The 60,948-nt window shown below is 49.1% G+C and overlaps 3 protein-coding genes across 14 annotated transcripts; 2 read left to right on the top strand and 1 right to left on the bottom strand.

Moving 5' to 3' along the window:
- The first annotated feature begins 1,182 nt into the window (after nucleotides 1-1,182).
- RFX5 (regulatory factor X5) lies at nucleotides 1,183-7,636 on the top strand. 3 transcript variants are annotated; one of them, XM_036833731.1, is made up of 11 exons: nucleotides 1,287-1,371; nucleotides 1,909-1,973; nucleotides 2,178-2,306; nucleotides 2,555-2,588; nucleotides 3,008-3,090; nucleotides 3,352-3,471; nucleotides 3,660-3,779; nucleotides 3,921-4,002; nucleotides 4,307-4,508; nucleotides 4,744-4,844; nucleotides 4,998-7,636. In XM_036833731.1, exons 2-11 carry the CDS (start codon nucleotides 1,951-1,953, stop codon nucleotides 5,964-5,966), a joined length of 1,863 nt encoding a protein of 620 aa, XP_036689626.1. In that variant the 5' UTR covers nucleotides 1,287-1,371; nucleotides 1,909-1,950; the 3' UTR covers nucleotides 5,967-7,636. The 3 variants fall into 3 exon arrangements, with proteins under 3 accessions (XP_036689620.1, XP_036689632.1, XP_036689626.1); XM_036833725.1 differs by lacking the exon at nucleotides 1,909-1,973 and having other exon boundaries at nucleotides 1,183-1,311; nucleotides 4,998-7,635; XM_036833737.1 differs by lacking the exon at nucleotides 1,909-1,973 and having other exon boundaries at nucleotides 1,285-1,371; nucleotides 4,998-7,635.
- A 6,947-nt stretch (nucleotides 7,637-14,583) lies between these two features.
- Nucleotides 14,584-44,133, top strand: PI4KB (phosphatidylinositol 4-kinase beta). Of its 6 annotated transcripts, XM_036849706.1 has the most exons (14): nucleotides 14,585-14,708; nucleotides 15,040-15,442; nucleotides 17,473-17,651; nucleotides 22,878-23,814; nucleotides 28,388-28,432; nucleotides 30,866-31,093; nucleotides 32,469-32,696; nucleotides 34,366-34,475; nucleotides 35,064-35,168; nucleotides 35,354-35,477; nucleotides 36,194-36,459; nucleotides 41,676-41,808; nucleotides 42,053-42,173; nucleotides 43,239-44,131. In XM_036849706.1, exons 4-14 carry the CDS (start codon nucleotides 22,906-22,908, stop codon nucleotides 43,418-43,420), a joined length of 2,451 nt encoding a protein of 816 aa, XP_036705601.1. In that variant the 5' UTR covers nucleotides 14,585-14,708; nucleotides 15,040-15,442; nucleotides 17,473-17,651; nucleotides 22,878-22,905; the 3' UTR covers nucleotides 43,421-44,131. The 6 variants fall into 6 exon arrangements, with proteins under 6 accessions (XP_036705612.1, XP_036705601.1, XP_036705598.1 ...); XM_036849717.1 differs by lacking the exon at nucleotides 17,473-17,651 and having other exon boundaries at nucleotides 14,584-14,708; nucleotides 42,034-42,173; nucleotides 43,239-43,375; XM_036849703.1 differs by lacking the exon at nucleotides 17,473-17,651.
- Nucleotides 44,134-44,367: 234 nt separating this feature from the next.
- Nucleotides 44,368-53,559, bottom strand: ZNF687 (zinc finger protein 687). 5 transcript variants are annotated; one of them, XM_036849679.1, is made up of 9 exons: nucleotides 53,377-53,558; nucleotides 47,874-49,999; nucleotides 47,546-47,724; nucleotides 46,948-47,124; nucleotides 46,692-46,854; nucleotides 46,214-46,546; nucleotides 45,974-46,086; nucleotides 45,638-45,779; nucleotides 44,368-45,493 (listed from the first exon to the last, which is right to left on the bottom strand). In XM_036849679.1, exons 2-9 carry the CDS (start codon nucleotides 49,980-49,982, stop codon nucleotides 44,996-44,998), a joined length of 3,714 nt encoding a protein of 1,237 aa, XP_036705574.1. In that variant the 5' UTR covers nucleotides 49,983-49,999; nucleotides 53,377-53,558; the 3' UTR covers nucleotides 44,368-44,995. The 5 variants fall into 5 exon arrangements, with proteins under 5 accessions (XP_036705574.1, XP_036705567.1, XP_036705581.1 ...); XM_036849672.1 differs by having other exon boundaries at nucleotides 53,392-53,557; XM_036849686.1 differs by lacking the exon at nucleotides 53,377-53,558 and adding an exon at nucleotides 53,186-53,290.
- Between the last annotated feature and the right edge of the window lie 7,389 nt (nucleotides 53,560-60,948).

Below are 60,948 nucleotides of genomic sequence, written 5' to 3'. Positions count from 1 at the left end.
ATTTGGTCTGCTATCTGGCACATAGTTAACAAATAAATTTTAGCTGTTATTAGAAAACCTTCCTGCCAGTATATCCTTATTTCCCCAACTCCGTGATCCTCTGGGTTCCCCCGCTACCCACAGAAGCTGGTAGTAGGGAAATGGAAGCTGCAAAGGGCGATGGTCATGAATCAGTCAACACTCTTGTCCTCTTTACAAAAGCACAATGACGATGCGACTGGAGAACTATAATTCAGGACTATAAATATACTGATAGTTTTGGGTGTAACATATCTGCTGTGCAAAACAAAATACTGTACTCCATTCAAAGGGTGGTTACCCTTGAGTCTGTGACCTCTGAAATTAGATGCACCGCTTGGTCTGTTCCTGCATTTTTCATGGCAGAGGGTTCATTGCTTTCATCTGATTCATGACCTTAAAAAGCCTTAACTAAGAGAGTGAAGAACCCTTGACCTTTCAGTACAATGTTCTCTGAGGAGAAAAAATTCATGTGGGCGTCCAGCACCCCCTGGGGAAGTCAGTCGAAATTCCAGTGTTCACTGACTACAGAACTTTGGGGATGCAAAGGCATTAGCAACTCTTTGGAAGGAGATAAGGTACACTCGGGAAACCTAGGAACACTACGGGAACTTTAGCTTAATGTGGTACAGCTACTGAGGTTTGGCGGCCTCCATCAATGAGGAATGTGAGCCCGTGTTTGCAGGTTTCTTGTTAGTGTCTTCATGCGTGTTGGCTGGTGAGGGCTGGGGGGAATGGTTCAACTTGTTTTTCATCAAAAGGGGATAATGTGAGCTTACAGCGAACTGCCATCACTACTACCTATAATTTTCTAGTTATTTTATCATCCATTGACTCTTTTCTTCCAGTAGCTCTGACGACCGAAGGCAAAACTGAAACACGGAAGGAGAAAGCAAAAGCAAAGAAAGCTCCAAAAGGAGGCGAGCACCCGATCTTTCGTCCTGCGGTCCCTTTAAGAGAAGAACCTCTTGGGACCGGCAGTCCTAACCGACCCCAGTTTTAACCGAAACCTAACCCGGACTTCCCCCTCTTGACTCAAATAAGACCAACTTTGGATTTTCCCTCCCCTATTGACCAATCAGATTCTGTTACCAGGCAGACTTTAGCTGCCGCCGGTGCGAGCCCGGCGCCTTCTGTCTCCGGGTGGCAGCAACAACCAATGGTAGAACAGGCCGTCCGAGTATCTAGGCAGATCGGGGCTGTTCCAGCCATTCAGAAAAAAGAAAATAAAGCAACGCACGAGCCCGCTGGGCCAGGACCGTGGGGCTGGGCTGGAGTGAAGGTGGCTGCGAGGTAGTTTCTCTTTCTCCCTTACCTTTATTGTTGCTTGTGTTGGAAGGCGACTGTTCAAAGGTAGGGAGGGCGCAATATGAGTTGGGAGGAGAGCAGAAAAAGATTTTGGCTGTATTTTCAACTGCTTCTTCACCCATGTGCACGTGCCCCGAATCTGGGACCCCATTCCCCCAGCCGGGTTTCCTACGCCCAGCCCAGGAGTTCCGCTACCCTGAACCCCTCACTTTGCAGCAACGCGGGATTGAATGGAGGGGGAAGGGAGGGAGGTGGGGGCGCGCATCAGGATGGGATGTTGAGGGAGATGACGTAGGGGCCGGCGACGTGGGGAGGGGAGCTGCGGGGGAAGCCGTGGCGAGATTAAGTAATGAGAACTTGGGCCCAGTTTTTTCCAAGCCTGGAAGGGCAGAAAATGTTCGTATCCTTTCTGACCTCCCAGGCAAATTCAGTGGTGAGGAGCATATTAGAGAATTAAACAACTTTGTCTTGTGGTTGTTATTGTTGTTTTTGAGGGGAAGGAGGGCAGTGTGGGGTCAGAGGCAGAAATGAAATTTTCTTTCTAACGTGGATTCCCAATCCCCCCTATCTCTTCCTTTACAGTTTTCCACATTTAGGAGACTGCAGAAAGGTGGGGCAGATAGAATGGAGATGGCAAAGATCTCTGGGTATATATGGCCCTGGAGAAGTAATGGAATAATTTCTAATTTTTGGAGAAGGCGAGTTTTAGAAAAAGACCACTGGGGAAATTTGGAGGCTTTCTTTCTGTTTTTCTATCTTTCTGGGTAGAGAGATGAGGAGTGCCCTGGGGCCTTGGGGGGGGTGCGGGGAGGGAAGTTAAATCTTCTTGTCCTGTCTTCTCCCAACTCCAGCCCTCATGCCGGGATGGCAGAAGATGAACCTGATGCTAAGAGCCCAAAAACCGGGGGAAGGGCCCCCTCAGGTAGTGCTGAGGCAGGGGAACCCACCACCCTCCTTCAGAGGCTCCGAGGTACCATTTCGTAAGTACTCATCACCACCTCTAAACCTCGTTCCGGACCTGGGGATAGATCCCTGTAGCACTTCACTTCCTCTGGAGATGATCTCCCCCTCCCAAGCAAGTGCATCTGAACAGGGGAGATTCTTAATCATGGTAGCAGTTCTTGAGCACCCGCTAGGCTTTTCAGACCTCTTCCTCTCCCTGGCAATCAGACATAGGGATGGGGAAAAATCTTGTGCATGACCTCCAGCTTTCTCCTCTTCTCCACAGCAAGGCCGTGCAGAACAAAGTAGAGGGAATCCTGGTGAGTATTCTGGGGAAGAGGGCAACAGGGAGATAGAATTGGTGGGAGATGAGGATGGTGAGGATATGGGTAAGAAAGGTTTATGCGAGTCAGTGTTGTCTACCCTGTCAGAAGATAATTGGCCTTGCAACTTGCTATCACTTTGACCTTGAGCATCTCACTTCATCTCTGTGACTTCTTGTGTAGAAGCCCAATAGAAATAAAATCAGAGGTGATCCCCTCCACTCCCCTTCTCACCTTGGTAGCTCCTAAGGGCTCCTCAGGGTACAGTGAATGCACAGCCTCAAATCATTTCTAAGGTCCTTTGTCAGCCTGCCAGTCACTAAGTCAGCTGGACTTTTTAGTAAGCATCAGTGGGTCCTACCTTGGGTCCTTCTTGGCCTTATTATTTCTCCTGCCTCTGTTCCTCCCTACCTCAGCAAGATGTACAGAAATTCTCAGACAACGACAAGCTGTATCTCTACCTTCAGCTCCCCTCAGGGCCCAGTACTGGAGACAAAAGGTAGGTTTGGTGCTAGAATTTTAGATATCAGAGGTTCTGATTCTTAAAGAAAGGCTCCCTAAAAAGGGGCAGGGTGAATAGGAATCCTCATAACAGTATCCTTAGTGGGGAAGAAAAGTCCCTGACCTGCCTTGGTTTACCAGGGAAAGGTGGATTCTGGATGAACTGATTCAGTCCAGCACTACTGAGGTGATAATCTGGATAGAACCAGGGCAACTGTTGGGATGTTAGTAATACTTGTTTCTTTTACTTCTCTTGCAGCTCAGAGCCAAGTACACTCAGCAATGAGGAGTACATGTATGCTTATAGGTGGATCCGCAACCACCTAGAAGAGCATACTGACACCTGCCTGCCAAAACAAAGTGTTTACGATGCCTATCGGTGGGTGGATGGGGGGGGTGGGTGGGATGGTGGGCATAGGACTACCCCCTCATCCCTGGAGAGCTCCCTGCCTTGACAGAGCCTGACTTCTTAAAGGGTTTCCCAACCTTCATCCCCAGGGACCCTCTGAACCCACTCCCAAACCTCCTTCTCTGAGTATCTTCCCACTCTGTCCCCCACGCACTCAGGAAGTACTGTGAGAGTCTCGCCTGTTGCCGCCCACTCAGCACAGCCAACTTTGGCAAAATCATCAGAGAGATCTTCCCTGACATCAAAGCCCGAAGGCTTGGTGGCCGGGGCCAGTCCAAGTATCCTTGACTGGAGAGGTTGTGCTAGAGGACCTGGGGAGGAAAACTTAGTATGTGAAGAGACAGGACTGGAAACAGCCTAACCTTCCTAAGGGGCTTGGAGACCCCCATGTGTTGGTTGCCCCTTAACTTAAACGTCAGATATTGCTACAGTGGCATACGAAGGAAGACCTTGGTATCTATGCCGCCCTTGCCCGGACTTGACCTAAAGGGCTCTGAGAGTGTAAGTAACAACCCTCCGACTGCACTCTTCTCTCCAAGGTAGAAGTCAGAGGACTTTGGGAGACGTTTTGAGGCCTGACACAGCCTAGGTCATTCTGCACACAGTTTCTGGGTATATAGGACATGCCCTTCTGCCTACCCTACTGCTGAGGCAGAGGAGGGAGAGAATTTGTGGGTTTCTGGGATGGGTTGATAGAGGCTACTCCCATCCCTAGTCTGGTCTTACTTATGGTCAACACTGTGTCTGAGAGGGGTGGAGGGTCCTTTGTTCAGAGTGTGATTGGGCATGTCCTTCCCCCCTGCAGCCAGAAATGGGCCCAGAAGTAACCCCAGCACCTCGGGATGAACTGGTTGAAGCAGCCTGTGCCCTGACCTGTGACTGGGCAGAGCGAATCCTGAAACGGTCCTTCAGTTCCATCGTTGAGGTCGCCCGCTTCCTGCTGCAGCAGCATCTCATCTCTGCCCGATCTGCACACGCCAATGTGCTCAAGGCTATGGGGCTTGCTGGTGAGTGGACCCCTTCTTATGTTCTGAGAAACCCTCAGCCACTTTCAACATCAAAGGCCCTCCCACATCCTAGGATAGAGACACCTTGGATTTGCCTTCTATTCCTAGAGAGCCTTCTGGGACATACCTTAGACCACCTTCTTTCCCCTGCCTCTACCAGTCAGTCAATCAGAATCGCCTCCCTCCTCCATTCTGTTTCCTCCTCACCTTGTTACCTTTTCTGGCACCTCTGCAGAAGAGGATGAACATGCCCCTCGGGAACGGTCATCTAAATCCAAGAATGGTGTAGAGAATCTGGAGGGCGGAGCCCATAAGAGACCAGAGAGACAGGCCCAGGTAAGGAAGTTGATGCCTTTGACCTTGCTCCCCTGGGTTGGGGGTTTAGTATATCCTTCCACCAGTGGATCCAGTACTTTTTCACCTCCTGTGTCTATTTTTCCTCCACTGTCCAGTCTTCCCACTTTTTGTGTTCTTCTCTTTACTTTTTAGCCTCCTAAGGAGCTGGACCCCCGGGCTGGGGCTGGACCCCCAGCACGCGGAGAGCGAAAGAAGAGTGTAGTGGAGAGCCCAGCGCCAGCAGCCAGTAACCCACAGGTTAATGCCCTAGTGGCCCGGCTGCCTCTGCTTCTCCCTCGGGCCCCTCGCTCACTTATTGCACCAATCCGAGTCTCTCCACCCGTCCTGGCCCCCAAGCTTTCTTCAAGCACTCTGAAAATGGCTACACTGCCTCTGCCCCCTAGAGCTGGGGGACCCCAAGCAGCTGTGCCCATCATTAACATGATCTTACCAACTGTTCCTGCTTTGCCTGGACCTGGACCCGGGCCTGGGCCTGGGCAGGCTCCACCTGGGGGTCTCACTCAGCCGAGGGGCACAGAGAACAGGGAAGTGGGCATAGGTGGTGACCCGGGACCCCATGACAAGGGTGTGAAGAGGACAGCTGAAGTACCTGTGAGTGAGGCCAGTGGGCAGGACCCACCAGCTAAAGCAACAAAGCAGGATATAGAGGATACAGGAAGTGATGCCAAAAGAAAACGGGGGCGCCCTCGAAAAAAATCAGGTGGAAGTAGGGAAAGGAATTCTACCCCTGACAAGTCAGCAGCTGCCGTGGACTCTGCCCAGTCCTCAAGGTTACCACTGGAGACGTGGGCCTCTGGAGGGGAAGGCAACTCAGCTGGAGGGTCAGAGAGGCCAGGGCCAATGGGAGAGGCTGAGAAGGAGATGCTTGCCCAAGGTCAGGAGGATGGTGCTGTTTCCAGAGGAGGAAGGGGCCCCAGTTCCCGGCATGCCAAAGAAGCAGAAGATAAAATTCCTCCTGTCACCCCGAAAGTGAGTGTCATCAAGGGCAGTAGAAGCCAAAAGGAGGCTCTTCATTTGGTCAAGGAAGAGGTAGACACTGCAGCACAGGGTAATAAAGACTTAAAGGGGCATGTGCTTCAAAGCTCCTTACCCCATGAGTGAAAAGACCCCAAAGCAACACCCCCATGTTAGGTATGTGGGGAAGAGTGCTATGTTAACTCTACCTGTCTGCCTAGTAGAGGCCCTTCTTTGCACTTGCTTCTCACTTGGCTCTTCATTCTCTTCTGTATAGACAGCTGAGGCACCCTGTCTTGCATAGTGCCTGGTTCTTGCCTCTTACCTTTCCAGCTCAATACCCTTGGCTTTAGAGTCACTAATAAATCTGTAGTGACCATCTTACCTGGATCCCTGTGCTATCCTGTGGAAATACAGGGATGGAGTATGATGAATGTATAGGTTAGGCATCTTTCAATTTTAAATCATAGAAAACCTAACTCAAACTGGCTTAAAACTAAAAATGTATTGGCTCATGTGACTGGAAAGTCCAGAGGTAGTGCTGGCTCCAGGTAAAGCTGATCCAATGGCTCAGTATGTCTCTAAATACCTGATTGATTTTCTTCCCCTACTGTTCTACCTTCTGTAGGATCAAGCCTGGTCCACCTCATGGCTGCCAGCACTCCTAGGATTACATATTTTCCTCATTTATGTCCAGCCAGAAAGAGAGGGCATCTTTGTGCCAGGAATCCTAGCAAAAGCCCTAAGATTCACTCTGGTTAGGCCAGCCTGGGTCACATGCCTGCCCCTAACCAGTCACTGTAGCCAGGAGTTTGGTAAATGCTAATTTGCTTATTTATTCTACATCATGGACTGTACCTTTCGAAAAAAGGGCAGGATCAGCCTCCTTAGAATCACATAGATCTCTAAATGGAAACTGGGAGTGGGGAGTTCCTGGGGAGACAGCTGACACCTAGCCACTGCTATGAAGTACCTGTGGTTTTAGCTTGCTAGGCTGAGATCAGCTATACCTGCTTCCTCTTTTCCAAATAGTTTTGCATTTTCCTTACTGCAGCTATAATCTCTTTCATCTTGTTCCAGTCTCAGAAGGAATGAGAGGGAAATCATTCTTCTTTAGGGACTATCTCTTTAGTCTCATTTAGATGACAATCCCCTTTCTTTACATCTCAGAGATGGATATCCTTCCTTTTCCTGTTTCCGAATTTTAGTTTCTACTCATTCCTGCTTCCCTGTCCCCCACCCTACTGCCTCTTTCACCATGTAGAGTGAAAGATTTACTCCCTAGTCGTTTTATTAAATTCATTCTGTATCCACCAGGTGTCAGTCTCTTGTCATGTATGTGTCAGGACTTAGCCAGGATTGTGGGGCTTAGGCTATGTGTATGGAAGCGGGTAGCTGCGCATATCAGGGAGCACCAGTAGGAAGGGAATCCAGGTATGTATTTGGAAAAAGCAGTAAACCAGCTGATATTACTTGAGGACCTACTGTGTCTTTTGCATAGGGTAGCTTCTGTCAGGGATTCTCAGTTTTCTTTCAGGGAGCCTTCATTCATTTGTTCATTTATTTCCACCATTGCAGATTTTTAAAAATTATAATATGTAATGTTTGATATCTATAAAGAATATATTTAAAATGGATAAATTATGAAGCATAATAATTAAATGATCCATCACCCAATTTGTACATTAAAACATTAGAAATACCACTGAATTTCTTGTGTTCTTCCCCTATCCTATCCTTCTGCCTCTCCCTAGAGGTAACCACTATCCTTAATTTCGTGTTTATTAATTACCTGCCATATATATATATATATATATATATATATATATAGATATAGATATATATAGATAACCTTTCTATATATGTATATATTCTTTAAAAATGTATTGTTCAGTTTTGCTTTTTAGCTTTACAAAATTTTATTCCCTAATATTCCCCTGTGGTTTGCTTTTTTATTTCACTTAACATTATTTCTAAGACTCATCCATGTTGTAGATAGCTATTATTCGTTCGTTTTTATCCATATAATATTTCAAGTGCATAAACCACAATTTACCCATCCACCTATCAGTGGACATTTGGGTTCCCAGTTTTTTGCTGTTACAAATAATGCTGCTACTAACATTCTTGTACAGGTTAGTGCCTTTGTTTTTATCATTTATTTACTTAGTTATTTATTGGCCGTGTTGGGTCTTCATTGCTGTGCACAGGCTTCCTCTAGTTGTGGTGAGCAGGGGCTACTCTTCATTGCAGTGCACGGGCTTCTCATTGCAGTGGCGTTGAGGAGCACAGGCTCTAGGCATGCGGGCTTCAGTAGTTGTGGTGCACGGGCTCTAGAGCACAGGCTCAGTAGTTGTGGCGCATGGGCTTAGTTGCTCCACGGCAAGTGGGATCTTCCTGGACCAGAGGTCAAACCTGTGTCCCCTGCATTGGCAGGCAGATTCTTAACCACCGTGCCACCAGCGAAGTCCCAGTGCCTTTGTTTTTAGTAAGATTTCTAAGGTTTCTAAGATGGTTCCTTTGGTCTGTACACCCTCTGAGTTGGAGACTGTTCCCTCTTGTCTCATTCTCTAAAAGGGTTTACATCAGATTGAAATGAACCGTCCCTTGAAATTTTGATAAAACTTACTTGGTAAGCCCTCTGAACCTGGCATTTCTTTGTGGGAAATATTTTAACTATTGATTTAATTTCTTTAATAATTATAGGCTATTTGGACTTTCTATTTCTTCTTGAGTCTATTTAGGTAAAATGTTTTTCTAGAATTTTGTGCATTTTATGTCATTTTTTTTAAATGAAATTTCTTCCATGTTCCTTTTTGCCTCTGCTCCCTGGGTAGTTGTGTCCTCCTTTACATTTCTTCTGTTTACTTGCGCCTTCTTTTTTCCCCCCTTGACCAGCTACACCAGAAATTTATTTTACTTGTCTGATTTTAGCTGCCACTTTGGGCTTTGTTGATCCTCTGCCTTATATATTTGTTTTCTACTTCATTAATTGTGGATCTTATCTATAGTATTTCCTTCTGCTTTCTTTAGATTTAATTTTAGGTTCTTTTACAACATCTTAATTTTAATCTTAATTTTTATCTAATTAATTTTCAAGCTGTCTTTTTTCTATTATAAGTTTTTAAAGACCCACTTCCCTATATTCTCCAAATTTTTCTGTTTAAAGTATTTAAATTATTACTTAGTTCTAAGAATATTTAAATTACCTTTATGACTTTTTTGATTCATGATTTAGAAAAGTTTTATAAATTTCTAAAATCTGGATATTTACAATTTTATCTTTTTGATATTGATTTTCAGTTTAATCATTTGTGCTCAGAAAATGTGGTCTCTATGATACCAATTCTTTGAAATTTGTTGGGAGTGTTATTTTATATTCTGTAACTTATCTTGGATGTCTAAATCTGTTTTGTTGTTTTCTGCTGACTCCTGCCCATGGCAGCTTATTTCCTTGTATATTTTGTATTTTTGTATTTTGAGCTCCTATTTTGAGCTCTTAATCTTAGATTAAGATTCCTTAATCTAAGGGAATCCAGTAGGCCTAAATTGGGTGTACTTTCCTCCAGAGAGGCTATGCATTTGTTTCTGCCAGGAGTTTGGTAAATGCTAATTTGCTTATTTATTCTACATCATGGACTGTACCTTTCGAAAAAAGGGCAGGATCAGCCTCCTTAGAATCACATAGATCTCTAAATGGAAACTGGGAGTGGGGAGTTCCTGGGGAGACAGCTGACACCTAGCCACTGCTAGGTGCTCCTTACCTGGGACTGTGTTAGCCCCTTCAAGAGTCCCTATTTGGGCTTCCCTGATGGTGCAGTGGTTAAGAATTTGCCTGCCAATGCAGGGGACACGGGTTCGAGCTCTGGTCCAGGAAGATCCCACATGCTGCAGAATAACTAAGCCCGCGAGCCACAACTACTGAGCCCGCGTGCCTAGAGCCCGAGCTCCGCAACAAAAGAAGCCACCGCAATAAGAAGCCTGCACACCACAATGAAGAGTAGCCCCCGCTCGCCGCAACTAGAGAAAGCCCACGCGCAGCAACGGAGACCCAACGCAGCCAAAAATGAATAAAATAAAATAAAATCTATCTTTTAAAAAAAAAAAGGGTCCCGATTTAATTCAGGAGTCCCAGGTTTTCTCCCCTGCTTTGGCCAGGCCCAGGGCTTAGCCTCTGTTCACAATAATGATACTGGCATTTGTCCCCAGGGCAAGCCAGCTTCTCCTACTGCACGTTACTCATCCTTCATAAGGTTTCAGCTCAATGTTATTTTTCCTTCCTCTAGTGATCTCTTCTACTTTCTGATGAGGCCAGCGATGTGCTAAACATTATGTTTGCTGTGATTTATCCAGGATCCAGTTGTATTCTAATGGGGCAGCCCTTTTTCTTCTCTGTGCTGCCAGAAGTAGGAGCCCATTACTGTGGTTTTGACATTTCCCTTCTTGTTTTTTAAGACCTAGGTATTTGTTGGAAGCTAGTTGACTTAGGCACTGTCTTCAAGTCAATAGTGATCATAGCACAGTGTGAGTTATGTTAGCAGTAAGCACAGAGAGCTATGGGAGCCCAGAGGAATAGCATATAGATCAGAAATGACTTCCTAGTAGAGGTGGGTAGGACAAGTCTAATTGATAAAGCAAGGACAGAACAACAGAAGACATATGGTAAAAAGAGCTAAATCATGATACTCATTCTGCTGCATAAGAGGTGTAAATTCAAAGAGATTGAGTAATTTGGGAAGGCTTCATGGAAAAGGTAGGCTTGAGTTAAGCCTTTAAGGTAAGTAGAGCTTAAATAGGTAAAAAAGAGGAGGGCATTCCAGGAAAAGCAGGGGTTTGGGGATAAGGGACGTGAGCAAAGACATGGCAGTACAACCCAGTAAAGAGACCTGGCAGAAGGGATGTGTGTGAACAAGAGTGAGAAACTGGAAGGAGAAACTGGAAGAAGAACACACAAACATTGAACGAATGGTTGAAAGTTATCCGTTGATTGAATGAATGAATGAATGAATGAAAGGTATGAAGTCTGCATTAGAGGATGGAGGAACTGAAGTCAAATAGAACCAGCCAGGCAGCTGTTGCCATTATCCCTGTGGGAGGAGATGAGGGACTGGACCAGGCTGCTGACATGTTAGAGATCATAGGCACATGGAAAGATAAACCACTGGTGCTAGAATAGATAGACGCAGCCAAAGAAATATTGCCCTCACCATGATTGGGTTTGGGGATGTATCCATTCACTTAGGGAGTCCAGACCACTGGATGATTTTGAGATTTACATGAATATTAAGGGGCTTTTAAGTAGCCTATTTTAAATCTTTACCCTATTTTAAAAATCTAACATGAAACAAGTTACTCTTCTGTAGTTCAGGCAATCTTCAGTTTATTAGATGAAGGGCTAAACTAAGGGTTTGGGGACTGCCTACTGCTTCCTCTGTACCATTCCCTATTCTCTCCCCAATACCCTGTTCCCCACTCCCGTTGTTGTCTTTTTTCATTTTAGCCCTATTATAAATTGTTAGAGGTAATTTATAATTTACTAAAATTTGAAATAATCTTTTGCTATTAAACCAAGTCAAACTCAATATGTTTAGTCTATGGCCTCAAATAAATGAATTTATTGTTTATTTTTGTGGGCAACAATCAATTTTCTTAATAAAATCAAAGCAAATACCACATGCTAAACAGAGGAATTAATGTCATTATATATTTGTCTAAGTGTTTTGTCTCATGTTGTGGTTCATCAGTAGGCCTAAGTCCTTTGTCTAGGATCATCCTGCTGGCTGTATCCTATGAGGTAAAGCTAATCTTAACATATATATATATATATATATATATATATATATAAAACGCAGTATTTCTTAAGAAATGTTCATGAAGAGGCATTTGCTTACTGGAAAGAGCATGAATTCAGTTCAAATCTTAGCTTTACCAGTTTCCATATGATTTTGAACACTTAGTCCAGTTTTTTCAAACTGGAATCAAAAATAGATCGCGACTCATTAGTGGGTTGTGAAACTGATTTAGCAGGATGCAAAACAGTGTTTTTAAGAAGTGAAATAGAATAGAAACTATCAGCATGCATTGCCTATAGTAAGGGTAAGTATTGTTTCATGAAACTTTTACTTCAGTGAAGACATGTCTATGTGCTCTTCAGTGGTCCTGATTATAAAATCTATTTCTTATTGTGGGTTGAAGTAAAACAGTTTCAAAAAACAATGACTTAACCATTCTGAAGCTCAGTCTCCATAAAATAAAATCTCTTTCACAGGGTTTTAGTGAGGAATAAATGAGGTAACGTTTGTATTCATACACAGTAGGAGCCCCCAAGCAATAACTGCTAGTAGCTTCTTTTTCTTTTCTCTGAAAAAAAGCCCATAATATCTATGGTTCAGGAGAAAAATTACTCTTTATAATTTCTTTAACCATAGGGGTGTTTAAAATATAACTGGAGCCGGGTCCTCTAGTTTTACCAACTTTTGATGAAGAAGCCGACTTCTTTCCCCAGTTTGACGACATTTAAGTAAATAAATGACATTCCTTGACCCTGTTAGTACTTTCCTGCCCTCACACCCCAAGGTGCCACATGCGTACATGCTTTCCCACCAAAGTAAGAGGCTTCACGTGCATACATGACAGTATGGGGTTCCTATAGGGTCACCATGTACATGGGTCATCCATGAACAGCCATCTATACCTGTAGCAGCTTCCTGGGACCTAAGATAGAGGTAAGTGGTGCTTTTTTTCTATCGAAAGAGAATCTAAAAAATAGTTTCAGTGTGGTGAGGAATTTTAGAGAATATTATAAATGTTATGCTTTTAAATTAAATATGGGAAACAGAATAGCATTCAGTTTTATAATCTGACAATTAAGGAGACAGGAGAAAAGAAGAAAAGCAAACAGGAAGGGAGGGGAATAATTTAGTCAAAACATTTGTTTGTAAATATTCTTATTTTATTAATTCATTTAAGAAAGATAACTATTTTCCCAGAACAACTACGACAACAAACAATCAGACAATTGGCCCTGTTCTGCATTTTTGGAAATCTCTCTAATGCTTGACTGGATTCTCGTATCTGCTTCTGCATTCAATCTGTTGCTGTATCAACAAATATAAACATTTTTTCCTGTGGTAGAAACTAAGGATACAGCTAGGATACAAAGATAAATCCTTTCCTGCCTTGAGGAACTCAGACTAGAGGAGGTTGGAGACCCAGAAATAGAGGGAAACAAAGAAAATTCCAAAAGAAGGCAGAAAGACAAAGTCATAAAGAGATGCACAGAAATTTACACATAAGAGCCCTTAGAGCTATAAACACAGAAAACTTGAAACAAAATCTTCTACCTAATAATACGGTGTGTGTGTGTGTATGGGGTGGGGGTGGGTCTCAGTTAATAAAGGACTTATAACTGCTGTAGCTACAAAAAGTTCCTACTTGAAGTTTGAACAGAGATGTTACTGGAAAATAAAAAACTTCCTACTATAAAAAGTAAGGTGGTCACACCTCTTTTTACAATGTTTCAAAAAGCCGGCTTACAGCCCTTGGGATCCCTATCCCTTGAGGGGATGGATGTGTGACATTTTAAACTCTAGGGTAAAGCAGGGTCATCACCTCTCCGTACTTGCCAGACAGCTGACTGGGAGCTGGCCAAGAGCTGCTAGGCCTGACAGATGGACTGGTGATTCCCCACTCCAGATGAGCGGTGACAAATTTAAACTATCTTTGGCACTCTTGGCCTCTTTCTCTGCTCATCTTTCATTACTGTACTCCTGATTTAACCTAGCTTATCAACTTGTCCTCCCATGATATGAGCAAATTCCCTTCAGGATGCTCTCTCCTCTTTTTTCTTTGGCTGGATCATTTCTAGCAACTTTTCTTTGTGCTGGCTCACAGTATTTTTGAGAAACCTTTCATTCATTCATTCATTCATCATATACAGAGTGGCCTTCTGTATTAACAATGTGTTCCTTCAGCAATCAGGTACCCCATTTGTTCTACTTTTGTACATACTGCATGTTTTACAGAGGTATTTTCAAGCTATTAATCTTTATTCGGCCTCCCAAACACTGAAGCAGTGACCCTCTTTCCTTTCGTCATCTATCCTATATTATTGTCCCAATAATAGTAATATAGTACTATGTATAGTAGTAACCTGTACTCTCTTTTAATCCTCACAAAATCCTGTAAAGTGTCAATATACTTGGATCCACTTTGCAGACATAGAAACGGAGGTTCACAGAGGTTAAATCAGTCATTCCAAATCAAACAGCCTTTAAGTGGCAGGGAAGGTGGCATCCAGGAACTGGGCTCAAACAACTAGCCCCAGTGTAGAATATTAAGTAAGGCCCTATGAGGGTTGGGACAGAGGTTCTGACGTAAAGGCTTCCTAGTCAATAAGCTATCTGATAAATACACAAAACCAACACCAGAAGTCCATTTGCGGGGCATATTTTTTATTTGTTTAGTTTTATATGGTTTTGTTTTGTTTGGAAGGCGTGATTATGCCCTCCACGCTTTTGTCATTTCACTCACCTCTCCCGACCTGGCCCTGTCCAGCCCCTCCCTGGCTGGATCGAGGTCCGGAGGCTGGAGGCCAAAGGCTGCCCAGGCAGGTGGTGACCTCGGAGGCAGAACCGCCGCCTCGAGTCGCGCCGCTAACGGCGAAAGACTGACGCGGTTGGACCGCGCCATTCCCCAAGCGATAAGGGGCGTAATCTTGGCATCATCCTTAAAGATGAGTAGGAAAAGGATAGTGAAGGTGACTATCTTCCCCGCCTGCCCTTTGTCTTTCTGCTGTCCAGCTGGATCCCCAGCGTCCATCCCCTGACCTGATTTACTAAGGAAATCGAGTGGAATAACGTAGGGGGAAAGCCATTGATTGCAATTACGGTAACTCGGTTGCTAAGCCGAACGGGCTCATTTACATATAATTTGCATGTTCCTGTGCTTACTTAAGTACGCGATAAGTCTGCACTCCTCTAACAGGGCACCCACGCCCACCTGCCACACTGCCGCTCACTGCTCTAGGCCGGGAGCCCCTTCCCCTTATCCAGCAAATTTTACTTCCCTTTCGGCTTCCTTAGCCTCGCAAACGCTGTCTCTTAGGTCCGCCTCCCAAAGATTGGCCCCTCCTCCCACCCGTAAGCTCCTCCCTCCGTCTTCTCCTCCCTCCCCAGCTGCCAAATCTCTCTTCCCCGCCCCCTTCTCTATTTCTGAACAGGCATGTTCCAGGCAGCTCACCCGACTCCCTAGATTACTATGGGATCGGTAGGGTCCTGAGCGTCGGAGAAGCAAGAAAGCATAGCCCACGAAGGGCCTGAACTCAGAAGAAAAATCGAGATCTGCTGGGGATTTTTTTTTTTTTTTTTTTTTTTTTTTGGTCTTGGTTGTGCGAGGGAGGAAGAGAAAGTTGTGAGGCCCGGTCGAAAGTGAGGCAGCGCGAAGGCCCCCTCAGGCGGCGCCGAGGGCAGCCCCGGCAGCCGGGGCCTGGTGCAGCCGCCGCGGCCGCTGTCAGGGAAGCGCAGGCGGCCAATGGAACCCGGGAGCTGCCGCTGCTGCTGAGGCGGCGGTGTCGGCAGCCCGACCCCGACCGCCCGCACCCCCTCCGCCGGGGTCCCCCGGAGGTGAGCTGCTCCTACCCCGTGAGTGCCCCCTGCTCTGTGTGTGAAGGGGCCCCTCTCCCACCCTGTCCCGCACAGCGTCCCCCGCCCCCACACCTGGGTTTGACTACAAAACTGCCCTCCCTGTGGCAGCTGCACCCCGGGTTCCTTCTCCACCCTTTCTTCCCAAGCCTGGGGTCCTCCTCTGCTTTTTGGCTTCCTCTTCTGTTTAGCTCCTCCCTCTGCCCGGGGATTCCCCCCTCCCTCACTCTTATCCCTGTTGCCTCCGTCCCGAATTATTTTAAGTCGTCAACCCTTTCCACACCACGACGCCTTTTATAATGTCCATCCTTGTTTGTCTTTCCTCGTTGTCTGTGCTCCAGCCCCGAATCTTTCCCATGGCCTCCGCCTTTACCCCTTTTCCTATTTTGTCCCTTTCCTCCGATGTCTCTATGCCACCCCAGCACTGGGTTCCCTTTTCCCTGATCTAAAGATTGTGGCCCTCTCTTCCTCTGCTGCTTCGGATTCCGTTACCTCACTGCCAGCCACCCACCCAGCTCCTGGCTTCCAAGAATTGTCTATTCCCTTCTCCTTAAGGCATCTAGGCTCTCACCATCATTCCCAAAGTACTACTTACAGTCTCCTTTGACCTTAAGCCTTACCCTTCTTCTCTGGAGTGCTTTATGATTCCTGTAACTTTCTTTAGCTTCCCTCTACCCTTCCTCAATTCCCCCAACCTCTGGAGGTTTGTTCCTGTAGAAGAGAGATCTGACAGTGCCCCTTCCCATTCAGGATTTCCAACTTCGACACCTCCCTCGAGTTTAAAGGGTTTTGCTGATCCTTGTGACACTTGGTTCTGTTTTCCTTATGGTCTTTACGTGTTCTCTGTCATACTCTTTACCTTTACATACCACTGATTTCTGGATCAGCTAAACCTTGAGCTAAGAAGAAAATGTGTTGGGAGGAGAGGGAGCCTCAGCTGTCTCAGGCTTTTCTCTGGACAGAAGGGTGTTTCTGAAGGATGGAGCAAGTTTAAAAGAAGTTCCTATCAGACTACACTTTGTTGGAGGAACGAACAGTCCTGCATGGAAACTGAATGAGGTTGTGAGAAATTTTGTTTTGGATTATTTAATTTTAGGCTTGTCTTAAAGGGATCACAGAATAGAGTCTCCTCCCACTCCTAAGAGGAATCAGTTTACTGTCTGTGGCTTCACTAGAATGGTTTTGGTTGATTCCTTAAGAGTTTAGGCCTGGAGTGGGGTTGGTCAGGGGGTAACTGGGAAAAGGAACATGAGACAATGGAAAGAGCTTGTATATTCAGAATCAGGACTCCTGAGTTCAGCATGTGACTTCCTCACTTGACCTTTAGAGTGACTTTTTTTGGGAAAATGGTCCACTCTGTAGGCATCAGTGTAGTAATAGGCTTATAGCAGGATGTGGGTTGGGGGAAAAAATTAGACTTAATTATTTGTTTACAAAACATTCTGGGTTCCTCAAGACACAAGGTATTTATGAGTAGTGATTTAGTTGTTCTGAGAATTTTCTTTCATTCTGGTCTCTCTGTTGGGCCTTTCTAGTCTTACAACCATGGGAGTAAATCAGTTTGAAAGACAAGCTCCAGGCCAGCTTCTTTCATCTGCCTTGCTTTTTTCCGCCACAGCTGTAAGTTGCTGACCACCTTTGCTGTTCCTCTTGTACTTGAACCATAACTCCAGATTCTGTAGATGGAAAGTATGTTTGTGGGAAAGTCCTTTGAAGAAACTGGCTGGAAAAGAAAACTTGGAGTGAGTTAGGACTTAGGAAACTAGTTGCTTCCTTGTATGCCATGTCTCTTGGCCTGCGATAGCGAAGAGGGCATATGAAGTTCCATTCATCTTCCTACTCTAGGCCTGTTTGAAAGTAATCATGCTACCTCATCCCACTTCTCCCTTTGTCTCCCTCCTCGTTAGCCAGTGTCCAATCTCATAATTCCCCTTTTTAGGAGCAGCTTCACTCCTTGGAAGCACCCCCAAAGAGAAGTCATATTTCCCCTAGTTTCCCTGCTTCCTTCTCAGAGCTGGGTCCACACTGCATGAGAACATGTTTGTTGAATGCCATCTAAAGCAGCAAATTGAGATTCTTTGATTTGGGGAAGTAGTTTGAGAGGGACCTCTCAGTAACTGGCATGAGACAAGAGAGGGCCTAGTTCAAGTGCATTTGGAGCTTGCAGCAGGAAGGAACAATTCAGAGAGAGGTGAGTGTACAGGTTGCTTTCTTTGCCATCTGTCTGTTACAGCAGGGGCTCCCAGAGCTGGCTTGGGCTGTCTGGCTGGAATCTGCTTATACCAGCTCTATAGCCCTGAACAGAATTCTCAGCCTGATTCAATATTGACTTAACTACCCAGAGACCACTGCTCTCCCTACCCTCCTGTTGGTAGCTTGAGAATGCCCTCTCCCCTGATGCCACCCTGCCTTGGGGCCTTGGGTAAGTGTTTACCTGGTTCCTGGTAGGGCTTGAGCCTGTTTGGCTGCTCGGCTCTTTGTTTCTACAAGGAGAAGGTTGTACTCAATCTCCATTTTTACCGTTAAGGTTAAGGGGGAAAGGTGAGCTCAGACCTCCTTAAAGAAAGGTTTGAGTTAAACCTTGAGACGTGAGAAGGAAATTCTCAACCACAGAACAGGCAGCTTAGGATGATTAGGAGTCTCTTTAGAAGAGCAACTTCTTTTTAAAAATTACTACTAAAGGCATACATGCATTTGAACAAATCCAATGGTACTTAAAGAGTTTATGATGAAAATCAATACTTCCTTTCCCTTCATCCCTACTCCTAGAGTTAACGTGTTAATTATTTCAGTGTTTCTCTCTGACAGTTATTGCCATAACCTTAGATAAAATGCTTGTGCCTTTGTTTCTTGGTTTATTAATTGTTACAAAAGAAGATTGCGCTTTAGAAGATTCATACCTCTTGCTTATATATTGTCATTTTTATTTCTACTGGAAGCCTGTGTAACTTTTTTTTTTTTTTTTGCTGCGTTGGGTCTTCGTTGCGGTATGCAGGCTTCTCACTGCGGTGGCTTCTCTTGTTGCGGAGCACGGGCTCTAGGCGTGCAGGCTTCAGTAGTTGTGGCACTTAGGCTCAGTAAGTAGTTGTGGTTCACGGGCTCTAGAGCACAGGCTCAGTAGTTGTGGCACACGGGCATAGTTGCTCTGCAGCATGTGGGATCTTCCCAGACCAGGGCTCGAACCCGTGCCCCTGCATTGACAGGCGGATTCTTAACCACTGCACCACCAGGGAAGTCCCCTGTGTAACTTTAAATAACATATTTGAATCTTCTGTTCTTTCCATTAACTTTTAATAACCTCTCTTAACTATCTACCTTGTAGGATGAAGATACTGGCTCCACTACTCTTTTTTCCAATTCACATGATCCATCTCAAAGGGGTCTTTTTTTTTTTCAAAGTGATCTTTTAAAAGGAAGTGGAAAATTGAGCTCACCTCTCTGCTTGGAGGCAGAGCACTAAATTAGATGATCTCTTAAGGGTCATTCTATGAAAATACAGAAACGTATAAAAACGTGAGGATTGATCTGAAGCAATTGTATTTATCTAGTTCATGGAAAAAGATTTTAAGAAGGGAATGGTGATTAACTGAGTGAGGAAATTGATTTGGGGCTCTTTATATCCTGTCCTACCAGAGACCAATCCACCAAGTCCTTTAACGGAGGCCGTGGAGGGTTGTTTGCCTAGAATCTTTTGAGGTGATGAGAGGCGGGAAGCCACGTTAAGTGATAGCATTCCCTTCCCCCAGAGTCTTCTGCAGACATTTACTTAAATGCTCAGTCACAGAACACATGCATATGTACCCTCTCTGTCCTCTCTCACTGCTGCTGTTCTCTGCTTTGCCCTGAACAACCCTCTGATGCTCAGCTGAAGATTCCCTGCATTGCCCAGACATAACGTGTGGAGCCAGTCGGTTGTCAACATGCCCCCCACCCCCCCCACACACCCCTTTCCTAGAAGCCAGCTGCTAGTCCGGGGCGGGGTCGGCCTCTTCAGTTCCCTTCCAGTCTCCCTGGAAGGCCAGTTTAGGCTCCCAGTGTGAAATGTGGAGCCTCAGTTTTCTGAATGTCCTTGAGAGCCATAGGAGTCATTTGATACTAAAGGTTTGGATTTCCTTCTCTCGTGTTTTTCTTGTTCTCTGACTTATAAGGGGAAGGGTGGTGAATACAGAAACTGTTTCTTCCTTTTTCGCTTTCTAGTCCTTTCTCTCTCTTTAGAATAGTTACTGGGGCTTCCCTGGTGGCGCAGTGGTTGAGAATCTGCCTGCCAATGCAGGGGACACGGGTTCGAGCCCTGGTCTGGGAAGATCCCACATGCCGCGGAGCAACTAGGCCCGTGAGCCACAACTACTGAGCCTGCGTGTCTGGAGCCTGTGCTCCACAACAAGAGAGGCCGTGATAGTGAGAGGCCCGCGCACCGCGATGAAGAGTGGCCCTGGCTCGCTGCAACTAGAGAAAGCCCTCGCACAGAAACGAAGACCCAACACGGCCAAAAATAAAAATAAATAAATAAAAATTTTTAAAAAAAATAGTAAATATATATTAAAAAAAAAGTTGGGTACTCTGCCCGTTTAAAAAAAAAAGAATAGTTACTTATCAAAGCTATATTTTCTTTGCATTTGAAAATGAATGAATTGATGTTGAGGACCATTTCTGGATTTAGGTTTGGGAGAATCCATTTTTTATTTCTTATTGCCTAAATTGCCAAAACAACCTAAATTTCCTTCAACTCCTCCTTTTCCCCATGACTTGCTTCAGATGCCGGCAGTTCCTGAGGCTCAGAAAGGCCAGGAGGGAGGCCTAGCTCCAGTTTGGTAGTTTCTAGTGGCAGAGCTGCCTATACCGGAGAGGAGTTTGGTTTTCCTCCTTCTCTTGACATTGTCTGTTCCCTGGAGAGTAGAGGCTGCCAAACTGGGGACCTGTTCTCTTCAGCGGGAAGTCCCCTGAATACTGTGATGTGGGATTTCTAACTGAGCCCTGGAATAAAAAAAATGATGGTCTCCTTTCCTTCCTTCCTGGTGCCAGTAATAATCCCAATTGTGACCATTTCCAAATCTTCTGTGTTTCCTAGTGAAGTCTGAGATGCTGTTTGTGGAGAATGTCTGAACTTCATTTCCCTTGCAAGTTTTGAAAAGTGGATTTTTAGGAGCTTTTGGTGACTTGGAAGTCTCTGGAGTAGAGGAAAAAAGAAAAATGTGCCAAGCCTAGAGAGATTGAGAAAAAAGAGTTGGTTGTATAAAGTGATTGAGGTTGTTGTGTGAGTTTCTAAGCAGACCTAAAAGGTAGTGGTCCCAGTTGAATTTGAGTGACCCTCTGGTGCAGAGTGTCCTACAAAGGTGCAGCAGGGAATGACTAAAGCTTCATTCTTATTATTCCTGTGCAACCCATAGTTGCGAGTAGAGACAGATCTGCACAGGCAGCCATGCTGGTTCTGCTGCTCAGAGGGCACTGCCTAATTTGGGAGAGGGCATAGTGAAAGAGTTGCCACCTTTTTGCTGATCCCAAGCTCAAAACTGCATCAAAGAAATTAAATTTGGGGTTGAACTTCTTGCTTGACAGAGTTGGGAGAAAGATAAACCAAAATAGCCATTTTTGATGCTTTCTGAGAACTTGAGTTCCCCATCTGTCTTCCTGCAAAACTTTAGTGGTTGACTGCTAGGAGTCAGGGAGCTGTACTATATAATGTTGGGCAAATGAAGGTAACCTTGAGTCTTAACATTTCAGAGGTGCAAGAAGAGGCACTGGAAGAGTGGCAGTGGAAACCATGGCTTTGCAGAGTGACTGGAGAATCTGTATCTTGAGCCTCCTTCCACTTACCCAAAGTATATGCACCCAGGTTGACTAGTGTCAAAGCTGATGTCACTATCAGTTGGAAATTACCTGCATTCCAGCTCCACAGCTGCTTCTGCCTTCCGCTTGCTCATGCTCTTGAGTGTGTCTTAGATTCACTCTATTTGTATTTTTGTGAAGAGGCCTCTGAGTCCATTGCTGACTGCAGCCAGACTCCGGAGCTGGGTTGATCTGACATCAACAGTGTGCCTCTCCCAGTCCTTGCTTTGAAATTTCCTCCTGTTCTGCACTGATTCTCCTGATTTGGATTTGGTGAGGCTCTGAAGAATCATTCTAGAAAAGCAATGGCTTTTATCAACAGTGTTCTCTCACTGACTTTCCTTCTGAGAGTCCCTCCAGAGAGGGATTCTTGGTTATGTGCTTCCTGCCCCTCCCTGTTCTTTGGACATTCTAGACACATGAGTTCCAGCCTGATATCTTTTTTCCTTCTCACAGCCCCTCCAGTTCTTGGAGTGTGTGTATGAGAACGGGGAAAGTAGTGTTGGGATAATTGTTTTGGAAGAGTCTCAAGTAACGAGTATTAACTGCAATTCACTTCCCTTATAAACAACATGTGTGTGTGCACACGCATTGTTTACTAACCTTTTAGGTGATTAGGATTCAACTAGCATTTGTTAAGTACTACTGTGTGCCAGGGACTGTGTTAGATCCTTTTACACACATAAAGTTATTTATTCTACACAGCAATAATAAGAAGTAGATATGTTTTTCCCATTTTGCAGTTGAGGAAACTGAAACTCAGAAGATATGTGGTTTGTATAAGTTTACACATCTCATAATGGCAGAGCCAGGATTTTGAACCTCAGCCTATTTGACTCCAAGTTCAGGAGTTTTTCCACTATCCTTCAGCTGCCACAGCACTTGAGAAAGGGAGAATGATGTCATGAAGTCAGACGAACAGAGAAATGGCACACTTCAGCAGGGATGATTGTTGTTTTAGAGCTTTTTCTTCTCAGTGAAGCCTGGTGTGGTATTTGCTGCGCCTTATTTCTTGGGAACTTTGAGTCTAAAAGGGAAGGTAAGAAAGTATCTGTAACTAGAAAAATACATCCAGATTTTAACACTAAATAAAGGTGAGATGTTCAGGACCAGTGTATGGAGTGTTATATGAGTAAGAAAATACAGTTCAAAGAGGAAAAGGAAAAGGTTATTGGCAGGCATTTAAAGGGAGATATGGAGATAGAAAAGCATTTGAAGAGTTGGGGACAAGGGAATTAAAACCAGAATTGCTTCCCAGTCTACCTGAAGAATTTGTAAACCTATATGAACAAAACACATATAAAGCAGCATTCTGCAAATACAAGTTAAGAATAGAGGCTAAGCTGAGTAACTAAGTGCAGAAGGAATGAAGAGTAACGTAGCAATCAGAAGTGGAGGGAGGTAGTCAGGGAAAGCTTCCTGGGAGGAGAGGACTTTTCATCTGATTTTGAATGAGTCCAGGAAGGCATAGAGAGAGGAGGTGCCAGGGAAGATTTCATGGTGAAGGGAAGACCTGAGGATGGCACCACTAACCAGTGTGTGTACGTGTCTCCCTTTCTGTTCCTTTCTCCCTCCCTCCTTCCTTCCGTAGCCTGGAAGCTCGAAGTCTGGCTGTGGCCATGGGAGACACGGTAGTGGAGCCTGCCCCGCTGAAGCCAACTTCTGAGCCCACTCCTGGCCCATCAGGGAACAATGGGGGCTCCTTGCTAAGTGTCATCACGGAGGGGGTCGGGGAACTATCAGTGATTGACCCTGAGGTGGCCCAGAAGGCCTGCCAGGAGGTGCTGGAGAAAGTCAAGCTTTTGCATGGAGGCGTGGCCATCTCTAGCAGAGGCACTCCACTGGAGTTGGTCAATGGGGATGGTGTGGACAGTGAGATCCGTTGCCTGGACGACCCACCCTCCCAGATAAGGGAGGAGGAAGATGAGATGGGGGCCACGGTGGCCTCGGGCACAGCCAAGGGAGCAAGAAGGCGGCGGCAGAACAACTCAGCCAAACAGTCTTGGCTGCTGAGGCTGTTTGAGTCAAAACTATTTGACATCTCCATGGCCATTTCATACCTGTATAACTCCAAGGAGCCTGGGGTGCAAGCGTACATCGGCAACCGGCTCTTCTGCTTTCGTAATGAGGACGTGGACTTCTATCTGCCCCAGTTGCTTAACATGTACATTCACATGGATGAGGACGTGGGTGATGCCATCAAGCCCTACATCGTCCACCGTTGCCGCCAGAGCATTAACTTTTCTCTCCAGTGTGCCCTGTTGCTGGGGGCCTACTCTTCAGACATGCACATTTCCACTCAACGACACTCCCGCGGGACCAAGCTACGGAAGCTGATCCTCTCAGATGAGCTGAAGCCAGCTCACCGAAAGAGGGAGCTGCCCTCCTTGAGCCCAGCCCCTGACACAGGGCTGTCTCCCTCTAAAAGGACTCACCAGCGCTCTAAGTCAGATGCCACCGCCAGCATAAGTCTCAGCAGCAACCTGAAACGAACAGCCAGCAATCCTAAAGTGGAGAATGAGGATGAGGTAAAATTCCCGGGAGGGCCGGGGTAAGCAAGGCGGCATGGAGACAGGATGTCTGACATAGGGTTACTCTGTCCTTTTCTCTCCGTCCCTCTGTTTCATTTCATCGATAAAAGCATGGAATGTTAGAATGGAAAAAGACCTTAGAACTCATGTATTCCAGCTGCCTCATTTTACAAAGGAAGAACTCGGAGACCCAGAGAGATAAAGTGACTTTCCTCAGGTCATATAGCTAACAGCAAGGCTGATACTCCTGACTCTGTCCAATGTGTTTTTACTAAACTGCACTGCCATTCTCTTACTGAGAACTGTGGCAGAGACCCTCCCCAGCCTGACTTGAAACCTGGGCCATCTACCAGGACCTCGCAGAGCAGCAACCATGGGGGAGGAGAAGGGACCCTGTGTGTGAATTTTGTGTGTGCTGGGGGAGGGGAGATGTTAAGTAGAACCTCAGCTTCATTCTCCTAGCCACTCCTCCTCATAATCCCTCTCGCCCACTCCCTGAAGATCCTGCTGTTTGTTGACATAAGGGTAAGGTTCATTCCCTATCATTGAGGCATCTGCAGAATGCCCTCCCACCTGCCTTTCCTTGGGGGAAAGGATGTCTTGCTTGTCTTTTTCCCATATCATTTGGGAGAAGCACAAAAGGAAGAGGGAAGCAGTCCTGGTAATAGAGTAAATCTTGGGCATACCCAGTGTCTAGTCAAGGACCTGAAACCTAAAGAAGAGAAAGCAGCAGTCAGGGTATCCCATTTAGGATATAGAGCAGGGATGAGATAAGCACATCAGTAGGTTATACCCACCTTTCATTCCATATCTGGACAGATAGCAGGGGAAGTTGCCCGGTGGACAACCACTAGTATCAGTGACCTGATGTCCCAGCCAGACAATGGTGCCCCAGTCCCCACCCCACCCCCGACTCACCACCAGCCACGCTCCCATCCTGGCTGCCAGCCTAGCCTAGGAAAGAAGGGAGAAAAGAACGAGGAATTTGCATTGTTGGAAAATGCATATAGTTGTGCTGGCATCTGCCTCTGTGGGGGCACATAACCCACCCACGTTTTTGATACAGTGGGACTTCTTTCAACTAGAGAGAGGTCAGAGTGACTAGGGAAGGGAAAAGGCAAGAGCAGGGGAGACTACAGAGCCTGGTCTCTCTGGAAATTCGGTATTTTATTATGAGAATAATAGTGAAGCTAAAGGTACTAACATTTATTGAGCACTTACTACGTGCCAAGCATCATGTCAAATACTTTACATTTAATCCTCACAACACCCCTAAGAGACAGGTATTATTTTACCATTGAGGAAACAGCTTAGAGCAGTTAGATGATTTGCCCCAGGTCTCTCAACCAGTGCATATCAGACCAGGCCTCAGCTGTCAGAGTCCGTATGGGGAAGAACAGCCTAGGCCTTAGCCATGAAGGTTTCCACATCCATGCACAGGCAGAGCCCAAGTGTTCTCAGAACCAGAATAGACCATTTTCATTTCTGGTTGAGCTTGGCAGGGCAGCCCAGGGTCATGAAGGGAGGCTGTTGCACAGCAAGAAGAATCATCCAGAGCCGGTGGGACTAAGGTCGTGAAGTGTTCGGGAGCTCCTCCTCTTGGGGTATCAGAGGGAGCCTGTATCAGTATGAGTGGGAGCAGCTGCAAGTGAATCCCTTGGTGCCTCTTGGCTTTTCTCTGTAGGCATTTTGTAGTTCTCATCTTAGGACCAGAAAAACTGAGGCCTCTGGCTTTTCTTACTCTGTGTTCGTCCTCAGTCCCTCTTCCTTGCATCTAACTCCTGCCTAGGGTGGGATTTGGGGTGATGCTGAGACACAGTTATTCTGTGAGTGCTTAAATCCTCTAGGTTGGCTTCTCCAGCTGCCATTCTTCCCAACCTGGCTCCTTTATCTTGGGTCAGTAGATCCAGGAAAGGAAGGAGATACCACGTCCCCAGGCACTCCCATGTTATCTGATGCTGGCAGAAAGAGACACCTGAATCCACTGTGGCTCCTCAGGAAATGTGAGAGTGAGAGTCACCAGGAGTCTAAGCGTTGGAGTCTTCAGCACAGAGGTCTCTCCAAACCCCTTTGGCATTTTGAGGATACATCTTTCAAGACCTTTGTCTCCCAAATACCAAGGGAATTGTTTTTCTTTCTTTCTAATACTCCTTCTCCCTGTCATGCAACATTTATTCACTCAACATATAGCTCTTGAGCTTGTATACTGTGTGGAGCCCTGCACTAGAGGCAGTGGAGGATGTAGGATAAAATGCTGTCCTTCACTCCAGGAACTTACAAGGTAGTATGGAGATCGCATTAACTAGGAAATTGTTTACTTTGTGACTCTTGATTTTGTATCCTGAAACTTTACTGAATTTATTAGTTCTAACAGTTTCTTGGTGGAGCTTGTGACTCTCTGGAAATGTTGATTCCTGCATGTGAGGAGGAAGTATACAGCTTCCTAAAACAAAACATAATTATCTCAGGTCTGAGCAGAGACTCCAGAAGGAGAGACACACCGCTCCCCATCTCTCACTTTCCCGTGGGTTTGGAGTTTAATCCTACCCTCCTGCCACCAGTAGGGATGCTCTGGAGGGTGAAGAGAGGCCTCAGAGAAAAGGCCCAGGTGCTCATACAAGTCTCTTCCTGCCTGGGGTATCCCTACAGAGTTCTTCTCTGCCCAGATCTCGCAGAAGGTTGTTTTCCTTTAATGAGAAATCCTTTACACTCTTCCCTACATTCAGAGGGCTCTAGCACTGATTCCTTCCATCTTCCACCATTCCCCACCCCTCCAAGCCCACTCCTTCAAAGCAGTTTCTCTCAGCCTAGTCAGGGAACTCTGTTCAGGCAGTTTTGCAGTTGTAACCAAATGGTAAATATTCTGGCGTAGGGTTGGGGGTACAGGGGGCAGTAATTTAGCTGCTAGCCCCACACCCCACATAATGATACTTGTAGATCAGCTTTGTCTTCTCAGGGCTATAACCTTTGTACAGAGAAATATGCTGCATATCACACTGTAAGCCCCAGCAGGCCTTTTAGCCTAATAGAGTGTGATGTCAGCTTCTTGGCCTCAAGCTTTTCTCCTTGGAGCTGACTCAGTTTGAGTGACTCAAGCCTACAGAGTAGGAGAGAGGAGCAGGTCATGATATACCTCCCTTCCCCCAAGGCTGTTAATGAGTCAGGACCTTCCTGTCTGTAGGAGAGTCAGCTGGAGCGTGGCTCATGGAACCAATATCCTGCCTGCTGTTCCTTCCCCACCCAGCTCATGAGTAAAAATTGAACCAGTAAGTCACCATAGCCTCTAGCATCCTCACTGCCTCAATTCTCCCTCCCACCCCTGCCCAAAGCAGTTGTTGCCTTGGGAGAGTGTTCGGCTTGGCTTCTCCCTCAAAGTGCCCCTCTCCCTAGGTTCTTCAAAGAAAGACCTGACTATAGAGGACCTCCAGCTAGAATAGAACTTAAACTGTGGAATTAAGTAGATGCTTGAAACGCGGATTGCAGAGTAGCTCAGTGACCACTGCCCTCCTGCCCTGGGAGTTCCCAGGACTTTGTCTCTCAAGTCCAGGCCCCTCCCTTGCTGCACATTTGTGCACACATACTGCCCCTTCTTCCTGCTCTGGGAGACCTTGGTGGACAGAACCCAGGATGGGCCTGTGCACGAGCTGCAGCAGAGCCGCTGAATGAGCTTCAGGACCGGCCCTTTCCCCTGTTTTGCTTACAGACACCAGTAAGACATAGGAATGGGGTGAGGTTTAGCTAAATCCCCTGGGCTGGGACTAGGACAGCTGCTGCTGGTCAGCTACTCAGCTTTCTCAGATGGATTCAGCTGGTACCTGGCTCCCCAACTTATGTCAACAAAATTGTAATTTATTGAGTATCATGTGAAATACCCTGATAGGAAGCCTACAGAAGTTTGGTAGGTAAGAAAGTTATTCATCCTTAACTCCCAGCAGCATCTAGCCCAGAAGTTTCATGCTCATGGGTCCATGGTATCCCTTGTCACATGATTGAAGGTTGGGATTAGGTTTCCCAGGGTGATAATGAGGCTGATTAGAGAGGAGATGTACCTGGCACTGAAAGTTTAGCTCTTCTGCTTCCTCCTTGACGTTTCCAAGAAGCTGGAGGAACATGGGATTTCCAGCGTGGGGGCCATGAAGCTTGTTAAAGTCAGTCTCTCGATGGTGGTCTCCATGGAGAAGGGGTTGGTTGAGAGCATGTGAGTGGATGAAGAGAAAGCAGGGAAGCTTGGCAGCGTGGTTACCTCCCTGAGGGATCCAGCTTTAGGATTTGTCCCAGAAGGAAGACTTGTGCAGGCAAGAATAGAAGGGAAGAAAGTGAAAAGCAGAGGACAGTGTCTCTTCAACCCTTCTGACCTCAGGGTTTGCACTAGCCTTCCAGCATCTTCCACAAGTGTCAAGATTCTGGACAAGTGGCATTTGTGGGTTGACTTTCTTTCATTAAAGCAGAAAGGTAGAGCTACACAAGAGAAGCAGTTATGATCCAAGTTGGAGCTAAATTCTTTGCCTTTGTCTCTCTCCCTTCCCTCCCCGCCCCCTCCTCCTCCCCTTGCCCTCCGGCCCTTTCCCAGGAGCTCTCCTCCAGCACCGAGAGTATTGATATTTCATTCAGTTCCGTAAGTGGGGCCAGGCTGGGACTGGGTGGCAGGCTCCCCCCATGGCCGCATTTCCTCTCCGTCCCCAGGTCTTCTGAGTCCCCAGGCCAAGGCTGGAGTTAAAAGGTGCCCTTTCTTCCTGGGACATCAGCTCCTCCCTCCCAGGCCTCCCAGACCTGGAGGAGCCCCTGCTGTTTATTGCCAGTGCTCTGAGCCCAGGCTGAGTGGGGCTCAGCTGATCCTTCTTCCAGAGACAGCCGGGATGCAGTGCAACTCAGCCCCCAGCTCCTGGGTCTCTAGAGCAAACAGCTGGGAGGGAGGTAGAGTTTATCCCTGGATTGGAGCCAAAAACTGCTTGGCAGGAAACCCTGAGGATCCTGTTTCTCCCACCCAGAACCCTTTCCCCATGGCTTCTGCCATCAGACCATCAAATACTTATTCAGTGTCTTCCAAATGCTAGGCCCTGTGCCGGGTGAGCTGACTCGAAAAGCAAACAGGATTTGGCCTGAAGGAAAGTTTTGCCTCCCCACAGCCAGTTTTCTTTTTAACTTCAACCACATTTCTTCCAGGTCTGAGTTCTTCCCTTTCCCAGCTCACTGCCCACGATGTTCCTTAATCCTCATTCTCCTTTCTTGTTCCCTCCGAACTAACCCCTGACCCTCTGGTCCCACAGGGTCTCGGACCTTGTTGCTGGGCAGAGACGTGAGAGGAAATGCTGGACCCTCTGGGAGTTTGGATGATTTTTTTACACTTTATTTTTGATTTGTCTACCCAATCAGTTTGTGCTGATCCCCTTTCAGTCATGATTCCTCTCTCCTCCCATGTGGCAGTGCCTCTCTCTCGAGGCCTGGGGTCATGTTTCCAACATGCTGACGTAACTTAGGGGCCCCCGACCCAAATGCTGAAGTGAGGATGGGAAGGAATTCTTTTGTTTCTAATCTGAGATAACTATGAATTGTTTGGGGTGGAGGGTCCTTGGGACCGTGACCATTTGCCACCTGAGTGGATGGATTAGGAGATAAGGCTGAACGAAGGAGTGAGTCTCCAAATTTCCTTTTCCTTTCTTTCTCTTTCTCTATTAAGCCCCTGGGATATTTCCAGGGACCACAGAGGTCTAGTTCTATTGTCTTCCTGTCTTTATCTCTGTTCAACCCTGCCTCCCAAAGCATTCCTGACTGATTCAGACACCCTGTTTTTCATTATTGTATGGGGACCTGAGCCAGCCTGCTGTGGGGTAGAGGCTGAGAGATGAGCCGCTCCTTTGAACCCTGGCTCTGTGCACATGCAGAGGTGGGCATGGCACTGCCCAGCTCTCAAAAGAAGTTCTTTTTTGCAGTGTGAGGGAGTGAGGGTAGAAATTCTCACTCAGGAAACTAAGCAAGACACAGAGAGGGAGAGAAGCCTGGTGAGTGAAATACTACTGTTTCTATAAGAGGAAGAGATACTGTTCGTATCTAGGTGAGGAGAGATGGAACGGGGTGGCTATCCTGATAAAATGCCCCTTACAGTAGAAGGACTTAGGCTGGGAAAAGAACCCTTCTTCCTGTCTAGCTGAGTCCATCTTTTTCCCCACCCCCGCCTTACTCCCTAGACTGACTTTGCCCTTTCTGAGAATGAAGCGCCCAACGTGGGCAGCCAGCCTCACAGGAGGGAGCTAATATGGGGAGCCTAGTCCCTGAGAGGTAGGGGAAGAGGATCTGAGGAGGATTCACTGAAAAAGACAGGTCTTGAGGGCCCTCATCAGGGGCTGAAAGGAGCTGTTGTTTTCTCCACCCACCTGCCCACCCCTACCTCCCTCCATCTGCTTTTTCTTTCCCCACTGACTGTTCCCTCATTAGGGCAAAGTCAGCTCATCCTTCCCTCATCCCCTGCATGTGCATTGACCCACTGTGAGAGATTGTGGGGTGGACGGGGATGCCGTGGAAAGCAACAAAAGTCACTTATGGATTGAGTCCTCCTTTGAAAGGGGAGGTCCTGACTCGCCATTCCCCTCCTTAGCCTTGTGGGCCCTGGTGGAGACCCAGCCCAAGCATCCAGGTGGGGAGAGGGACAGCCTCATTCTTGAGATGGGTGAAGCACTTCAGGTGTAAGCAGCATTTCTCTCTGCGTCCCTGGCTGACCTCTCTGGATGTCATCCCCCCACCCATCTTGAAGCCTTGGGACAGTTTCTCAGAACCTCAAGTCCAAGAGAAGAGGGGTGCACCTGGTGACCTGGATTCACACATCCCCCCCTTACCCTCAAGAAGTAGCCTGTGGAGGACTGTGCTGGCTTTTCCACCTGTTCCCAATTCAAGTTGACAGGGGTGGGTGGGATCTCCTACGAGGGCCTAAAGGTAGCTCCTTCCCTGGTGTTCTAGAGACACTGAGACTCCTGCCCTGCATGGCCAGGAGTGACTGGGCCACTTTTTTCTATGGTTTCTTCACTATCTTTTACTTCACCCCAACCCCCTGTAGCCCGTCAGACTGGCTCCCGAGCGAGAATTCATCAAGTCCCTGATGGCGATTGGCAAGCGGCTGGCCACGCTCCCCACCAAGGAACAGAAAACACAGCGGCTGATCTCAGAGCTCTCCCTGCTCAACCATAAGCTCCCTGCCCGAGTCTGGCTGCCCACTGCTGGCTTTGACCACCACGTGGTCCGCGTGCCCCACACCCAGGCTGTTGTCCTCAACTCTAAGGACAAGGTAGGTGGGCTCTGGCCCAAACCATTCCCCTCATCTGACTCTACTCCTGTCGTTGTCCGGGGTGTGTGTATGTGCCCAGGGGTGCCCCACCAGCATCCTAGACTCCCTCCATAGCTCACGTGCACGTGTCAGCCTTGACTTCACCTGAGTACTGTTGTGATTCCCAGGGCCCTCCTGTCCCCATTCTTGGGCTTTGTTTTTCTGGATCAAAGAGGCCTGATCTTTTCAGCTTGCCTCTTGCCATGTCTCAGGAGAGAGCCGCTCTCCTCCCCTCCTTACAGTCCTTTTGGTAGCTCTTCTCCAGCCCTTCTGTAACTCTTGTTACTCTTGTACAGCAACAATGAGGGTAGAGAAATCTTTGTTTCTAAGACCTTTTCTGATCACAGTGGGCAAGGAGAAGGAGAGAATTAGCTAAATTAGTCTGCTGGTTGAAATGAGCACTAATGGTTCAGATTTTTTTCCCAGAAGACGTATTGAAGATTAGAATCCTGCTTGGAACGGTGCCCAACTTTTTCCCAGTCTTTTTGTCTGTTTTTAGGACAAGCCCACAGAGGCATTCAGGCCTCTCTGAATGGGTGGTAATTGATGGTTTGGAATGGTTTTGCCCCGGTGCATCATCTATACATTTTGAAGCTCAGCTGAAACATTTTAAAGACCTGCGTACTCTCTCAGCCAAATTCTTTTTTTTTTTTTTAAGACAGTGATGTAACAGTTTTATTTTTAAAATATCAATATTTACATGACACCAGAAAGTATATACTTTGGCAAGTAACTTCTCATGAAAAATTTTAGCTGTCAACTTAAAACTGAGGGGATACATGATTTTTCAGAATACTTTTAGGAAGTACATAAGCAGAATAGTGTGTGGACCACTGCTTTACAAGACTGTGTCCTGTTCAGTTTGGGGGACACCTCTTGTAGTACAACCACCTGGGGAAGGTGGACACCTTTTTAAAAATGCAGATTCCTGGGCTCCAGCCCCAGGCTGAGTTACTAGATTTGGGTTGGGCCCCAAGTAAGTCAGTTTTCAACATGCACCCCAGGTGGTTCTCCTGCAAACCAACATTTAAGAAGCACTATTTCCAGGGAAAAAACTAGTATTTTACAGTATTTCAGCCATGGCTGAAGAGGGTAACACCTCAGGTATGTTTTTGATTAAGGAGAGAACTGAAAGACGCTAAGAATTGGAGCTCACAAAGTAGCAGCACCCATAGGATAAGTTCCTGCCCTAAATATGGCATTCCTGGTGCCAGGGGACTGATGGATTCAGGTTGGAGCAGGAGTGGGCAGCAGGAAGAACCGTGTTAGCAGAGTTGAGGTTTGGGGGGAACAGTGGTGGAGGTAAGTTGCAAATACTGTTCTCACTTACCCCCAGGCTCCCTACCTGATCTATGTGGAAGTCCTCGAATGTGAAAACTTCGACACCACCAACGTCCCCGCCCGGATCCCGGAGAACCGAATTCGTAGCACCCGGTCGGTAGAGAACCTGCCTGAATGCGGCATCACCCACGAGCAGCGGGCAGGCAGCTTCAGCACTGTGCCCAACTATGACAACGATGATGAGGCCTGGTCGGTGGATGACATAGGCGAGCTGCAGGTGGAGGTGAGGGAGCTCCAAGGGCACAGCACCTGTTCTGGAACTTTCAATGTCTTTGAGACAACACAGCACACCCTGAGACAGGCTGAAGCAAGTACCCAAATGAGTGCCGTAGGTAGTGACAGGTGTGAGAGGGGACAGCTCTGAACAGCTCTAGTCTGGAACAGATTCAGGTGGAGCTCGTTTTCCTGCAAGAAGAATTTAGGCCTACTGTAAGAAGGAACTTCTAAGCCCAGGGGAGTGTGAAAAATTTAATCAAAATATATATTGAACACCTGCGATATAAAGTTGTCTTAGGAACGCAGAGAAGAAACAGTCATACATTCATTCATTCAAGGAATGTTTATGGAGGGCCTTCTTTGTGCCAGCCCTGAGTGCTGTGTGCTAGTAAACAAGGCTTGGCCCCTGCCTGCAAGGGGCTTATGAGCTAATAGGAGAGAGAACGAGGCCAGTCAGCAGGTAGATGTAGTGTGGTGTGATCCAGGTTGTGCTGGAGAGGATGGGGTGTCATGGGAGCACCTGAGGGTGGAGGTAGCACTTATTCCAGACTTGGGGTTGGACATGCCCCAAAAGATTTCCTGGAGGAAATAATATCTCAGCTGAGGCCTGAAGGTAGGTAGGAATTAGCTGTACAGAGTATTCCAGGCAGGGGAGACAGCAAGTGCAAAGACTGGAAGACATGAGAGAGCTTGGCCCCTTTTAAGAATAGAAAGAAATTTTGTGTGGCTGTGATGTGTGGTTGTGAGATGACGAGGTGGTGAAGAATGAGGCTGGAGAGGCCGTCATGGGCCAGATTGTAAGAAGGATCCTGTAAACTGTGGAAAGAAACCTGGATTTTGTTCTGGGGTTGTAGGGATCCAGAGCAGGATTTTATTAGAGCTGTAGCACAACCAGATTTCACTTTGTGAAAAGGCAGACTCTCTGTACTTGAGCTTACAGTCCAAATGGGGAGACTGGATGCAGACATTTAAGAAAAAAATCTATGTATAAGATACACAACAAGGCAATGTGCAGTAAGTGATCAATGGGGTTAAGGAGAAATGCACTTGTACAAAGGAAAGAGTAAAGAAGGGACTTGATATGGACCTTGGGGTCTGGTAGAGTATTTTATAGTTAGAGAGAGATGGGGAGATAAGACTGAATGACTTAGGTTGAAGAAATGCTCAGAGGAACCTAGCCTGGAGAGGTTCTGTTCTGGACCCTAAGGGAGAATGCATCCCTGGCCTTGGGGAGCTCTCAATATAAGGCTGAAAATTCAGCTTTCTGTGATGGTCATGGCAGTGGTTTGCAAACTTGAGTGCATTAGAAGTCTTCTGGAGAACTTGTTAGAAATTCAGACTTCCAGATCCCATTCCCAGTAATTCTAATTCAGATTGATGGTGGGGTTTGGGATCTGCGTTTTAGCAGCATTCCAGGTAATTCTGATGCAGGTAGTTGACACATTGAAAAACACTGCTAGAGGATCTGTGTGCGGGGTAGGGGGGGTGGCCTAGGCAGTTTGGGGTCCAAGTGGTCAGGATGGTGCGTAACCAGGGGAGGCTTTTTGGAGCAGGGTTTGGAAGGGAGGACTGATCGTGTCGTGGAGATGGCAGCACACAGGGTGATCTGAGGAGGAGGTGAAAGAGGCAACCCCTGTGCTCAGCGCTTCTGACCTGCAGTCCCCTGCTCTCCCCAGCTCCCTGAAGTGCACACCAACAGCTGTGACAACATCTCCCAGTTCTCCGTGGACAGCATCACCAGCCAAGAGAGCAAGGAGCCTGTGTTCATTGCAGCAGGTGACATCCGGTATGGCCAGACCATGTTGCCCGTCATTTTTCATCCCTCTCTTAGGCACTGCCTATCTCTTTGTCCCCTTCCTGTCTGTCAGCCTGTATCTTTCTCTCTTCTCTCTCCTTACTCTGTCCTTGTCCTGAGGCCACCAAACTTGAGGCGTTGAAGGTGTGGGTTGAGAAATTACTGGGCTACTACAGAAAGAAGTTAAATTTTAAAAGGACTCCAAAGGAATGAAAGCACCAGAGGAAAGAATTACAACAGCGTTTCCCAGAGTGGGTCTGAGGACACACATGTCAGAATCCAGGGAGAGGGAGGAGATCTTGTTGGAAATGCAGATGCGGGAGCCACACCTGTTCTGAATGCAGAATCTTGGTAGGAGAATGGGCAGGGCCTGGTAATCTGCATTGAACATGATTACAAACCACCAGGTTAGCAAAAAGATATCAGTGGTGTGTTTCCTTCCATGAGTCTCTCTCAGCCCAGGTTTCTATCTCTGTGTGCCCAGAATCAAGAAAACAGTGCAGGAAATGCTGGCATAGACAGGGACATGAGGATCTGGGGTAACTCCTCCAAGCAAATGATATAGTTTCTTCCTGCTAGACGGCGCCTTTCGGAGCAGCTGGCTCACACCCCCACAGCCTTCAAACGAGACCCAGAAGACCCTTCTGCAGTTGCTCTCAAAGAGCCCTGGCAGGAGAAAGTGCGGTGAGTTGGGTGGGGTCCACCATCCATATTGTCTCTCAGCCCACCACCCACCGCAAAATCCATCAGGCCCCCAGGCGGTCTGAGTCCTTACCTTGTGAGGAGTTTGATTTGGATTTTTGATAGAAGCCGTGTCTCTGTCCTCAACCTGGCATCACCCTTTGACATCTTTTTGCTTCTCTTCACAGGCGCATTAGAGAGGGCTCCCCCTATGGCCATCTCCCCAATTGGCGGCTCCTGTCAGTCATTGTCAAGTGTGGGGATGACCTTCGGCAGGAGCTGCTGGCCTTCCAGGTGTTGAAGCAACTGCAGGTAAGAGAAGGGAGGGAGAAAGAAGGGAAACTCAGCCCATCTGCAGGCCACCTGAGGTGATCACTCAGGTCCTTCTGCAGGGAGCTCTGCTGGGGACCATCTTCCTGCCCAGGTCTAAGTTGGATATACGGTAATCTAAGCTGGTGCTCCTACCAGGAAGTACAGCCCCGGGAGCAGCTCCACAGCGACCTCTTGTGGCCCTTTTGTGACTGGCACCTGTTCTGATCACTGATCGGAACTCCCAACTGATTTGCAGCAAGTGGGTTGCAGTGGGCTGAGATGTCAATCCCTGACCCCCAGGTTAGTTGCCTACAAGCAACTTCACCTGTTTAATCAGTTCTTTATATAAATATTTTCATTTTCTGGAGAAACTTTCTCTGACCCTAAATCCTTTTTGGTCTTTTTCCCTGTTCTTTCAACTTGGGTTAATAGCTCCCACTCACCCAGCTTGGGAGGTGACAGCGAGGTTTCCTCTTCTCCCTCCCGTTTTTGGACATCTCTATGAGATACCTTTTCCCACATGCCACCTGTGTCTTGTCAGACCCTGGACTCCGTTCAAAACTTCCTGGTTCTCAGTGGGATCGGGGGTTTTACTCACTTGGTGGCCTAGAATTCAAAGCCACTAAAGATGGGAACTGTCCAAGGTTGGGGACAGAGGGGAATTTAGCCTCCTCCCCCCATTTAGAGAGTCACAATGCCTCTGTGTTTCCTCACAGTCCATTTGGGAACAGGAGCGAGTACCCCTGTGGATCAAGCCATACAAGATTCTTGTGATTTCGGCCGACAGTGGCATGATTGAACCAGTGGTCAATGCTGTGTCTATCCACCAGGTGAAGAAACAGTCACAGCTCTCCTTGCTCGATTACTTCCTGCAGGAGCATGGCAGTTACACTACTGAGGCATTCCTCAGTGCCCAGCGCAATTTTGTGCAGAGTTGTGCTGGCTACTGCTTGGTCTGCTACCTGCTGCAAGTCAAGGACAGGTAGGTTAATTCCTGTCCCTCGTCCTAACCTTTTCTTCAGGGTTCCCTCTGTCCCTTCATTTATTCATCACGACCTTCCATTGCCAAAATGTAAAGATGAAACAAACAACATATTTTAAGCAGAGACAGACACGTTCATGTGCCATTAAGGCTAGGAGGCAGACTGACAAGTACCAGGGTAAGGGCCAAAGACGTGAAGGATTTATGCGAGGAGCAAGGGTTTGAGCAAGCAGGGTCTTGAAGGACGAATGGGAATGAGGACAGAGAAAGCTGTGGGGGAAGGATGTCCCAGGCAGAGGAAACCGCTCGAGGTGATTAAAGCTTGGGCCACACTGCGTGGCACAGTAGTAGCAGTGACGTCAGATAAGTTGAGGCCAGATTAGTGGGGCCTTCTTATGAGGCTGAGGAGTTTTATTCTGCAGGCAGAGGGAATGCCATGATCCAGTCTGTGTTGAGTGAATGTGCCCTTTGGCACTGTGGGTGAGGTTGGATGTAAGTGGGCCTTTGCAGTGAAGCTAGAGGTAATGAGGCCTGGCCTGAGGGCAGTGGTGGTGACTGACGGCAGAAAGGAGCAGATGGATGTGAGAGACGTGGTGGACACAGAGTTGAAACCCCCAGCCCTAAACGCTCCTCCTTGTTCCAACATATGATTTCCAAACTCTTAAGTATCTGTTGTTTTGCCCAGAGCTGTCATTTCTCTCGATATCATGTGACCTTTATGAAGCTCAACTTCGCATATAGATGAACAACATACCGTACAAAGATAATTACACCCTTGAGGCTCTGCTTTTTTTTTTTTTTTTTTTTTAAATATTATTTATTTATTTATTTATTTATTTTTGGCTGTGTTGGGTCTTCGTTTCTGTGCAAGGGCTTCCTCTAGTTACGGCGAGCGGGGGCCACTCTTCATCGCGGTGCATGGGCCTCTCACTATCGTGGCCTCTCTTGTTGCGAAGCACAGGCTAGAGACGCGCAGGCTCAGTGGTTGTGGCTCACGGGCCCAGTTGCTCCTCAGCATGTGGGATCTTCCCAGACCAGGGCTCGAACCCGTGTCCCCTGCATTGGCAGGCAGATTCTCAACCACTGTGCCACCAGGGAAGCCCGAGGCTCTGCTTTTTAAGACTGTCTCCAGATAGTGACTCAGGGTCAATACCTAGAATGCTCCTGTGAGTTGTGCCTCTCCGAGGGCATAGGGCAGCTGTCCTGGGAAGGCACTAATTCAGTGGCCTGTGCTTCCAGTGATATGGCAGCACATTAAGATCAGCTAAACAGAGCCGCTTATCAGAAATCTAGCATCTATTAAGTGCCCATGATGGCCTAACATTCTTTTTTTTTTTTTTAATTGAAGTATAGTTGATTTGCAATATTGTGTTAGTTTCAGGTGTATAGCAAAGTGATTCAGGTATACACACACACACACACACACACACACATACACATATATTCTTTTTCAGATTCTTTTCCATTATAGGTTTATAAAAGATATTGACTACACTTCCTGGTGCTATACAGTAAATCCTTGCTGTTTATTTTATTTTATTTTTTTTTAAATTTATTTATTTATTTTATTATTTGGCTGCATTGGGTCCTCACTGCTGCGCGCGGGCTTTCTTTTAGTTGCAGCGAGCAGGGGCTACTCTTCACTGCGGTGTGTGGGCTTCTCATTGCGGTGGTTTCTCTTGTTGCGGAGCACAGGCTCTAGGTGCGTGGGCTTCAGTAGTTGTGGCACGCGGGCTCAGTAGTTGTGGCACGCAGGCTCTAGAGCGCAGGCTCAGTAGTTGGGGCAAACAGGCTTAGTTGCTTCCACGGCATGTGGGATCTTCCCAGACCAGGGCTCGAACATGTATCCCCTGCATTGGCAGGCGGATTCTTAACCACTGCACCACCAGGGAAGCCCCTGTTTATTTTATGTATGGTAGTGTGTATCTGTTAATCCCATACTCCTAATTTATCGCCCCCTTCCCCTTTGGTAATCATAAATTTGTTTTCTGTGTCTGTGAGTCTGTTTCTGTTTTGTGATAAGTTCATTTGTATTAGTTTTTTAGATTCCACATAGAAGTGATACCACATAATATTTGTCTTTCTGTCTGACTTACTTCATTTAGTATGATGATCTCTAGGTCCATCCCTGTTGCTGCAAATGGCATTATTTCGTTCTTTTTTGTGGCTGAGTAATATTCCATTGTGTGTGTGTGTGTGTGTGTGTGTGTGTGTATACATACACACATACACACCACATCTTATTTATCCATTGATCTGTTGATGGACATTTAGGTTGCTTCCTTGCCTTGGCTATTGTAAATAATGCTGCAGTGAACATTGAGGTGCATGTGTCTTTTTTTTTTTCCTTTTAATTAATTAATTAATTTATTTTCGGCTGCATTGGGCCTTCGTTGCTGAGCGTGGGCTTTCTCTAGTTGCTGCGAGCGGGGGCTACTCTTCGTTGCAGTGCGTGGGCTTCTCATTGCAGTGGCTTCTCTTATTGTGGAGCACGGCGTCTAGGCATGTGAGCTTCAGTAGTTGTGGCTCACCAGCTCTAGAGCTCAGGCTCAGTAGTTGTGGCGCATGGGCTTAGTTGCTCCGCGGCATGTGGGATCTTCCCGGACCAGGGCTTGAACCCATGTCCCCTGCATTGGCAGGCAGATTCTTAACCACTGCACCACCAGGGAAGTCCAGTGCATGTATCTTTTCTTTTTTTTTTTTTTTATAATTTTTATTTTTATTTTTATTTATTTATGGCTGTGTTGGGTCTTCGTTTCTGTGCGAGGGCTTTCTCTAGTTGTGGCAAGTGGGGGCCACTCTTCATCGTGGTGCGCGGGCCTCTCACTATCGCGGCCTCTCTTGTTGCAGAGCACAGGCTACAGACGCGCAGGCTCAGTAATTGCGGCTCACGGGCCCAGTTGCTCCGCGGCATGTGGGATCTTCCCAGACCAGGGCACGAACCCGTGTCCCCAGCATTGGCAGGCAGAATTAGAGTTTTTGTCTTTTCCGGATACAGCCCAGGAGGGGGATTGCTGAATCATATGATAACTCTAATTTTAGGGGTTTTTTTTTATAGTTTTATTTTATTTTATTTTATTTTTTATTTACTTATTTTTGGCTGTGTTGGGTCTTCTTTGCTGCACACGGGCTTTCTCTAGTTGTGGTGAGTGGGGGCTACTCTTTGCTGCAGTGCACGTGCTTCTCATTGTGGTGGCTTCTCTTTGATGTGGAACACGGGCTCTGGGGTGTGCGGACTTCAGTAATTGTGGCACACAGGCTCAGTAGTTGTGGCATGCAGGGTCAGTAGTTGTGGCACATGGGCTTAGTTGCTCCAGGGCATGTGGGATCTTCCTGGACCAGGGATTGAACCCGTGTCCCCTGCTTTGGCAGGCGGATTCTTAACCACTGTGCCACCAGGGAAGTCCTAATTTTAGTTTTTTAAGGAACCTCCGTACTGTTTTCCATAGTGGCTCCACCAATTTACATTCCCTTTTCTCCACACCCTCTCCAGCATTTATTATTTGTAGACTTTTTAATGATGGCCATTCTGACTGGTATGAGGTGTTACCTTATTTTGGTTTTGATTTGCATTTCTCTAATAATTAGCAATGTTGAGCATCTTTTCACGGGCCTGTTTGGCCTGACATTCTTATACTGAAACCAGATGAAAATGCTGTCAGACAGGTGTTTCCTCAGGAGGGAAATAAGTAAGGGTCAGGGAACTTTCAGAACCTGTGCTCCTTCCACCCTGCCAGCCTTACAGATAAAGCCAGCAGAGGCTTTGCATTTGAGGACTGAGGGAAATGTCATTATTTATAAGGAATCTGGTTGCAAGCTTTAGACTGTCCCTAAAGAGTCAGCATTTGGAACCCAGGGCCCAGAGAGTCTGGAGCCTGAACCCCTGGGTTGAGTAAGTGGAGGCAGGGAAGCAGGTGCTAGTCAGGCCTCTGGGCTTTTCCTTAGGAGACTAATATATTTGGAAGATGGGAGTCCATCCTTTAAAAGGGGGAGAGGGGGACAGGCAACTGGTAAACCTTTCATAACTCAAAAAAGAGTAGATGTAGGCAAGTCATGAATGGACTCATCCACTGGAGAGAAGTGGCAGCAGTGAAGGGGGCCCCAAGCTGGAAGCAGTTGAAGGTCTCCTTAACTGCTTCAGAATGAGTCCCCCGTAGCTTTGCGGCTGGAGCTAACTCCAGCACTTAAGGAGAGAGAGAAACTGCCTCTCACTGGCCTGGGACCTTGGCCAAGTAAGTCAGTTTTCCTCTCAGGGCCTCTGTTTCCTCACCTCTCACCTGTAAAATGAGAGGCTGGACTAGGACATCTAGAACTTTCTGGCTTTCAAGATTGTGTGTGTTGCTAAATTTGTCATGCTTTCCCAGAGGGGGAGGACTCGGGTGGGACTGGGTTCTCCCTCTGTCCCCTGTCTTTTGGCCAGTCAGACCAACCCCAGAGAAGGTGGCCTCAGACCGTGAGCTCTTAGCCTAACAAAGCCTCTGTTGACACTGAGGAGGTCTGTTATGGGCCAGGCCTCACATGCTTTGCATGTTAATTGTTCCTCTTTCGACTGGCCATTCATGTGGGAATCACAGAGACCTAGGATTTATCTCCCTTTAACTGTTCTTCCAGCAGCTAGCCTGTAGGAATTGCCTCCTGAGAATTTTTTTACATAAGTGGTTTTACCAGATAGTTAAAACTGACTCCTCGAAGCCCCACACTATTTCACATTTAAACTCCACTCAGCCTGGGATCTCTGCTCCCTTCCGGTGGGGTGGGGCTTCTGATATGCAATGGGCCGATAGGAATTACAAACAGAACACAGGTAATTAAGTTGTGACTGGAGGCCTCCCCCTAAGCCAAGGGCTTGGCCTCTGTAACAGCTGGTTGGAGCGCAGAGGCCTTCTTTCCTAGCTTCCCAGTTCTCTGCTAGATTGGGATTGGCTTGGGTGCTTAGAATCACAATTACTGGGAAATTTGGATAATCTTAACCTATTTTATTAAGCTCTTAATGATAGCAAATGAGATCCCACAGGCTTTGTTAGCAGTTTACTTTTCTGATTTCCTTTCTTCTCATTGCTAGCTTTGGGTTCTAGGAGGTTGGACCCAGAGTTATAGGCAGCAGGAAATGTGGCAGGGCCCTCGCCTGGTGTCACGTGGCCAGTGTGTTGCAGCTTGAAGCTCCCACCTCAGTGGGACTTACTACTGCCTCTTCCTCTCCTCTGCCCCCTCCTCAGACACAATGGGAATATCCTGTTGGACGCAGAAGGCCACATCATCCACATCGACTTTGGCTTCATCCTGTCCAGCTCACCCCGAAACCTGGGCTTTGAGACATCAGCCTTTAAGCTGACCACAGAGTTTGTAGACGTGAGTCAGGAAGGAGAGTTGCCTCACTGTGTTCTTTCTGTCGTGGGATGGGGAGCTGATGGGCTCCCCCCAAATGGGGACAAACAGAACAGATATGGCAATAAGTCAGGGTGAGGTTGGATGTCCTGGGAGGCTTCCTGCCTGATAAGAGTTGGGGAAGTAACGGAGTTTGGCACGTTTGCCCAAGGGAGGAAGTTCTGACACTGAGCCCCTTTGCGCACACAGCTCTCTCCTCTCCTCCCAGGTGATGGGCGGCCTGGATGGCGACATGTTCAACTACTACAAGATGCTGATGCTGCAGGGGCTGATTGCTGCCCGGAAACACATGGATAAGGTGGTGCAGATCGTGGAGATCATGCAGCAAGGTGGGGCTGGGGAGAAGCCAGGCGTTCGGATAGGGCGGTACCCATAGTGCCCCGGGATTCCCACTTACATTGGGGCCCTGGGGCATGGAACCTCCAGAAAGTTGATTACACCTCAAGACTGGGGGTGGGGCCTCCCAGAGGGTTTCCAGCTCTGATCCGGTGCCCTGTTTCTCCTTCGGCACATTCCTCCTGATTCCTGACAGAGCTAGTCCTGGGGGTGGGAGGGCGAGGCAGCAGAAACTACGTCCTAGGCGCACTCGGGAAGAACAGTCCCAGCTCCAGCCTCCTGGTCCCTTCTCATCTCCCCGCCCCTTGTTTAACTTCCATCGCTCAGCTCTTCACCAGCTCAGGTGTTTTCAGTCATTGGCCTTTGACCTCTGATTGCCCTCTCCTCAGACCCCTTCCCTGTCCCGATACTCACCCCTTCTGCTCTGAGCCGAGATGGGTTCCTCTCTCATCTTTATCTACTTTCACTGCTGTTTCCTCACGGCCTTGCCATCTACAGTCTTTTGTCCAGGATCCCTGGGCCCTCGTCCCCATTTCCTCAAGGCTGTGGTGTCCACCCGGTCTGAGCTGCCAGTCTCCTCCTCCCCATCCCTGCCCCCACCCCACAGGTTGTCGCCGTTGCTCAGGAGCATCCCCGTCTGGCCCCGTGATGACGGTGGCCCAGGTCATCTGTGAGTGTCAGACGTAGCGTAGGCAGAGGCCTGCAACCAGATAAGTGCCCAGTTCAGGGCCCATTCCCTAGACTCTTCCCAGCCTTCCCTCTGGGTCCTAAGGCTGCTCCTTCCGCCCTTACTGGGGGAGATGTGTTGGCCCTCTGCCCTCGTGCCCTCACCTAGAGGGGCTTAGGATTGTGGGATAAAGAAGGGCTCAAGAAGGGCCTCCTAACAATTCTCCCTTCTCTGCCCAAGCAGAACCGCATCCACACTTGTCAGGGATCTCTCTGAGGTGGGAGGGAAGGGGCACCTTAGATACCCCGGCTCTGCACTGGCTATGGCGGCTGTTACCACTGCCGCTCCCTCCTTTCCATCCGTGACCCTGTTCCCTTGCTGCCGCCCCCAGGTTCTCAGCTTCCTTGCTTCCATGGCTCCAGTACCATCCGCAACCTCAAGGAGAGATTCCACATGAGCATGACTGAGGAGCAGCTCCAGCTGCTGGTGGAGCAGATGGTGGACGGCAGCATGCGGTCTATCACCACCAAACTCTACGATGGCTTCCAGTACCTCACCAACGGCATCATGTGACATCCTCCTTCTCAGGCCCCGGAGCAGTGGGGGATTCAGGGGACCCTCCCTGGGAAGGCCCTTGTCAGAGAAACCCTAAACCAGGAAGCCCTACCCACCCAGCCATCCACCAAGGGAAATGGAAGGCAAGAAATACAGAGGATCATGTGGTAACTGTAGAGCTTGCCAGGGGGGTTGGGAGAACCAGCCGTGGGGTCCAGACTTGCTGGGGCTTCCCTGCTGCACCCCGCCAGCTGTGTCAGTATTACCACCTGACAGACTCCAGGGCTCACTGCCCTCCAGAGAACAGAAGTGATAAATGTGAGGGACACTGGGGCCTTTCTTCTCCTCACTAGGGTTTGAGAGGTTTTTTCCGCAGGCCATCCTCTTAATGTGTCCTGGGTCCCAGGAAGGAGAAAAGAGTAGGTTCTTGGTACTAAGGACTTGATCCTGTGGTTGGCCTTCGGCCATGCTGCTGCCCAACTCTGTCACCTCCCAGGGACTGACCCCTAGCCCGAGTTCCCCTTGGTAGGTGGGCTTTGGCATAGGGTCCTGCACTTGCTGAGGTTCCCCATCCCAGGAGTGAGGAAGGGAATGATCACAGCCCCTCCAGTCTGAGGCTATTGGCCTAGCCATGGGGAATTCCTTGCCCTTATCCCTTCCCCACACCCAGGGAAATAGCTCTGTTTTTTATTTTTAATTTTTGTTTGAAATAAAGTCCTTAGTTAGCCATCTGTGTCATTTCTGAGTTGTATTTTTTTTTCAGGGGTAGGGAGTGAACAGATGCCTCAGTGTCCAGGATACAAACGGCACCACACAGAACGAGGTGGTGGAAGATAGATTGCTTTTTCCCTGCCTGTCTCGGTCAATACCACCTCTTCCCTGAAGAAGGGCCTTCCCAGCTTTGTCACTCACCCCCTCCCAGACACGTCCACATTGTCTAAGTCACATAAAAAGAGGAGCTTGAATGGGGATTAAACCACGAGCAGTTTTAATGGTCTGGTTTTCTCCTTCCCATTTCCCCCAGTTTGTTAGTATTATTATTACTACAAGAATAAAGGATTCCTGAGAGCCTGTCCCCTCCTCTCCCTGGGACCCCCTTGACAGGACTCATCTCCACCAACCCCCCTCCCCCCCCCCCGATTTCTGGGGGAAAAAAAAAAAGATAAGTGAAAGGCACTGCAGGGGTGGAGGGCTTGAGTGCCAGGGAGTCTGAGGGGGGGGGCACTAGGGCAAGGCCAGGGCTGCCATCTGTGCCCACAGGGGTTGAGGAGAGTGCCCCTGACCACCCCAGCATTGGGCCTTCCCGTCCTCCCACACCCCCCGTCCCACATGGGGGGCTGCAGCAAGAAAATAATTAGTGTTGGGCTCAGAAAAAAGGAATGGAGGACCCACTCTACTAGGACCCAAGGGCCAAACCCAAGGCAGGGACCTCAAATAACTACCATTCTCAAAAGCTTGTCCTTGGGGGCTAGCGGGAGAGGAGTTGAACAAAACATGAATTCTAATGGAACTCCCCAGCCCAGGGACCAGGTGGCAGCAGTGACCCAGGCTCCCAAGGAAGAGGGAAGGGGCTAGTGAGTCCAGGCCTGGGCCCTAGTTGTCCCCACTGCCCCCTTGCCGAGCCCTGATGAACGCCATGCCATGTGTGCGGAAATGGGTCTTGAGGTTGAGAGGGCTGTCGCAGCTCTTGCCACAGACCTTACATGTCAGTGGGCCTCCAGAAGCTGGCAAGGGTGAATCTCCCCCCTCTGGGTCAGACCTGGAAGGAGGGGGGGCTTCTTCCTCCCCATCCCCCAGGCCCAGGGCACTGGCACTCCCCACACCCCGTTTCTTCTTGTGGCTGATGAAACGGTGCCGGCTCAGGGAGCCAGGGGAGGCGAAGCACAAGCCGCAGTCGAGGCACTGCTGGGCGCCGCCATCCACCCTCAACCCCACCATGAGGCTCTGCTCCGCTGAGCTGCTGCTCCGGTAGCGCAGGGGGCCGTGGCCTCCCGCCGCGGGGCCGCCCCTGGGGGACTTGGCTGGAGGTGTCGTGCTGTCAGGCTCCTCACTGCAAGAGTCAGAGGACTGGCGGCGTTTCCGTCCCGGCCCCTGGAGAAGAGAGTGAAGAAACTGGGCCTCCCCGTCAGCCCCCACCGTCCCTGGCACCCCTGCCCAGCTTCCTGAGGCCTTGGCTATAACCGCGCAGGCTCCCGCTCCCACAGCCCTCACGCAGCAGCGTGGGCCTCCGCCTACCTGGGCTCTGGCACCAGGGCCCCGAGCCAGGGCGCTCCCCCGGCCAGGGGACTGGGCCCCGAGCGGCAGGCCGTGCCGGACCTGGACGTGTTTCTCCAGGATCAGGCGGCTGCTGAAGGTGCGTTTTCCCTCTGTGCAATACCTAAAGGGGAGAGCGGGCGGGGTGGGCTCCAGCGGCACAGCCCAAAGACCAAGGCTCGTGGCTTGAGCAGAGGGAGGCCTCAACCGTCAGTCCACTCAGACCTAAGAGGCAGGTGGGAAGGTATTTTGGGGAACCAGGGTTGGGGGCACCCTGCCGGACAGAAAAGAGAAAGGGGGTGAGGGGGTAAGGGTTACCTGCATGGGTAAACTCGCTTGATACCCTCGTGATTGACCCTGACGTGGCGCCTCAGGCTGGGGGCGGAGCAGAAGGAGCGCTCACACAGGCGACAGGGAAACTTCTTCACTGACTAGGAGAGCAGGGGTTGGGGGGTCTCAGAGCCAGGCTCCACGCAGGACCCCATCCCCACTGCCACACAGGTCAATCCCAATGCTGCCCCTCCAGCCCATCCTGCTCCCCGGGGGCACCCCACTCACCTTGCCATGCTCCTTCTTCATGTGGCCCACATACTCGTCACGCTCAGGGAACCAGGAGTGACAAAGGCCACAGGTCCAGCCTCCAGGGCCCCCACCCCCGCCCTTGACGCCTTTGCTCCCCAGTTCTCGCCGGGGCCGTTTGGTTGGGCGAGGGGGCTCAGGGGAGCTGGGCAGTTCTTCCTCTTCTGAGGATGAAGAAGATTCCTCAGTAGGGGCAGCTGCTCCTCCCCGAGACACAGCCAGCTCCTCAGGCTCAGTCTTGGGGGTCAGAAGGGCACCCCCGGCCCCTTTCCCAGGAGTCTCCTCCCCCGAGCGCCCAGACTGATGGGTGTTCTGTGAGAGGGAGACAAGGGGGGATGGCTGGTGTAGGGGAGGGCCTGGCTTTGCCAGAGTCCCGGCTTCTCCCCTGCTCCCACTTCCGGAGGGGTCCCCGGTCAACACAGCGGAGCACCCTGCCCCCGTCCCTCGACTCCTGTACCTTGAGATGTTCCAGCATGGTCCTTTTTTGGGCAAAAAGCAGAGGACAAGATGGGCACTTAAAGACGCTGACACGCTGGGGCAGCAAGTGCTGGTCGAAGTGCGAGGAGAGGAGGGGCTTGTGAGTGAAGACTGTGTCACACATGGCGCACTTGTAGATCATCCTGGGCGGGTGGAGAAGACAGTGCAGACATCCTGCCCCATCGAGGCCCAGCCCCCCCACCCGCCCCTCCTCACGCTCCCTCCCCAGGTCTCACTTGGCCTGCTGCGTGTGGAAGCTGGGATGCTGGGTGTAGAGGTGGGCGTGGGCGCTGGGTGCAGACTTGAAGGCCATGGGGCAGATGGGGCACTTGTGGAAAACCTCGCAGTGTGACGTCTGGATGTGGGACTTGATGGAGTTCACACCCCCAAACACCACTGCACAGCTGGGGCACCTTGGGGAGTAAGCAGGAGGCGCCGTGGTGAGCTGGGGGCATCTCCACGGCCACCTCCAGCCCCACACTCCTTCTCGGGGACTGGGTGGACCCTAAGAAGCTCATCAGCGGTGGAACACGAGCCAGTGGAGGAAGGAGGGAGCTGCAGTACCCAGTTCCCCAAGGGAGGCCTGCGGAGGCAGAGAGGCAGAGCTGATGCTCCGGAGGGGGCCCCGCTTGCTCCCTCTGCGTGGGGAACGAAGGGAAGGCAGAGAGCGCTCTGGCTGCATTTGCTAACACACCGGGGCTGAGTGATTCAACAGGAGAGACGGGGCTCACCACCGTGAGAGGCCATCTGAAAGGCTGGTCCCAGGAGCCATGAGACCACCAAGTACAGGAGGAAAAGTGTTGAGAGACTATGGGGAGGAGAGGTGAGAGGCACCTGTATCCTACGCGGCGAGAGAAATGCAGACAGGCCTCCCGGAGGTGGGTCTGAAAATTGGCTTGCAGAAAGTTGCCCCCACACTCCGGGCAGACGTGGGGAGGCCGGTTCTTATGCATGCGCTGGTGGGCGCTGAAGCTGCAGCGATTGGGGAGCATCATGGGGCAGGTTGGGCACACCTGTCGAGGGGGTTGAAACCAGGTGAGTCTGTGAGGATTGGCCTGTCCCCCACTCCTTCTCCTAACCAAGTCCCCACACCTTCCTAGATCCTGTCCTCGTGGCATCTGGCTGTCCCCGTCCCAGGGAGGGGCTGGGAAAAGTAACTCACATTGCTGGTGGCGCCAGGGGCGGGGGGCCCGAGCTGCTGGAAGTGGGTAGCCATGCCGGCCTTGTCCCGGCACTGCTCCTTGCACTCCAGGCAGCGGAAGCAGGTGTAAGCAGAGGTGGCCGGGGCGGCAGGCGGCTCAGCTGAGAGTGGCAGCACAGGGGCCTCAGCGGCAACTGCAGTAACGGCGGAGGAGGTGACGGCCCCGTCACCCTTGCCCAAGGCAGGCAAGGCTGGAGGTCCGAGGGCAGGTGGGACAGCCAGCAGGGGCGTGATGTCCGGCTGCCCCACCATCTGGTCCAGGGCCACCGGCCTCATGACCAGGTGCGAGCACTGCATGACGAGCCCCTTGTCCTTGTGCTCACGGGCGTGCAGCAGCAGGCTGCACTTGTTGAAGAAGACTAGGCGGCGGGCGCAGTGGTTGCAGGTGACCTCGATGCGCATGCTCCGGCGGTCATAGTGTCGCGCCAGGCTCTTCTCCAACGAGAAGGCGTCCCCACACTCGAGGCAGCGGTAGCCCGTGGGCGGCAGGGCCAGCCCGGCCTCAGCCGGTGGACTCAGGTTTGGCCGGTAGGCAGGCAGCAAGTTCTTGCTGTTGAGGATCTTGTTGAAGGCCTCCACCAGGCTGGACTGGGTCCGTGAGATCACGGTGCCACCCCCTGCCCCCGGCCCAGTGGCCGGCTTAGAGGGCTGCACCATCACCACCGAGGCACCGTTCACCTTCTGCCCCCCAGCCCCCAGCCCTGCCCTCCCCTCAGCCTTGGGCAGCGCTTGGGGCACTAGACCCAGCACATTCTTAGCCATCGTCTTAGGGCTGGGGGCAGTGCCTCCAGGCAGAACCACGGCTTTGCGGGCCACACTGGCTGCCATCAGCATGGCAGTGCTTGCGTTCTGGATGGTGGCCACGGGCAGCACGGTGCCCTTTAGCCTCGTGCCATCACCCAGCTGGACACTCACCACCTTTGGACCCTCAGGGGTCGGGGTTGCGGGGGACAGCTTCAGGAGGCTAGCCTCTGCCAGGAAGCCCCCTTCAGGCAAGGGGGCAGGGGGATCAGGGTCTGAGGGGACCCGGGTTACAGTCCTTGTGATATTCCCGCAGGATGTTTTAATGGTCTTAATCCGTACCTTGAGGGGCCTAGAGGAGCTGGAGGAGGCAGGGGAGTCATTGCTGTCCTCATCTGCAGCCTCGGCTCCACTAGAGGGACTCTGGGGACTTCCTGGGGGAGACTTGTCCACTGGTCCCTCGTCCTCTTCTTCCTTTAGGGGCTGACAGCTGGGCACTTTAGGGGAGGCAAGAGGGCTCTGGTGCCCTGGAGACTTCTTGAAGAAGGACACCCCTGCAACCCGGGAAGGGGAGACACTGGCAGGGACGCCCGTGGCCTCAGGGCTAGAGCCTGAGCCTGCGCCTGGTAGGCTCTGGGGATGAAGAGGGCTGCAGCCTTCCTGCTTCAAGGCCCCCAGCAGTGGGGGAGAACCAGGGGCCAGCAGGGCTGGGCCATTCTCCCGGGCCAGCTCAAAGGGAGAGGAGAAAGGAGGTGGGGTCATGGCCCCTTCCCGAGGTGGGGAGGGCGCAGAGGGAGGAAGGGGATCGGGGTGCTCCCCTGGCTCAGGCCCAAAATGAGCAAAGAGGTCCAGGGGAGCTTTGCCTTCCATGGATTTTTCTTTCCAGGTACCCCCACTGGGAGGAGCTGGAGAGTGCGGGGTTCCTGGAAGGGATGGCTCAGGGCCCCCAAAACCATTTTGCATTAGACGAGGTCCCATAGACCCTTCCTTAGTCACTCCCCCAGCCCGGGCCCCTTCCCCTCCTGAACTCCCAGCCAGGGACTCCGACTGCTCAGGACACACAGTGTTCTTGACAATGACGCTGACTGCCGAGACATCTGGCGGTGGCAGGCCATGGTCAGAGGCCTGGGCGGGCAACCCAGGGCCATCCCCGGCAGCCACTGCTGTTGCTTCTCCAGATTCACCTCCTACACTGGGTTCTGGCTTCCCTGAGCCTCCTGGCCCCTCATTTTCTTCTGGCCCAGAGTGGATGGCTTCATTTGCATCAATGTCGGGGATGTCAAAGGCAGCAAGCAGGTCATCAAAATCAGGGGTCTTCATGTCCCCCATGGCAACAGGTCCCAGACCTGAGGAAAACAGGAAAAAGAGGGAGAAACTGAGACCTCTGGAAGCAGGAACACTGGACCTCCTCCCTCAAGATCTCCAAATTCATCTGCTCTCAGAACCCACGCACACTCTGACTTGGGTACACCTCCACCATAGGGCAAATCCTAGAGAGCTGGTGGAGGCACCTGTTTTGCCAAACCCTAAAATTGAAAGGAATGTAGTATGCACATTCCAGGGAGGACACCAAGATACAGAGAAAGCAAAGGAAAAGAGACTTCTCAGAAACACAGATAAAAGAGACTTCCCTGGTGGTCCAGCGGTAAAGAATCCACCTTCCAACGCAGGGGACACGGGTTTGATCCCTGGTCAGGGAACTAAGACCCCACATGCCCTGGGGGCAACTAAGCCCGCGCGCCACAAATACTGAGCTTGTATGCCTCAACTAGAGATCCTGCAGGCCGCAAACTGCAGAGCCCACGTTTTCTGGAACCCGCGCACCACAACTACAGAGCCCACGCGCCCTGGAGCCTGCGTGCCACAACTAGAGAGCAGCCCACGCACCGCAACGAAAGATACTACATGCCTCAACGAAGATCCCGCATGCCGCGACTAAGACCTGACGCAGCCAAAAATAAATAAAATAAAATAAAATAAATACAGATAAGAGATAAGGGAGTAGAGTCGGAGGGAGTTCAGTGAGCATCTTAGTTGAAACCACTTCAACCCCTCCTGTGCCCAGCACAGAATCAATTAATCAATACTACTATTAAGGAGGAGGATGTACATGATGCTCTAGGTTTAAGGGCTCATTCATGGCAGCATGGGATCCATTCATATTCTTCATGGATCTTCTGGGGGTCCAGAGATCTGAAAGGCCATGTGTACAAAGGGGCATGTGACTTAAGACAAGATGTAAGAATTGATTCTAGTTCCAGCCTTATCAATGGCCTGCTGTATAAGCAAGTTACTCCACCGCCTTACTTTTGCTGTCTGAAAGAGGGGACAAGTAATCTATATATCATAGGGTTGTTCTGAGCATGATATGAATCATAAATGTGAGAGCCAGAACCCAGAGTATGATTTATTATTACAGCTAGGACAACAAGGATATGCCAGGCCGAAAAGGAGTTGGGAGGGAATAAGCACTGGAAATCTAGGGTTGGGGTCAGAGACAAGAGCCAGGGGTCATGTAAGCTCAAGTCTGGGCCACTTGGGGTCATTACTGGCACCTGGAGATCTAGCTTGGTTAACAGGGAGAAGTGGGCTCAGGGAAGTTACCCAAGAGACCAAGATGGAAAGAATAAGACACAGGAACAGAGAGAGACGAAAAGAAGAAACGGGAAAACCATAACAGCAGTCTGGTCACAAGGGCCCCAGCCTAGGCCTCTCCTGTCACAAACACCTGCTGCTCGCTCACCTACCTTCCCAAGAGTGCCTGGCCCTCCCCTAGCCAACCCCTCCTCCTTCCCTCCCTCCCTCCTTCTCCATCTTGCTCTCTCAGGGCTAAAACTCCAGGGTATGAGCTTATCCAGCACAGCTGCCACAACGGGGAAAAGCCAGGCCCCTCACCCCTGTCATTTCTGCTCTGAGCTCCTCACCCCAGTTTATCCCCAACTCACACTCCTCATCCTTTTCATTTTCCCTTGGCAACAGTGGCCCAGGAATTCTCACCCAACCCCCATCTGTCCCAGTACAAAAAAAAAAAGTCCCACAAGACTTATGTGGCACTAAACCAACAAGAAGGCCAGCCTAGAGCTTGTGGGGAACCCAGGTGTGTTCCCTACCCATTTCTTCCAAGTGTTTCTATACCTAGGAAGAAGCAACTGAGTAAGTCTCTTTCCCTCCACATTCCCTGCCCACAAGGCAAGCCATTTCCCAGGGCCAATTCTCTCACCTCTTTCCAGCCTTTAGACTGTAACTGGAGATAGTCCCAGCAGGTGGCAGCTGGCATTGCTGGGACCAAGATGGGGGTGGAGGGAGAGGGTACCAACTACAGGAAGAACGAAAGGGGAGTGCTCCTCTCATCCCCCTCTACTTAATTTACAGGATCTGGGTTTAAACAAAGCCCTCCGCCCCTTGCCTCTGCCCAGCTGGATCGCTAGGGCCCTCCCCTGGCCGGCTCCCTCCCGACCCCGAGAGACCAAAGCTACCTTCCGCTCAGGCCCTCAGAAAAGTGGGCTGGTGGAGCACAGATCAGTGGGGACTATGAGCAAACATCTGCAAACTTGCCTCCCCCAAGCAACTCCCCCTTTGGCGTCCAAGTGACTTAGAGGTCATCGGAGAGCCAGGAGCAGACAGTAGATCAAGCAGCGGAGCTCAAGGCCGAAGAGGCTTCCCCGCCCCACGGCTCAGGCCTTTCTGCGGCTGCTGCGCCCTGTCTCTTGGGCTCCAGCCCCCCTCCTTCCCTCTGTTCTTCCCCAAAAGCCAAAGGAAGGGGCTGAACAGGAAGAGGGTGAACTGGCCTGGGTCGGGTGGGGGCTCCGCGTCCCTTTCCCTGGCCCGGGGCCTGCTGCGCAGAGGAGGGCGAGGGGCCGGCGGCCGGGGGCGATTAGGCTGCCGCCAAGCTGGGCAGCGGCCGGAATTAAGTCCCTGCCATCTGCCGATGACCGGCGCGGGGAGCATGTCCAGGGTTGCGGAAAGGGGGCGGGGTGTACATGGGAGAAGCCAGAGGGGAAACTGAGGCGCGCCGCGCTTTTCTAGCTCTCACCAGCGTGCTAAGGGAAGAACGGGCCTTGGCCAGGCCAGGCCCTCGGGGAGCTGCCGCGCAGCACCTCCCGGCCCAAAACTACACCGGAGCAGGGTAGGCGTGGAAAGAGAGAAGTGGGGAGGGGACAGTTTTTGCCAGACTCGCAGCTCTCCAGCCGGGGTCCGTCCCAACTCCGACCTCCTCCCCTCCCTCCCTGCGCAGCGCAGCCTCCTCCCCTCGAGGGCTCCCGAGGCTCTCTCGAGACTGGGGAGGAATCGGAAAGCACGCCGCGGCCTGGGGCACGAGCCTGGGTCCCGTCCGGGCCCGGACGCTGACCCGTGCCCAGTCGGGGTGCAGGCTCCGCTCCGGCCTGGCCCAGTTCCCCCGCCCCCACCCCCGGACACGGACACCATTTTAGGTCGCGACATCCCGCAGCTTCCAGTCCCCGGGCCGCGCTTCGGACGCCTCTCGGGCTGGGGGCGCCAGGAGTTGGAGACCCCGACCCCCCCTCCACGTTTACCCTGCTAGGGGCTGTGCTTTCAACAGGCTAGGAGTTTCGCCCACGGGCCCCAAGGAATGGAGGCGACGTCGGGGCCCCGGTAGAAGCCATCCCGGGGGGCGGCGCGGCGAGGGGGGTAGTTGACCAAGTGGGGGAGGGGCGGGGGTATTTACCCGCCCCCCCAGGGGGCGGGGCCAAAGGCGGGTATTTACCCCAGGCACGCTTACTTGTTCCGCTCCCCGTGCGGGCCGAGACCCGGCGGTCTCTTCCCTGCTCCGGTCGCTGCCGCCGCCGCCGCCGCCGCCGCCCTCCCCACGACCGCCGCTACTTCCTGCTTCTCTCCCGTTCAGCCTCCCCCTCCCTCAGCTCCTTTCGCGTTCCAGGTCTGGGCTGCCCGCTTTCGCACTCGCCATTGGTCAATACCCCCATCGTTCAGTACTGCGCCCCGCCCAGCTCCATACTGGGTTGGTCTTAAGTACTGCCGCTCGGAAACAGCTCCGCACAGGCTTCCCAGCCTCATTGGGCAAGAAGCCTAGTCCTTCTGGAGATGCTTCTTCCCATTGGTTGCGCCGGGGCCCACTGCCCCGTCTGTGCATCTCAAAAATGATTGGCCTCCGCCACTGTCGTTTAAAAAGAAGCCAGTCTGATTCCCTGCTTTCCTACCGGAGGCGGTGACTATCCCAGGTGCGTCTCCGCCCCCTCACTCCCTATTGGCCGCGATCCCTGAAGCCTGCAGTTCACTTATGCAAATTTAGAGAACTCTCTGCTTCTATTTGTTGGGCAGGTTGAGGAGAACCGCGTTGGCTCCGAGTGGAGCCCGGATGTGTTGATCCATTTGCGGTGTTTTCTCAAGCTAAACCCCAATGTCAGTCATGCCGTGCAGAAGTCACAGAATGGGACGTCACCGAAAGCATCACGTCATCTGGTTGACCATTTCCTCGCGGTTTTCCCACTGCCTAAATCGTCATATAATCTGAATGGATGGGGTCCTCGCACGGGCTAGCTCCTGGGCCATGGCGTCACCCACTGCTCCTCCCTCTGCAGGAGGGCTTGTAGCGGGGGCGGGATTTGGAGTGTGGAAGGCACCGGCACCTGAAGCCTGGGACGGGCTTGCAGACCGGAAGTAGGGGAGAGGTGACGTTAGTGTGCTGGCGTGGCCTGGGCCATTTCCAAAGGGATCTTAAAGCGGCATTGTGGAACGCTTCCTCAGCACGGAGATGGGGGAGGGGGAAACCCGCCCCGTGTCCATTACCCATTTAAGAGTTCTCCTTTCCCCGCCCCCAGCACGGGGTAGGGGGTGGAGTCGAGGCCGGTTTTCCCGCGCTTTGTTGCCCCGCCCCCTGGAGGCGGGGGAAGGGGAGGGGATGCTAGGAAATTGAGTTACCTTGATACTCTCTAATCCGCAAGCGCTTGCAGAATTCGTCTGCAAGTCCAGCGTGCCAGCTTTCGCACACCCTAGCCGGCCGGCGAGCCTGCACATCCTGCCTTGCACACAGCCGCTGACAACCTGGATGTTGTTATTAAGGTGGTTCTGTTACCCTGTCCAGGACCCCTGGACCCCGGACACTCTGGCGCGCCCTGAGAGTTTTCGTGGGTAATAGCGACTGTATTGAGGTGTGAATCAGAACCTCTGGATGGGAATATTGGGGCCACCACTTATCACATGGTTCCATCGGGCAAGTCGTTCAACCTCCCCGAACCAGTTTTCTCATGGATAAAATTGGGATCATAATGCCCACCAGACATAATTGTGAGGATTTCAAGCGTTTAGAATGTAAAAGTGCTTTGTAAAGCGTTAGGGAAATGGGATTAGTGCTCCCCTTTCCGGCGCCGTCTTTCTCAAGGTTGCCTGCAATTGCTCCAGCGCACGGCGCCTCGTCCACCTCTGAACAACTAACTAGAATCGCATACTGGATGTAGCCAACCGGCATTCCATTCTCATCTCCTTCTCTGAGTCTTCCTGTATGGAGCCATAATTACTACTCATATACACGTACTATGTGTGGGACCTATTATGAGAATTTATGTATAGTAACTCATTTAATCGCTACCAAAACCCTGTGAGGGAAGTGCTATTATTAGCTCCATTTTACTGAGCAGGAAACTGGCACAGACAGGTTCGGTTAGGTCACTTGCCCAAGGTCGAAGGCAGTGGAGTTGAAATTCTTAGAGTGCAGACAGCTAAACACTTTTTCACATATTCCCTTGCCAGGAGGGTTCTGGATAGGTTTGTTCTTCAATTAGATACACTAATTGTATTCAAGAAATATTTTAGTTCAACTAATACTTCTTGAGCACAGTCTATAAGACACTGTTGTGGGCACTGGGGATACAGCAGTGAACAGAACAGACAAGAATCCCTGTCCTTGTGACACATACATTCCTGTGGACAAGACAATAAATATGGTAAGTGAAAAATATACAGAACCATGTAAGAAATTGCCGAGGAGAAAAATAAAGCAGGGCTATCAAGCCATGAAAAGACATGGAAGAACTTTAAATGCACATTGCTAAGTGAAAGAAGCTAATCTGAAAGGGCTATATACTGTATGATTCCAACTATGTGACATTCTGGAAAAGGCAAAACTATGGAAACAATAAAAAGATCAGTATTTGCTAAGGTTTTGGATGGAGGGAGGGATGAACGGGTGGAGTATAGGGGATTTTTAGTGTAGTAAAACTATTCTTGGGACTTCCCTGGTGGCGCAGTGGTTAAGAATCCACCTGCCAATGCAGGGTACACGGGTTCCATCCCTGGTCCAGGAAGATCCCACATGCCACGGAGCAACTAAGCCCATGTGCCACAACTACTGGGCCCGCGCACCTAGAGCCCGTGGTCCGCAACAAGAGAAACCACTGCAATGAGAAGCCCGCACACCGCAATGAAGAGTAACCCCCGCTCATAACGAGAAAAAGCACGCAGCAGCAAAAATCCAAGGCAGCCAAAAATAAATTATTAATTTAAAAAAAAACTCTTCTTTACGACACTGTAATAGTTGTTACATGACATTATACATTTGTCAAAAGCCCTAGCGTAAGAAATGGACTTTAGTTAATAATGTACCAATATTGATTCATTAATTGTAACAAATGTACCACTAATACAAGATGTTAATAACAGGAGAAACTAAGGGAAAGGAAGCATATGGAAACTCTCTGTAATTTCTGCTCAACTTTTCTATAACCTAAAACTGCTCTTAGAAATAAAGTCTATTAATTTTTTTTAAATGTGAAAAAGCAAAGCAGGGAAGGAGGACAAGACGTGTGAGGAGGGGTGCAATTTTAGACAGGGTAGACAGTGAAGGCCTTTCTGAGAAGGTGGCATTTAAGTAAAGACTGAAAAGTTGTGAATGAGCCATGCAGGTATCTGGGACAAGAACATACCAGGAAGAGGGAACAACTACAAGGTTTTGAGGTGGGAGCATTTTCCAGAGAGGTAAGGGGGTGGGAGGAGTGGATCAGATCATGGGATGCTTAGGGGGTTAATGGAAGGACTTTGGCTTTCTCTCAAAGTACGATGGGAAGGTGACAAATGACATGGTGGCCTGACTTACCTTTTTTTTTAAATAAACAAATATATTTATTTATTTATTTATTTATTTTTGGCTGTGTTGGGTCTTCGTTGCTTTGCACGGGCTCTCTCTAGTTGTGGCGAACGGAGGCTACTCTTCATTGTGGTGCGGTGTGCGGGCTTCTCATTGCAGTGGCCTCTCCTGTTGCGGAGCACGGGCTCTAGGCATGTGGGCTCAGTAGTTGTGGCACGCAGGCTCAGTAGTTGTGGCTCACAGGCTCCAGAGTGCAGGCTCAGTAGTTGTGTCGCATGGGCTTAGTTGCTCCGTGGCATGTGGGACCTTCCTGGACCAGGGATGGAACCCGTGTCCCCTGCATTGGCAGGCGGATTCTTAACCACTGCACCACCAGGGAAGTCTCCTCACTTACCTTTTAAAAGGGTAGGAGTACCCTTTAAAAGGGTAGGGTACAAGAAAAAGAAACTCAAAACTTTGGGGCCTGAGGAAGTAGAAGAATGATGTTACCATTTCCTCAGCTGGGAAGACTGCAGGAGAAGCAGGTTCTGGGGTAAGTTCAGCAGCTCAACATATATATATATATATACTTGAGAGATATAAATTTGAGTGTCATCAGCTTTTAGAAAGTATTTAAAATCTGGGTCTTTACACTAACAATGAAATGTCAGAAAGAGAAAGTAAAAAAAAAAATCCCTTTTAAAGTCACATCAAAAAAATAAAAATAAAATACTTAAGAATAAACGTGACCAAGGAGGTGAAAGACTTATATGCTGAAAACCATAAAACAATAAAGGAAACTGAAGATGATTCAAAGAAATGGAAAGATACCCCATACTCTTGATTGGAATAATTAATATTGTTAAAATGGCCATACTACCCAAAGCAATCTATAGATTTAATGCAATCCCTATCAAATTAAGCATGACATTTTTCACAGAACTAGAACAAACAATCCTAAAATGTATATGGAACCATAAAAGATTCAGAATTGCCAAAGCAATCCTGAGGAAAAAGAAAAGAGCTGGAGGCATAACCCTCCCAGATTTCAGTCAATACTACAAAGTTACAGTAATCAAAACAGCATGATATTGGCACAAAAACAGACATATATATCAATGGAACAGAATAGAGAGCCCAGCAATAAACCCCCATACCTACGGTCAATTAATCTTCCACAAAGGAGGCAAGAGTATACAATATGCAACACCACCTTCTCTTCAGTAAGTGGTGTTGGGAAAGCTGGACAGCTGCATGTAAATCAATGAAGTTAGAACACACCCTCACACCATACACAAAAATAAACTCAAAATGGCTTAAAGACTTAAATATAAGGCATGACACCATAAAAATCCTAGAAGAGAACAGAGGCAAAACATTCTCTGTCATAAATCTTACCAATGTTTTCTTAGGTCAGTCTCCTAAGGCAGTAGAAATAAAAGCAAAAATAAACAAATGGGACCTAATCAAACTGATGAGCTTTTGCACAGCAAAGGAAACCATAAAGAAAATGAAAAGACAACCTACAGACTGGGAGAAAATATTTGCAAATGATGCAACTGACAAGGGTTTAATTTCCAAAATATACAAATAGCTCATACAACTCAATAACAAAAAAACAACCCAATCCAAAAAATGGACGGAAGACCTAAATAGACATTTCTCCAAAGAAAACATACAGATGGCCAACAGGCACTTGAAAAGATGCTCAACATTGCTAATTACAGAAATGCAAATCAAAGCTATAATGAGGTACCACCTCACACTGGTCAGAATAGCTGTCATTAAAAAGTCTACAGGGACTTCCCTGGTGGCACAGTGGATAAGATTCCACGCTCCCAATGCAGGGGGCCCAGGTTCGATCCCTGGTCAGGGAACTAGATCCCACATGCATGTCACAACTAAGAATTCGCATGCCACAACTAAGGAGCCTGCCTGCCACAACAAAGGAGCCCATGTGCTGCAACTAAGGAGCCGGCGATTCATGACTAAGACCTGGTGCAACCAAAATAAATAAATAAATAAATAAATATTTTAAAAATGTTTACAAATAACCAATGGAGAGGGTGAAAAAAAAAGGGAACTCTCCTACACTGTTGGTCGGAATGTAAATTGGTGCAGCCACTATGGAAAACAGTATGGAGGTTCCTCAAAAATCTAAAAATAGAGTTGCCATATGATCCAGCAATCTCACTTCCAGACATATATCCAGACAAAACTATAATTTGAAAAGATACATACACTCCAGTGTTCATAGCAGCACAATTTAAAATAGCCAAGACATGGAAGCAACCTAAATGTCCATCGACAGATAAATGGATAAAGAAGATGTGATATTAAAAAAAAGATGTGGTGTATATATGTATATATATATAAAATGAAATAATGCCATTTGCAGCAACACGGATGGACCTAGAGATTATCATACTAAGTGAAGTGCCAAAGAGAGAAAGACAAATACCATATGATATCACTTATATGTGGAATCTAAAATATGACAGAAATGAACTTATTTACAAAACAGAAACAGACTCACAGACATGGAAAACAAAGTTATGGTTACCAAAGGGGAAAGGGAGTGGGGGAGGGATAAATCTGGAGTTTGGGATTAGCAGATACAAACTATTATATACAAAGTAGATAAACAACAAGAATTTACTGTATAGCACAGGGAACCATATTCAGTATCCTGTAGTAAACCATAATGGAAAAGAATATGAAAAAGAATATATGTATAATATAAATACTATATATGTATATAACTGAAGCACTTTGCTGTACACCAGAAACTAACACAACATTGTAAATCAACCATACTTTAATAAAAAAATAAAATAAGGGCTTCCCTGGTGGTGCAGTGGTTGGGAGTCTGCCTGCCAATGCAGGGCACACGGGTTCGAGCCCTGGTCTGGGAAGATTCCACATGCCGCGGAGCAGCTGGGCCCGTGAGCCACAACTGCTGAGCCTGCGCGTCTGGAGCCTGTGCTCCGCAACAGGAGAGGCCGCGTTAATGAGAGGCCCGCGCACCGCGATGAAGAGTGGCCCCCACTTGCCGCAACTGGAGAGGGCCCCCGCACAGGGGCGAGGACCCAACACAGCCAAAAATAAATAAACAAATAAATTAATTTTAAAAAAATAATAAAATAAAATAAAATAAAATAAAATCTGGGTCAGAGTGGATGAGATTACCAAGGGAATGTAGAGAAAAAGTCCAAGGACTGAGCCATGGGGAACTCTAAAGTTTAAAGGTCAGGGAGGTGAACAGAATCAGTAAAGGAGACTGAGAAAAATCAAAGAGGAAGGAGGGAACCAGGAGAGGGTTGTGTCCTTGAAGTCAAATAAAGAATGTTTCAAGGAGGAGGAAAGAGTAATGACCTGTCAGATGCCACTAGAAGATCAAATAAGATGAAGCCTGAGAACTGACCAATGAATTAAGCCAAATGGAGGTCATGGGTGATCATGATAAGAACAGATTAGGTGGATTGAGGGCAACAAAAACTTGCCTGTAGTGGGTTCAAAAGAATGGAGTAGGGGTTGCAAAAAAATTTTTTTAAAAAAGGAGACAGTGACTATAGACAATTTTTTCAAAGGAGGGAAGGTGAGAAATGGGGTGGTAACTGGAGGAAAAAGACAGGAAAGGACTATTTCAAGATGAAGAAATTGCAGTATGTTAGTACACTGGTAGAAAAGATCCTGTAGAGAGGAAAAACTGACATTGCAGTAAAGAGACAGAGAAAATTTCCTGGAGCCAAGTGCTTAAAAAGGTGAAGGGTGGGGTCTAGTTCACAAATAGAGGAACATGGATAGTTCACCCATAATAAAGGACAGGAGGCAGAGTAAGTGGACATGGTGAGGAAGCTGTGGAAGGTCTCTCAGTATTGTCACAGTTGGTATTGTCACAGCTAAAGAAACAAGATCATCCCCTAAGAGCTCATGAGGATGATGAAGGAACTAGAGATCTGAGGAGAGAGAAGGTAGGAAATAGGCATTCAGGAGAGAGGAATGAACTGGGAGACGGAGCAGCCAGGGGGTTAGAAGGCTCATTTACAAGGATATTGAAATCAAGAATTATAACAGGAGTTGTGTAGGAGAGAGTGACAGAGCGGGGTGAGGGCAGGAGACGGCTGCAACAAGGAGTGGCAGTGGGTGGTATAATCATGTGTGCGTGCGCATTCCTGGCTCCACAAAGCTTCCCTCTTAGCTTTTCCCACACAATAGTTACTACTATTCTGCTTCTACCACCATTGACTTGTGTTGCCT

Source organism: Balaenoptera musculus, chromosome 1 (assembly GCF_009873245.2).
Source record: "Balaenoptera musculus isolate JJ_BM4_2016_0621 chromosome 1, mBalMus1.pri.v3, whole genome shotgun sequence".
NCBI lineage: Eukaryota > Metazoa > Chordata > Mammalia > Artiodactyla > Balaenopteridae > Balaenoptera > Balaenoptera musculus.
This window is presented reverse-complemented; position numbering and strand designations above follow the sequence as displayed.

What these genes read in the sequence shown, in the direction of transcription:
- ZNF687 (XM_036849679.1), bottom strand. Translation starts at nt 49,982, where the DNA reads ATGGGGGACATGAAGACCCCTGATTTTGATGACCTGCTTGCTGCCTTT. An exon ending in TGAAGAAGGAGCATGGCAAG is followed by an intron (nt 46,087 to 46,213) that starts GTGAGTGGGGTG and finishes CTGCTCTCCTAG; the next exon opens with TCAGTGAAGAAGTTTCCCTG. An exon ending in GCCCTGGTGCCAGAGCCCAG is followed by an intron (nt 45,494 to 45,637) that starts GTAGGCGGAGGC and finishes TCTCTTCTCCAG; the next exon opens with GGGCCGGGACGGAAACGCCG.
- RFX5 (XM_036833731.1), top strand. Translation starts at nt 1,951, where the DNA reads ATGGAGATGGCAAAGATCTCTGG. An exon ending in GGTGGCCGGGGCCAGTCCAA is followed by an intron (nt 3,780 to 3,920) that starts GTATCCTTGACT and finishes CTTAAACGTCAG; the next exon opens with ATATTGCTACAGTGGCATAC. An exon ending in GACCAGAGAGACAGGCCCAG is followed by an intron (nt 4,845 to 4,997) that starts GTAAGGAAGTTG and finishes TTTACTTTTTAG; the next exon opens with CCTCCTAAGGAGCTGGACCC.
- PI4KB (XM_036849703.1), top strand. Translation starts at nt 22,906, where the DNA reads ATGGGAGACACGGTAGTGGAGCCTGCCCCGCTGAAGCCAACTTCTGAG. An exon ending in TAGGCGAGCTGCAGGTGGAG is followed by an intron (nt 32,697 to 34,365) that starts GTGAGGGAGCTC and finishes TGCTCTCCCCAG; the next exon opens with CTCCCTGAAGTGCACACCAA. An exon ending in TGACCACAGAGTTTGTAGAC is followed by an intron (nt 41,809 to 42,052) that starts GTGAGTCAGGAA and finishes CTCTCCTCCCAG; the next exon opens with GTGATGGGCGGCCTGGATGG.